The sequence below is a fragment of the Lissotriton helveticus genome, chromosome 3_1 (genome assembly GCF_964261635.1).
Source record: "Lissotriton helveticus chromosome 3_1, aLisHel1.1, whole genome shotgun sequence".
NCBI lineage: Eukaryota > Metazoa > Chordata > Amphibia > Caudata > Salamandridae > Lissotriton > Lissotriton helveticus.
In genome coordinates this window covers 1418821648-1418893736 of record NC_136061.1, presented here as the reverse complement: position 1 = coordinate 1418893736, position 72089 = coordinate 1418821648, and positions in this window count along the sequence as shown.

Sequence of the window (72089 nt, the reverse complement as noted above, 5' to 3'; positions counted from 1 at the left end):
TCTATTTACCGAAGAAAAGACAGAAGAGGGTATAATTGTGAAAAACAAAATAGATAACGAAGAAAAACAAGCATTGGCATAGCCAATAGGTCTCGCCTTTGGGACCTTCTAAGTATTTAGTTATGCAGCATAATATCCTTGGTGCAGCAACATCAACTGTTGCATGGCTAAACACGTATAAGGTCCCAAAGGCGAGACCTATTGTCTATGCCAATGCTTGTTTCTTAAGTAGTATTGCAATACGTCTGACTCTTCCATGTGAAAAGATCTTATCTTGTGCTCTAAAGATTGCTAAAGTCTCGACAGAGAACAGGCTAGGCTGTAAGTAGGGTAAATTGCGCTTGGTGATCTGTTTGAGGGAGCGTCTGCTTTGCCTGGTGTCTTTGGAGAGCAATTTTGATTGGTATACTGGACAATGTTAGTTTTATTGGTCCAGTAGACAATTAAACTGCTGCATGACCACACTGTGTGATCCTGGGCCCACTTTACAAATCCTACCTACCATCCAGCGGCTGAAGTGCAAATTGTAAAACCTGATAGCTGGGCACAATTACAGTGTCATTGCAGGCACACCCTGTGTGATCTTGGACATTTATCACATCTCAAAGTACTTTTAAACGCTTGAGCTTGGGATAAACCCTAGAAAAATACTCTCATGCATTTGACCTACCCAGGTGTTTGCTGCTACGTGCTTGATAAGAAATAATGCAACACACAATTGCAACTTCTGTGCCCCTTCCAAATAAACACTAGAAATCAGAGTTGTAATTAGTCTCTAGAATGAGTAAGATGCCCTCCAGCCTCCACTTGAAAGCAGGGGTGTATAGTTTGAGGGGAGTGAGGGGGGGGGCGAGGGAGGCATGCAATACTTTAACGCAGGTAAAAGTGTCCAAAGTCACACCATCTGCCCACTAAAGAGCGGCTCGCAGTGGCCGGCTGGCCCGGCTGATTAGGGGAGCTGTTGGTGCCGAGCCTGGTGGGGCAGGTCCCAGCTGTGCTCTGCCGGGCTGCAGGCAGCTCAGTTATTAGGCAGCTGGTGGCGTGGGGACCACTGCTATTCCGTCTGTAATGTGCCCGAGCCTCCCGGCAGGCGGGGGGATCACAAGAGCGACCGCTCCCACCCTCGGAGGCTAATTAATTGGCAGAACAAGAGCGCATTAAGGCGGATATAGGAGGGAGCCCTGTGCTGGCACCTTCTGAGTGTATGAGCTAAAGGCAGGTGGTTGTGTGTTTCAAATGCCTCTCAGACTACAAAACGCAGCGAATGCTACGTCCAAATCTGAAATTAGGAGTGCTCGTGTGCACGTGCCTAGGTATGTCTATCTAAGTGTGAGTGCTTCATAGTAATAGTCTATGTGTCACTGCATCTTAGACTGTGTGCCACTTTAAGCATGTAACAGTGTGAGGGTATGCACTACTGCGCTTGTGAGTCACGCTGTTTGCGAGTGGGTTTGTACCTGACAATTACTGACCTTGCAGTTGTGTGTGACTCACTCTGTGTCTGTGCCACTTTATGCGTGTGCATTTAACCTTGAGTGCCTGTGTATGTGGAGCGTGATGTACTGCGTGTGTGTGCGCGTGTGTGTACAGCGAGTTACTGTATGTGGCCTACTGTGAGTGTGCGTGTGTGAGCCACTGTGTTTGTGTGCGTGTCCCACGCTGTGCTGTGTATCTATCTATGTTTGTTAGTGTGTGTGTGCTGCTGTGTAGGTACCACTGTATGTGTAAGCGGGTGCTGGAGTGTATAGACAAACACACGTGAATCCTCAGTTTGTATGCAATGTACGTCACACGTAATTTACGGTCCTGTTCTGCTTTATTTTATTTTGATTGCAGTATAAAAAATGCTTGTTTATATTAGACTGGGGAATACAAACAGGAATCTAGTCTTCAAAGGGAGAGCTGCATGCCAATGTAGAACAAGCACCGGCCAGCTTATAACCCTACTCTGCGATGTTCTTGACTCCCATGCCATTGTTCACCATTTGAGTGAAGTCATGACCCCGCCTACCGAGCGGGGTAAGAAATGCTGTTCACAAGTGTGGTTGTAGCTGTCTGGGCACTTAAATATGTTGCAGCTGTCACGTTACTTAAAAACATTGTGAGAGCCTAAGTAAAACTAGAGTGAATTATCGCATGGCATTTTATGTACAGCCCTAATGCTGCTGCGGCAGAATGGCACCATGTCCTGGAAATACAATAACAGAGACCAGAGCGTCTGTAAATGTCCATGAATCGGGCACCACGCTGAGCCAGGGAAACACTCGAACAATAACAAGGAGAAACACGAGAGATGGCCTGCGGCCGTCAAAGTGAAAGTACGGCCGGCGGAGGAGAAATGCGACACGGCGGGCAGGGGAGGGGGCGGAGCGGGGAGAGCGGCATGAGGGTGTGAAGCAGCAGGGGCCTGAGACGAGGCCGCCTTGCCTTTGATGTGGTAATGCGAGGCAAGCGGCTGGTGGCATTGTGCACGCGCTTTCACGTGCACTGGAAGAAATCGCCTGATCTCGGTAAGCTCTGTTTAAGCTGCAATAGATCGAGCTCCCGATCTCAATGCGCACATGCGCATTGAGATAGGTCGCTCGACCTAAAAAAGAGAGTATAACATTAACAAAGAAGAGTTTCTTGGAGAATGTGAGTGAATGTTCAAAATAAGATTAAAACATGGGGAATAACAGAGAGAAAAAATAGAAAACAGAAAACAAAAAATAACAGAAAAAGATTAATTGAAACAGCAAAGAAATGTAAGTAACATAGAGCCATATCATCAACATAGGCAATAAAAGTTTTGCAGCTTTTATTGGCAGAAATGTGTCGCTAAAGCTGCTTTTGCGGCAGAAAACTGCCACTAAAACTACTTTTGCACCAGTTTTCTGCCAATAAAAACAGCAATAATTTTATTGGCTGTGTTCATAATATGCCCCTTAGTGTGCTTCAACTACACAGAGAAAGCATTATGAACAAATAGTGATACAGTGATCAGTCAAAGACACTAAGAGTAATAGAGACGGAGTGAGTGAACAAGAGTGAGGAACTATGAGAAGAGAGGGACTGAGAAAAAGAGTGGAAGGAGTTGAGTAAGTAGGTAATAGAGAAAGGAATGAGGGAAGTAGCAAAGGCAGGAAACTGAGGATTAAAGAAATGAAGCAGTGGAACTAATAGTAGTTCAATGTGATAGAAATGTAACGAAAAGAGTACAAAATATTTACCTTATAATTGTCGTTAAATTACTCACTTTTTGTTTTTATACTTTCAATCTGTGAAAGAGAGAACAAACATTTGAAAAATATTAAAACATGTATTTAAAAATTACAAAAGACAAGGGCAAAGATTGAAGGACAAACAGTTTTTCAACAACTTTGACACTTACAGAAGCTTCTGCTTCTCCAGGCCCCCTACACAGTCCTAAAGATATACATTTTAAACTAACAGTATCTTGATGCAGATGAAGTGAGGCCTATCTTAAAACATGGTGCATATTTTGCATTGCTGTTGTTTCAGAAAAGTGTCGCAAGACACTAAAATTTTAAATAATTGCTTCAGGATGCCAATAAGATGTCTACTATCCAGAGTTTTGTTTCAGGTGAGGCCTACTCAGGGTTGCAGATGAAATTTCGAGTTGTTGAAGAGAATAGAGGACATAATACATGTGAAGGTCTACCAATGAAGTGAGTCATGTCCACTGCACTCTTCAACAAAGTCCAAACCTCCTATGTTTCCCTGGACAGACCTAAACTTGATCTGCACAATGTGATTCGTAATGATAGGAAACACAGGTGATCTAATTGAAATACATGCAATTTATTTTGCTCATTTCACAATCACATCACTTGTGTTTCCTTTGCTTAGGTATATCATTGTGCAGATGTAGTCTAACATATGAAAGAATACGCAGAAGTGCAGCACTGCATGCAACAACTTTGACACTTACAGAAGCCTCACCTTCTCCATGCCTCCTACACAGTTCTACATATACATCATAAATGCAAACAGTACAGAATTAATTATACATGTTAAATGGTTTATTTTTGCTGTTCTCAGAATGTATCAAAATTCACTAAAAACAGTGACTTGAAGGTATTCATCATGTAACAGCGGGGAAAAAAAACACAATCAAAATGATTGTGTTTAAAAAACCCATACAACATCAGAAATCAAAATTCAGAACTCCTTAAAGTTAACTTACTTTCAATGACGTCAAAGGATGTCGTATGAACAGCTTACACTCTTTTGTGCTGTTATTACTTTCAGCCCGCCACTTTCTGAAAGAAAATCTCCATCGTTTTTAAAAACACGTTACATGCAATAAATGACTTCTTGCTCTCTACCACAATTTTCCACAAGGCCAAATCTGGTCAGAGCCATTTATAACTCTTGGATTTCTTGTAAGCCAATCCCGTCATTTGGCATTTCCGCAACTTTCAGAATTAAAATGTTGAAGATCATTTTCACAATCCTGGAATAGTAATATCTTCCCCTTCTTGCTCAGTCATGTTCTACTTTTCCTATGACACTGATACAAGCAGACTTACACTACCTCTATGACTACTACAATTATTTAATTCTCTACATCACTTTTAATCACAAAGCAATGTAAAACAGTAGACAGCATTGCAGACTTACATTCCCTCTACTCCATGTTTTGATTGGCTGCTTCAATTAGTTTATAAAAAGAAACAGTTTTTCTGAACTCATTCAAAGTGCACGTATTTCTCCATAATGTCCATTCCTATGGTTAGAAGTTATGTCTCTGAACTACACTTATCCTCAAGGCCAAATTGTGTAGGAGCCATTAGAACTTCTTGAAATTCCACAGAGCACATCCCGAGATTATTTCCCTAAAATTTTGGTTTTAAAAACACCAGGTAAGAGTTTTTAAGGTCATACGGCAATTTTTGTATGAAAATTAAAACAGAATCATTGCAGAATGACCAGCCATTTCTAGACTTTAAATAAGCTGTGTAATGTCCTGATGTTATTGAAGGGCCGTCATGATATATAATTGCTGCAGTTACAAAAGTCCTTCCTGATATTGACAACTGCGAAGCTACAAAATTTTTAATTAAAGTTGTCAATTTTGTTCCATCAGGCCTACATCGTTGGAACATTAAAATGACATACTGGCCATATGTTCGTATAAATAATGTGGACATCATTTCAGATTTACATTGGCTACACTCCATGTTGTGATCAGCTGCTTTTACAAGCTTATTAAAGGAGACTGATTTACTGTCTGGCAAAGTTAAATATATAAATCTTTCTGAGTCTACACTAGTAGTACTTGATACCATACAGTTCTCGCAGTCATGCTGCCATTGATAAGAAAGCCCAAACAGCTGATCTACATCTACACCTTCAGCATGTAATACATCAAGCATATACATTAAAAACTCCTGACAATCTTGCTGAATATTTTGAGAGAATTGTGTTTGGCCTGAACATCTGTCTAACAGATTTCGAATTTCAGACACACTTTCTATGTTTCTTCTATCAGTGGTACATTTCTCTAACACAGAATTTAACAAACTGCAAAATCTTTGATCAGAATTGACCACAATCTCTTCTTTTACATTTTTTAGAGAAAACAAAACATTAACCACTACATTAGCATAGCAGTTGACACCAGAACTGTTTTCAAACTGAAAACCAACAACATCTTCAACAGAATCCTTTTTGTTTCTGCTTGTAATTTTAGGTTCATTGACTTTTTGTCTTTTTGCTACAACCTCCCCAGTATTGTTCTCATTTCTTCGTTTCCGGCCTACCACACGTTTCTCAAACAAAGGATACTGAGGCAAATGTGGCGCATACTCTCTTCTTAACCTATTGTATTCCTTAACACAATCTAGATCCGCACAAATGTTTGTGACATCACACTCAATCAAGTACAATCCCGATAAAGTTCTAACTCGTGACAATGCCACATATGCCATACCCTCCTTGAACACAGAACTGCCAATATTCACCAATGCACTGTCTACACTTAAACCTTGCGATTTATGAATTGTCACCGCATATGCCAAGCAAACAGGAAACTGCTTACGGCGAACATATAAGTCTTTTACAAGCAAAAATCTAGCAGAACAACGAGCAATTAGCTGTACTTCCTCAATGCCATCAAATTTAATTTTTAAAAATTCAATTCCATCTCTATTTCTGTATTTCACAAAATCAACAACATTACCCATTGATCCATTTACCAGACCTCTTTCAACATGTAAATTCCTTCTTAAAATTATACGGCAGTTCAAGCACACATTCAGAGTCTTTTCAAAACCTGCAGTTTTAGATATACTCTTCTCTAATGAATCCAATTTTGTTTTCAGATTCTAAGACAAAATAATTGTTGATCCCATATGCTCTACTCTATCAATAGCTTCCAGTTTCACAATCTCTTGCTTTTCTAAATGCAACATTTTGTTGTTAAATTTGGCACATTCTGCAAGAGTTGGCATCAAACATATTCCAGATTTCTTCTCAGTAATTTTCTGAAAAATATTCTCAGGCACAACATCTTGTTCTGGATATAAATTTGACAGTAATCGTGCATGTAAAGCTTCTTTCCCATGCTCGGTCACTTTTCCAATTCTAACATCTTGTAGAATAGTCTTGTAAACTTCATCCTTCGCCTGACGCATATTTTCATGCAGTTCAGCATAATTGAAGTTTAACCATATATTGACGTTGCCAATGCTGCCTAGGCACTTCCTGGTATCTTCATGCGTGAGCATTTTGAACACAGGTTGCCCTTTCACTGGTGTCAGCTGCAGAAGATCTCCGAAAACAATGATGTGTTTGCCACCAAATAACACATCATACTCTGTTTTGAGAACTTCTTGCATCCTCAAATGCACAAAGGCAAGCATGACATTGGAAACCATGCTTACTTCGTCAATGATAAGAAGTTTCATTTTCCTCAAGATTCTTGAAACTTCAAAACAAGCATCTCCAGATAGCTTGTGATATTGTAATTTGTTGTCATGCTCCACTGGCAGCATCAGTAAACGATGTAAAGTAATCCCTTTAATATTATGTGCTGCCAGTCCAGTTGGAGCAGTGACAACACAAGACAGCGATGACTCTGTCCTTTCCTGCAAATAGCATGAAATTGCTTTAATGAGGAAACTTTTTCCAGTTCCCGCTTCTCCACTCACGTACAGTCGGACAGGCTTCAACGACGTACATGAGCACTCTTTCTTATCATGACTTAATCCATGATCAATTTGCATGGTAACTTCGTCATATATTTTCCTCTGCTCAACGTTGAGTTGTCTTTCCAACTCTTCTAAGTTAACCGCATCCTCTTGAGCATGTGCCATGGCTCTTTCCACTTCATTCATAGCAGTGGCAGCTTCATTTTCGATAACAGGTCCTCCTAGTGGATCCTGACTCAATGAAGCAGAACTCTGACTGTCCTGAGAACTGTCTCTGGCAATCTCGGCTGCAATCGTTGCTTCCTGCTCAATTTCCGCATTCAACATTTCTACATATTTGGGAAAAGCAGGACATTCTATGGTCTCCTTGGCGGCATTGAAAGAGTCTTCATAACAGAGGAAATCTCCAAGCAGTTCCTCTTCTGCACGCCAAGGCTTGAAAAGTTGCAAAAGTGCTAAATAGAAAAACTCCTTTTTTTCAGGAGATTCACCACTCAATTTTCGATGGTTTACCAAGTGGCATTTTCTTTGCTTGACCAGACATCCCTCACTTCCTATTACAGCATACACTCCTTTCTCAGTATCTTCTTTGATGTTCCTCTTGAATATGTAATTTTGCAGAACCTCATACAGACAAACATTCTCGAGGTGACTGCTTCGATTTGGATAATACGTATCCAACATGTTTGTCTTCAAAATGTCGGTACTGTTTGGCTCCTTTTCCGCCAAATACTCAATTTCCCGCACAGGTTTGAGAACTCGATTACGCGTTGCTGCAAGACCAAGACTCGCCCAAACGATACTCCTGGACTTGGCATAGAGACTTGCTGAAGACAACCGGTCAGAACATTCGTACGCTCCGATTTCTCGATGCGACAACATCTACAGACTGAAACTGTACAACTTCTTGCTGAGGCTCTTTTCATGGGAAATGTCCTCCCACATATCCTTCAATTCTGTCTTCTCTTTTTTGGTGATGTAAGACGTCACATACCGAGCCACAGCCATACAGTTATCAGCCACAAACTGTATATCCATGTTAGCATTCCACATGGACAAAATCACCGGGTTGTAGTCGTTGATGTACTTGGACTCTTGGTTCCTCTTCAAATTGTAAGTGTTTTTAGGTGATTTCTTCATGACATTGTGTCGCAGCGAAGACATCAAACTGTTTACTCTTCCTTTAGAAATCACCGGTCGTGGAAAGCCGAAACGACATTTAGTGTAGAACTTGTCCTTGTTTCGGAATTTACGACGGCAGTACTTTCCACATCGATGGCTTTGGAAACGCAGAACTTTTTCTCTTAGGCTTTTCTTCTCCTTTGCGTTTGGAACAGCACACGTAGAATACTGTTGGATGAAACTCATCACTGAGTCTTCTGGATCCGTTCCAAATTTAGGTGCATCCTTGATCCACAGCAACATATGTATATGAGGAGCACCTCTTGCTTGGTACTCCTTTCTCCAGAAGAAATCCAACACCTCTCCAAGAGGTGGATTCTTCTTATTCATGATGAAAGACATCATAGCTTCAAATCTATGATTGAAGTACCTACATACATTGACTGGATCCAAAGAGCACAGTTCTCCAGGTGTCTTGAATTCGATGTTATCTACGTTAGCATTTGCCTCTCGTAGAAATTCAAGTAAGTCTTCCCAGCCATACTCGGCACAGCTCAGAGTGAGGAACCATGTGGGAGTACCTAAGTTCCTCAGCATACATTTTAAATCACCATGACGACGGTACCAGTACTCATTAGTACCACGCTGACACGCCATGAGATTAATCAGGTGAGAATCCAAAATACTGTCTTGGACATTGACTTTATCCATAAAGTCACTTGCCGAGATGTTTTGCATGTGTATACCACTTTTCAAGATGTGGTTCACTGCATATGACAGTCCAGACAGATCGCTTTCAAACAGGAGATGAAACAAATAAGGAATGCATTGTCGAAACCTAGCATCTCCTGCATACAATCGCAAAGTCCGGTATTCAGAAGCAGGAATTTGATGAGGTCGCTCATCATATCTTCCTCCCTGACCTGTTGGAAAAAGCTGTGGGAAACACCGAGCTTCCAAACTTTCCTCCCAAACACTAATGGGACTCCCTTTGGCTTGTTTCATTTGAAACAACTCAATAGCATTCCCCATGACTTCCTTGGAATGCAAAGGATGAACACTATAATGTTCATATATTTCTTCACTAGTAGAGGGTTCTACTTTCTCAATTTGACCAGCACACAAATCGCTATCCTCTTCCTCACTTACTTCCTCTTCTGCAACATATACATTCTTATAGTATTTATTATTTTTTTTCAAATACAATGTTGCCTTTTTAACTTTCCTAACATCTACTAAATCTTGCCATATTTTCTTATTCTTTGTCGGAACCCCATTAACTAAGATAACCAGAGGTTCCTCTTCCACTTTTTCTACTCCAATTGTGTTAATGTTTTTCTTCAAATCTAGAGGCAAATAAACAACTCTTCCCTTTAATCCTCTCTGTAAATCTGATGGAGGCAATTTCCCTGTCTTTGGCTCCATTCTTACAATAGCCTGAAAGGGATGGATACTTTGAATCAAAATAGATTCATAAGTATTTAAATCCTTCAATTCAGAAGGAATCTCAACCAATTCCAGATTATTATGAACTGCTCTAGCAGGCATCTGGTTTTGATTTAATTTGCAACAACAATAAGTACACACACGTTGATCCAATCCCAAATCAAAACAATTTTCTACCATCAAGTATGTTGCAAAATCCTTCCATTCACTATTATTTTCCCTTTCACTTTTTGCATATAAATCCACTAACTTAGTCTGATTCTTATAATAAGTGCGTCGACAACACACACAAGTGAAATTAGGCCTCTCACTTGATTTCACCTCAAACGTGGCAATTTCCCTCTGGAAATTATCTGTACTGGAAACCTGTACACTATCTTCCACATGACCCTCTACTTCTTGCTCAATTTCAACATTCTCCTCTTTACTTCCAAAGTAACAAAACTCAATTTCTTCACATATATTCTTCACATCTATTTCAGAACCATGCAAAAGAGCAGCGCATAATTGTTTAAGCATAATTGCTGGACTCTTAGCATAATACAACATTCTAACTAATTTCCTCACTTTGTTATGATGCACTGCTAGCATCCTGAAATGATGAAAAACACTCTGGCATACTCTCCTGGAAAGACAAGCCAGTGAATGTCCATGCAAACCTGTCACTTCTCTTACTCTGCAAGGATCTAATTCTTGCAACAACATCATTTTCTGCTTCAAACTTTTCTTATTAAATGACCGTACAAAATCACAAAGCAAATTGATGGAATCCTGTCGCACACTGCAAATACTACTACACTTCCAGGTGTACACAGGACCCTTAGCACGTCTTCCTAAAACCTCATTACCTAACACCTCTTCTGCCTCTGTTGTCACAAGTTTTTCTTTTTCAACTGGACAACCATCTTTCACTTCATAAGCACGACCACTGGTGTCAACTGCATGCACCAAATCATTATCCTGGAAATAACTCTCCTCATTAAAAAATGCCTCACAGCTTGAACTATGCATCCATTCTCCAGAAAAAACGTCACAAAAATTACTACGATTAACTATTCTCTTCCATCTACTATTTCTTTTGAAATCAAAAATTGCCTTGTTTAGCTTCCTAATTCTATTGATTATCAAAATAAATAACTTACGTTTAATTTCAAATGCCTGATCAATAACTTTCTCAACTTTTTTTTTTGTCTTATAAAAAACCAGTTTCTGTTGACCTTTCTTAATATTTTTTAACAAATTGCCAATTATCCTGTTCCGGAACATTCGTTTACGAATCTCCCTAAACTGTTGTTTCCTTCTACTATCATGCACAGAGTTATCTCTTGCTCTAGCAGTAACATTTTTCTTTGGCCTTTCTTTTCCATTTGATTTCCTTCTCGTTTTATGGACTGAAACATTTTCTGTAGTAATATTTTTTTTACTACACATATTTCTTATAAATTGTTTTGTGCTCTTACCCGGTGCTTTCTTCGTGACTTGACAAATCTTTTTGTTAGAGGACTGCTGCGTATTTTTTTTCACCTGCTGTCTTTGACGTTTTGCAGCCTTTCTCTGTCTTTCTATTGTAGGCATGGTGAAATCTTGAAATGATCTGCAGTTGAATCTGTGGAAAAATATAATAAATAATGTTATTAACCATTATTACCAAACAGTAACTCAGTAACAGTGATAAAAAACTTAACACACTACTTGACATTTTAATTAGAAGATTTTTTAGTCGTTGGCAAATTTACAATACAGAAATACCAGAAAAGAAATGACATTTATATTTATGTTACCTATGCTATTTTATATGTGAATCTGATCTAATTTTATGAGCATATTTTAATATTTTATTGAAGACACTACACATAACCTGCTTTTGAAGGTGTCTTTATTTTTAAATTAAACGGTTTACCTTTTTACTTTTTATTAATTATAAATTTTAAAAATAAATGTTTATATTTCCAAAGGCTCAAGCAGGTCAGCTTCCCATCCTATATCATATAATTCGGACAAATCTGCATCCTCATCACGCTCTTCTTCATCCTCAGGATTTAAATCATCCAAGGGATCAACATCCACTGATGTTTCAATTACAAGTTCAATGATGAGGTCAAAATCAACTGATTGCAGATTGTCGCTCATGTTGAGGTTGTCTTTATCTTTAAAGAAAGATAACAACAATGAGATGTTGCAGAGTAAGAGACAAATCTCACAGATTATAATAGTAAAATTGTTTAACAAGAGTAACATTTTGCAGCTATTATTTAGCCATGTCCAGCGATGCTGAGCAGGTGAAGCCTATGTCTAATCTTTCACTGAACAGGACTCATCTCTTCTTAACCTTGGATAAGCCTCACCGACTCTGTGTCCCCTGCACATACTTAAATGTAAAGGGGCAGATTTATGTTAAATGGCACATCCCCAGGCATGCACCAGTTAACGTGCACCACTGCTCTGCCACCCATGGTGTGCCGCATTTACAATCAGATAGGAGAAACCTGCGTCAAAACCCTGCGCCTGCTTGAAGCAGGCATAGGTCTTGACGCAACATTGTGGAGATGGTGCACCCCTGAGCCTTACTGGAGCTGCATCGCACTTGCGATACAACTCCAGCAATGCGCCACCTTAACGGCACAGATGCATCAAGCATCTGTGCCGTTTTTGCCCCATGCTGTGCCGCATTGTAAATGCAGCACACCATGGGTGGCGGAACAGCGGCGCAAGATGACTGGCACATCCCTGGTGATGCGCCAGTCATCATAAATCTATCCCTAAGCTTCTTATTTTGTTAGAGATGAACTGCCATATGTATCATCAAAATATTTTGCATTTCCTAAATAGCGAATTTTAAGGAATAAATAGCGATTCTTTACCATTCCTAATTTGCGATGAGCAAATTGCTAATTGCAAGTTACCCATTCATTTCCATGGGCTAGGAGGCTCATAGGAATGAAGGTTTAATTTGCGATTAGCAATTTGCTCATCACAAATTAGGAATTTTTCCAAGGGTGCAGGGGTGTCTCAAGAACACCCTGCTGCACCCCTGAAAAAGAAATTTGGGGGCATATGGCACACATACATGCCCTAAGGGCATGTGTTGGCGTCATATGGGACCTTTTGTTTTTTTAAAAAAAAGCTTTTTGAAAAGAATTCACAAATTACCACCAATTTACCACAATAGTTTCCAAATCCTTAATGTCATTTTTTACATATTTTTTGTTTGATACATTGCATTTAAGTAGTCACAAAATTTGCAAATCCTTCAGTGCAATTGCAAAATAAGGAATAGCAAATTTTGCTACTCCTTATTTTGCATCAAACTTGTTTGATACATACCATTTGTCTAATTAACATTCGCAAAGGCCAAAATTCGTAGAATTTTGATCTTTGCGAATGCTAATTAGCTTGATACATATGGCCCCAAGTGAGGCCTGTCTTACGACATGGTGCATCTTTTGCATCACTGCTGCATCGGTTTCATGTGGTACGTTTTTTTTACACCATGACATATCTGCCTAAATGCATCAATTTGTAATGTTGTCGCCTCATAGCAAATCTTTTGCACCGCCGCTGCATCATAAAAGTGACGCACAGTGGCACAAAAGAGGCATACACCTATCATAAATCTGTCCCTAGCATTTTAAATGATTAATCCAGGATGACGATAAGGTGTGGCCTATCCAGAGGTTTGTTTAATGTGAGGCCTACTCAGGATTGCAGATTAAAGTTACGCTTGATGAAGAATACAGAGGAGATAATACATGTAAAGGCCTACCAATGAAGTAAGTAATGTGCACTTTATTGCGCCAGTCATCGTAAATGTATCCCTAAGCTTCTTATCTTGTTACAGATGAACCACCATATGTACCATCAAACTATTTTGCATTTCCTAAATAGCAAATTTTAAGGAATAAATAGCAATTCTTTACTATTCCTAATTTGCAATGAGCAAATTGCTAATTGCAAATTACCCATTCATTTCCATGGGCTAGGAGGCTCATAGGAATGAAGGTTGCAATTTGCGATTAGCAATTAGCTCATCACAAAATAGGAATTTTTTCAAGCGTGCAGGGGTATCTCAAGAACACCCTGCTGCACCCCTGAAAAATAAATTTGGGGGCATATGGCACACCTACATGCCCTAAGGGCATGTATGGGCGTCATATGGGACCTTTTGTTTTTTGGAAAAAAATGCTTTTTGAAAAGAATTCGCAATTTACCACAAACTAGAAGTTGGTGGTAGTTTCCAAATCCTTAATATCATTTTTTACATATTTTTTGTTTGATACATTGCATTTAAGGAATCGCAAATTTTGAATTAAGGACATTTTAAGTCATTTCCACATGTGCAGTGTTTTCAAATTATGATTTGAAAATCGTTTTTGGGGAAAAGTAATGGTTTGCAAATTTATGACAAGGACATAATGGTGTATGCTTCTCTATAAGGCATTTCAGTGTCTCTGATGTCATTTTTCCCATATTACATTATAAGACCTTTCCCCATGGAGCACATTCCTTGTAAATATGCTCCCACCTGTGCATGGCGAATTTAGATTTTGACTGTTTGAGTCACATAGCCATGTTAAAAGTGACCCAAAAAAATTGCAAACGTTTTAAAAAAACACATTCATGTGTCTTAAGGACATTTTAAGTCCTTTCCCCATGGACAATGTTTTCTAAGTGGCGCAAAAGAGGCATACAACTATCATAAATCTGTCCCTAGCATTTTAAATGATTAATTCAGGATAACAATAAGATGTGGCCTATCCAGAGGTTTGTTTAAAGTGAGGCCTACTCAGGATTGCAGATTAAAGTTACGCTTGATGAAGAATACAGAGGAGATAATACATGTAAAGCTCTACCAATGAAGTAAGTGATTTCTACTTCATTGCGCCAGTCATCATAAATGTATCCCTAAGCTTCTTATCTTGTTAGACATCAACCGCCATATGTATCATATAATTATTTTGCATTTCCAAAAAAGCGAATTTTAAGGAATAAATAGCGATTCTTTACCATTCCAAATTTGCGATGAGAAAATTGCTAATTGCAAATTACCCATTCATTTCCATGGGCTAGGAGGCTCATATAAATGAAGGTGCAATTTGCGATTAACAATTTGCTCATCACAAATTAGGAATTTTTTCCAAAGGTGCAGGGGTGTCTCAAGAACACCCTGCTGCACCCCTGAAAAAGAAATTTGGGGGCATATGGCGCACATAAATTTTAACAACATTCCTTTACCTCAAAAACGATTTTCAAATCATAATTTCAAAACACTGCACATGGGAAAATTACTTAGAATGTCCTTAAGACACATAAAAGCGTTTTTGATTGCCTTTCCTGCATGGTTGGGTCACTTTTAACATGGCTATGTAACACAAACATTCAAAATCTAAATTTTCCATGCACATGTGGGAGCATATTTACAAGCAATTTGCGCCACAGAGAAAGGTCTTACACTAAAATGAGAAAAATAACATCAGGGACAGTCAATTGCCTTATAAAGAAGCATACACCATTATGTCCTTGTCATGAATTTAAAAACAATTCCTTTTCCCCAAAAACGATTTTCAAATCATAATTTCAAAACACTGCCCACAGGGAAATTACTTAAAATGTCCTTAAGACACATGAAAGTGTTTTTTTATTGCCTTTCCAGCATGGTTGGGTCACTTTTAACATGGCTATGTAACACAAACATTTAAAATCTAAATTTCCCATGCACAGGTCGGAGCATATTTACAAGCAACTTGCGCCACAGAGAAAGGTCTTACATTAAAATGGGAAAAATAACATCAGGGACAGTCAATTGCCGTATAAAGAAGCATACACCATTATGTCCTTGTCATAAATTTAAAAACAATTCCTTTTCCCCAAAAACGATTTTCAAATCATAATTTCAAAACACTGCACATGGGAAAATTACTTAAAATGTCCTTAAGACACATAAAAGCGTATTGCCTTTCCTGCATGTTTGTATCACTTTTAACATGGCTATGTAACACAAACATTCAAAATCAAAATTTTCCATGCACATGTGGGAGCATATTTACAAGCAATTTGCGCCACATAATTCATAATTTTCTCCTTAAAGCACACTATTCTCTATCTAAATTAAAGAAATATTTTCTCACCTTAGCAAATACTTTGAGTTTGAAAACAGTCTCAGAAACACACCAATTTGTCTTCAGCAGAGCAAAAGGTATGCACTCCAGAGTCTGCAGCTATCAAAAGCACAGAAATGCTGTAATTCTTCACACATATTTCTCATGTCACCCAATCAAAACTCTTCCCTCACTTTTTTTCAAATGAAAACCCTTCCTTCCTCTGCCATTTCATGCCTTTTCTGCATGGCAACCACCTCTTGGAAGACTTCTGGTGTTTGCAAGTTCACACAACTTTGTTGCAATTGAACTCTGAACTCTCAGTGCACCTGCATATCCAGTGCATTCTTTCATTTAATGATTTTTTATTGACCATTCAAAATACATCTTTCAAAGAACACATCCGTGCACCCTAACTTTCTGTTTTCAGCAATCAAAATCCACCAATCACTGTTACTGCTTCATGAACACAGAAACTCCACAGTTTTTTTCATTTTAAACTCTCATTTTTTCAACTGCCATTTCATTGCCACACTTCATCTGACTGCAGGAGAACCTTCTCTCACCATGTTTTCTGTCTGGATTGTTGGACATAGTTATATTCACTGGGCTCAAAGGTACGTTGAAAACAGGAAATTACCTAACCTCAATTTACAAGATGTGGAAATTAAGTGGTTTGGCCACAGAGGATTAAAATGTCACCAATTGATACCATTGGTGAAAACCTTTATGCATTTGCCCAAACCTGACCTGTTAATTGTGCACTGTGGAGGTAATGACTTGGGCACTTTGACTGGTGTAGGTCTGGAAATGCTTTTAAAGGACACCTTTGAGCAATTAATGGCACTTTTTCCTCAGACTGCCTTGGTATATTCAAATATATGCCAAAGACAGAAATGGAGGTGGTCAAACCAATTTTGTCCACAAATTGAGAAGTCGAGGAAGCATGTAAACAAATCTGTTTCAGCTTACATGAGAGACCATGGAATGGGCTCCCTGTACAACAATAACTTGCGTTACTACATGCAAGATATCTACAGAGGAGATGGAGTTCACTTCTCAGATGAGGGCAACAGAGTTTTCACTCTGAATTTAAGAATGTGCATTGGTACCTACTTATAAGTACCTAAATGTACCATAAACCCAAAAGCTCTTCTCAGAGCTACCCTACATCTGATCACTCACAATTATTATTTTACTCTAACATTTTTCACTAATTTCCAACAAAGTACGCTCCCTGGGGCGCTACCCGGTACGCGAACCGGGAGCTAACCTCGCGAATTTTTTTTTAAAAATGTTTTTTTTTCGCACATATAAGCCTCCTCACCCACCCTCAGAAAACCTAGGGGGTCAAGATAACTCTACCGTGCCCCCTTCTACCCATTCTGAACATTATTTGCCCTCCATCTTGTATCTTAATTCGACCGAAACACAAAATGGTGGACTCCCGGAACGCTTAAGGTACGCGAACCGGGGCGCTCAACGGTTCGCGTACCGGGTTGCTCTCTGGGAAGCGCACCATCAAAAAAGGTGGGAAAGTAGTTCACAGAAAAGCCACTGGAGACAATTTCACCAAATATAGATTAGCTCATACTACATACCAATCCCTACCATTTTCACAAATTTGATTGGAATTCCATTTAGTCATTTAGCCTGTAGACCTCTCTAAATACCCTGAGGTAAATTACTTCACAAAACACATCTGAAGTGTTGGAATTGACAACCAATGAAAATGTTACTTTCATTTTCTAATTTTTTTACCTGACATTTCATTGGTTATATACCTGAATATATATAAAGGAAGAGAAGAAAACCAGCCATTTTGACTACTACTTCTTGCTGTACATTTCAATAGTATTTTCACTAATTCCTTCAACTTCTTTCTAAAGGTAAGTTTTTATTTTTAAAACTGAAGTATATTGTGCACTATAAGTTAATATGGTAAACTTTTTCTGATAGATATATACTATCCCTCTGTAGTAGTTATAGATTTAGAGAGACTTCTCTGTTATAGTTATGGATGGAGTTAGGCTTCTCTTGTATAATTATGAATTTACTTACGTTAAATCACATACACATTTTTATATTCCTACTTCCACTCTGATACTATACACTGCCCAAAGATAAATTCACTGATAAAAAATGCCTATCTAAAATTATTCCCAACATTGCCCTATCTCTACTAATATATATTTTTTTAATCCAAATTTCAGGCAAAATGGAAGGCGAAAACCAAGTTTCTTTTGAAGTGGACCTGCAAGACAGCAGCCAAGAATTGATTGATACAATTGATCAAATTGACATTGAATTTTTCGATGAAACTTGGGACAATGAACTACTGCAATGTGTACAATCAGTAGATAACCTCCTTGCAAATGAGGACATTTTACACCCTCAGAGACTACAATGTATATTCCATGATAATTATGAAATTTCTGACAATGAAATGTTAGAAAGTTTAATAAATTATGAAACACAATCACATTAAAAAAAAATGCTTAAAAAATAAAGAAAATAAAAAATAATCAACAAAAACAACAATCAATTAACATACTGCATTTGAAAAGTCTATCATTCATTTTTCATTGCAGTACGCTGCCCAGAACGCTTCCCGGTTCGCGGACCGGGCGCTCCCCACGCAAAAAAAAAAACATTTTTTTTTGTTTTTTTTGCCCCGCGGGGCCCTTTTAAAACCTCCACATTAAACCTAGGGGGTCAGGGAGGATCTAGTATGCCCCCTTATGGTCATTTTCGCCTTTGTTTTGGCCTCCTCTTGTCTCTCAATCCTACCGAGAGACAAGATGGCGGCCGCTCCGGACTGTTTAGAATGTTGACAGACACCGGAGAGCCAATCAGCTTAGCTATGCGAAGTTCCGGTACGCTTAAGGTCCGCGGACCGGAGCGCTGCCCGGAGCGCGCTTACAGATATATATCTTTTTTTAAACGTTAATTTCTCAAAATCCACTGGAGCACATATATTGAGACCTAGAAAAGGCACATCGGGCTACCAGTCCCTACAATTTTGCCAAGTTTCATGCAAATCCATTCAGCCGTTCGGGCTAAAAGTGAGGCCAACCGCCCTATGGAAAACTCAATGTTAAAAACACGTTTTGGGACCCCCCTTTTTTCTCGGCCCCCCCTTGACGAAACCCCCCCAAATTTCCAAGGGCTGCTCAGAAACAAAATGTTCCATTTTCCAGAAAATTTCAGCCAATTCCGTCCACAAACGCCAAAGTTATTAGACATAGAATTTTCAAAAATCCCATAGGGAAAAAATCCTAACTATATATACCTACTGGCGACCGCCAGTAGGTAATATACACACATATATACATATATATGAAAACATCAACGACCAAGAATACTTCAAAGGGGTTTATTAATGTCATAAATCCGACGTGACACGTTTAACCCTCAAAGGGCTTGTTCACACAACGTTCTGCCCACCGGCACAGGCTTACATAAATTTCCGGTTTCTCATCAAGAGCATCAACATATGACAGAGGGGTCGGTTTTGGGTGCCATCTTACAATTTGCATAGTTAAATACATTGCATACAGTAAGTTTGATTTATACAAAGCAGTAATATCTGATCCCATCAATAGTGCGCCTAGTACTATCAATTGTGACATTGTGTCTTGTGCTTTTGGTAATGGTACTGCCCTCCGGGCCGCTCGCATTGTCTGGTAGCGCTTGCGGTGTATTCTGGGATTTGTAGTGCATGCGCTATACTGCCATGATTAGTGGGGAATCGTATGATCGCACGTTGTGTTGCGGCATATGTGTATGACCTAGTGTCACGGTGAGAAGGTAATATCTGATCCCATCATTGGGGTGCCTAGTACTTTCACATGCGCCATCGTGTCTTGCGTTTTTAGTATGGTACTCCAATAAGGGCCACTTGCGTTATCCAGTAGCGCTTGCGGTGTATTTTGGGATTTGTGGTGCATAGCAACTGTACTACCCTGATTAGTGGGGAATAGTCTGATCGCACGTTTCATTATGGCATATGCATGTGACATAGTGTCATGGTGATGGGAAAGGTGCTCTGTTCGGGCCCAACCTTGTTCCCTGGTGCCACAGTTGCGTTCCTTGTGTCCTTGCCTTTGAGTATAACATGTTTTGTGGTGATGGTACTTCACTAGGTGCCGGTCGACTTGTGTGGTAGGGCATGCAGTGCCTTCTGGGATTTGTAGTGCGTGTGGTCTGTACTCCCTGGTTCGTAACATATTTCAACTTTATAGAAACACACAGTCACTGGATGATGTCATCAGTGATGTCATTTGAGATGTCATCAGTGATGTCACTGACCATGTCATGAATGATGTAATATGTGATGTCATCAGCAGTGCATTGCGGGGGCGCGAGTTATAGTTAGCTCAATTAACTATAACGATGGAATTTCAATGGTTTTGTATGAGTGAAATGTGAGTGAAATGTCATGGACAGGGGTGGCACCGCTATTCTAATACTACTGGATTTATCCGCCGCCTTCGACACGGTCGATCACACTACTTTGATCGACCGTGTCGCCGCCCTTGGCATCCAGGGCAGGGCCAGAGCAACGCTTGCCTCCTTCTTGGCCAACAGGATACAATCCGTGAAGATGGGAAACTTTAGCTCCCCCGATTTCTCTCTTCCATGCGGTGTCCCCCAGGGCTCCTCGCTAAGTCCGACACTTTTCAACATTTATGTGTCGGACTTGGCGAGGGTAATAAAGTCATTCGGCATAGGGCTTACATCGTACGCCGATGACACACAGCTGATCCTGGAGATACATAAAAACGGAGAAGCTGTGGCAGCCAATTTTCAGGCAGGCATGAAGGCAATCAGTACATGGATGAATCAGAACTGCTTAAAGCTAAATTCCGACAAGACGGAGGTATTGGTTTTTGGCGAACTAACTTCGTCTTGGTCTCCGGTCTGGTGGCCTTTTGAATTGGGTACGCCTCCACTGCCAGTTACCAAGGTGAAAAACCTGGGCGTGCTATTCGATAGTAAGCTGACGTTCCTTGGCCATGCTAACGCCGTGGTCTCGGCCTCTTTTTTCACCTTGAGAATGGTGAAGAAACTGCTCCCGTTTCTTCCTCCCACTGCTGGCAAAACTCTGATGTCCTCCCTGGTTTTATCCAAGGTGGATTACTGCAATGGCTTACTACTCAATGCACAGGAACAAGTGGTGAATAAGCTACAGCTTGTTCAAAATGCTGCTGCAAGGGTCCTCCTGGGGATACCAAAATACGCCTCTATCTCTCCTATAATCAGAGAGCTTCACTGGCTACCCATAAGAAGCAGGATAAAGTTCAAGGCCATGTGTATAACCTACAAGGCCTTGAACAATAATGGCCCCGACTTCTTCAAAAACGCCTTCAAAATTTACAAACCCAGTCGAACTCTGCGCTCATCCACAGCCCAACAGCTCCAAATTCCCCCAACAAAAAAGGTTACTTGGGGAGACAGACGATTTGTAGTGGCTGCATCCAAACTGTGGAATCAGATTCCTTCTCAGATCAAGGAACATACCTCGCTGTTTTCCTTTCGAAAACATCTCAAGACATGGCTTTTTAACCAGTAACATCTTCTCACAACCATGTAATCTGTACACACTAGCGCCGAGACACCGCAAGGTATTTGCGCGCTCTAGAAATTTTAAAAATAAAATAAATAAATAAATAAATAAAATAAACTAACTATAACGTCCCTGAAACCTATGGTTTTAAATGAAAATGTTTAATTATTTTCTGCTTTAAACCTATAGTTTTTTCAGTGATTTTAAATTATCACTTCATTGTCAACCTAGTGAAAACAGCCGATGACCCCAGTTTTCCAGCAATAGCTTCCTCAAAAAAAATTGCCACAAATGAGAACAACAAATAACGGTAATAATATACGTCCCAGTGCAAAAATAACACAAAAGTACAAGTTCCCGATATTTTCAACGAGCAGCCAAATCTGGGGTGCGATCCAAAAACAGGGAATAAGCCACGATTGCAGTAGGAATCTAACATCTGCATTTTACTGGTGTAAACCAGGATGACTACCTACAATGTGAAAGTGGTCGCAGCCCAGAATCCCATCTGAAGCGCAACATATGTCATAGAGTTACTGATCACGCAGCTCAAACACCCATGAAGGCCACAACACTCACTGCCACCAGCCTCAGGACGTCCCCCCGGACCACCCCCCTCCCTACTACCAACGTGGCAGCGCAGAACAGGACAGCGAACCTTCCAAAAATGGCATGGTCCCTCAACCACACAATACTTGAATGTTGGCAGATATGGCAAGCAAGAATGTGTGAAGGACGCAACTCATCCATCAATAATAATAATGCACACAATACCAAGTGTAGCGGTGATGTGCTGGACAGACGTTACTATGCAGATCACAAACCTCTCCATGTGTACATATACTGCTGGTGCTTGTAGTGTTGTATGTCAGGACTGCCGCATCGGCGGAGCGAGAAGGAACTACGAAGATGGCCGCCGCCACTCACAGATGCGCATGTGCAGGGGGAAGTCAGGCGAATGAAAGGCCGGCCCCCTGCGCGTAAGGACGCTTCGCGTTCTAGTTTCTGCTCACTCTCCGTTCCTGGTCCATCGCGCTCCCGCGTCGGTTGTTTGTCCTGATCTTGGCGTCCTGTCCTTCAGCGTCTGGATTTTCGGCGTCCGGATCTTCGACAGTCTTTCTCCTGCTCTCCTACCTCCGTGCTTTGTGCCTTCCCGCTGGCGTGATGGTTATATGGAGAGACATTTTGCATGGACACAGGCTCTGAAAGCGGTAACAGCGCACCCGCGCTGCTTTCAATATTTATTTATTTCAATTCATATCATGGTTACGGTGCTAGCGCTCCTGCGCTGCATATTTGTTATTTCATTATTGCCTCTGAATTAACCTGAATAATAGAAGGCACTTGGGGTTTTGTTTTAATTCTCTCTTTCAACATTGCAAAAGCCACCTTCAGAGGACATTAATAGAGAAAGAAGAATTTATGTTACATTCTTATTTGCCTTCTCACAAAGTCATATGCATTTCCAAGACTGTATAGGTGGGCAAATACTATATTTTTGCATTAAGTAGAATATTCCCAATCACAATTTTGTTCTAAGAGTTTTCCTTTACCATTTCAGCCCTGCAATTCATACTGCCTTAATCATATTTCCTAATTCCTCGTGGAAGAAAGCGGGAGTTTTTAAGGTACTGAAGGTGTTCACTGAGACATTAGAAAAGTAGTAGAGTTGGTTGATTTCTAAATTATATTCCCTTTTTTCCTTACAGAGTTATGTTTAGTCCCTGATGACAGCCTTTATGTTGTTTGATGAAGTCCTCTGAGTGCTGAAGATGTTGAAGGATTTCTTCCTTTTTTCCTTGTTTTGTCTCCCTTCTTCCCCATGTTACCTCTGTTGCCTAGACAAGTCTGGCGGCATAGGTGATAGGGAGAAGTAGTGGACCAGTCATCAGCTCCATGACGTTTCTGCGGAAACACAGGTGAGAGTTTGACAGAACGCGAAGCCCATAAAGAATAGTTTATTTTTCCGCCCGAGCGCCATGGAGCTCAAATAAGTAACATTAGCTGATTTAGCCCACATGTTAGGGAATCTGCAGGCTGAACCCCAGTCTTTATCTGCTAGAGTAGACAGCCTACAGCGAGAAAGGAGATCTGAAGCCAGTTTAGGAACTACTGGTCCAACCCTAATCCTGTCATTCAGGTGAACGCCCCACAGTCTATTCCGTTGGCACCCCCGGAGCGTTTTTTTGTAGACACTGCTAAATTTGCTGCTTTCATTATCCAGTGTCAGCTCCCTTTTATTTGCAAGCCGTCTTATTTCCCTTCAGACCAAGCAAAGGTGGCTTTTATGATTTCTTATCTAGGGGGAACAGCAGCGAACTGGACCATACCATTGATAGAGAGACATGACCCATTATTGCACAACTATAATGCATTTAAAAGAGAATTCAGAAAACTGTTTGATAGGCACACATTTGCCCATTCAGCTGACACAGAACGTTTGACTTTAAAACAAGGGACCAAAGATTTAACTACCTATATTTCCACATTCCATAGACTAGTAGCGGAAGAAGGGTAGCCTGAAGAAAAACGTAGCGCTTTATTTTATAAGGGCTTAAGAGAGGATCTTAAAGATGCCTTAGCACAAGTAGTGGATCCCCCGACACCTGAACAGCTCCTATTGATTTGGTGGTTAAATTAGATCACAGAATTAGTGAATGAAAAAGAGAAAGGGGAGGTCAGAAGGACGATGGGGTGTATATCGAGAACAGAAGCCGAACCTGAAAAGACCATGGAAGAGCCTGAGCCTATGCAGATAGGCAGTTTAAGGGGACCCCTCAGTGAAGAGGAAAAACAAAGAAGGGACAAGAAACTGTGTATGTATTGTGGTAAGCAGGGTCATTTCCTTAGGGAGTGTCCTGTGAAACCACAAAAGAGGCACCCGGAAAACTAGTGAGCCCGAAGTCCTCAGAGACAGGGACTTCAGGTTATTCCGGCCAGATTGTCTCCTCCCTGGATGTAATGGTATGTCAGCATAGGCACCTTCTCCTTTCCGCTTGCTTAATATGGGAACACCAGGCAATTGAAGTACAAATAATGATTGATTCAGGAGCCTCCGGTAATTTTCTGGATATACAATGGGCCAAGAAATGGAAGATTCCACAAAAGTTTACGGATGTTTGGGAAGAGGTTACAACAGTAGAAGGTAGCGCTCTGAAATCTGGGCCTATAACACATACTACCATTGAGTTTAATTTGGTCATCGAACAAAAACATCACGAAAGGATCGCCTTTGACCTTATACAGTCTCCTCAATTCCCAGTCGTATTAGGTATACCATGGTAATGCCACCCTAGTCCTTTTATAAATTGGAAAGCACAAACAATTGATTTCAACCACAAAGAGTGTAAAGACCATATTCTTCTTCCTTTGAACCCCTTGGTGAGTGGTGGGTTAGCTACTAATACTAAAGAAGGCACACTACCAGCAGTTTATCAGAAATACACGTCAGTATTTGATGAAGAGAAGGCCACTAGTTTACCGCCACATAGAGTCTATGACTGTAGAATTGATCTACAGCCGGGAGCTTGTATACCCTGTAGCATGGTCTATTCTTTAACTGAAAAAGAGAATGTATATTTATGTGATTATTTGGATGATATGCTTAAGAAAGGGTTCATACGTCCATCTAGGTACCCAGCTTCCTCATCCCTCTTCTTTATACCTAAGAGAGAAGGTGGACTCAGATGCTGCATCGATTATATGGCCTTAAATACAATTACTATAAAGAACAGATATCCTCTTCCACTCATCTCCTCCCTTCTTGATCAGATCAAGGATGCATGAGTATTTACTAAACTTGACCTTCGCAGAGCATACCACCTTATGCGTATCAGAGAGGGAGATGAGTGGAAGACGGCTTTTTGCACTAAATTTGGTTTATATGAATACCTAGTAATGCCCTTTGGGCTTTATAATGCCCCTGCGGCTTTTCAATTCTTTATTAATGAGGTCCTGAAGAATATGTTGGACAAATTTGTCAAATCGTACATAGACGATCTGTTGATTTACTCGCAGAACTTACAAGACCCATGTACACAAGGTGGTAGAAAGGTTCCAGGAAAATAATTTGTTTTGTAAATTGGAGAAATGCCAATTTCATGCACAACAAGTCAGTTTTCTAGGATTTGTGATTTCTTCACAGGGACATGGTATTGATCCACAAAAGGTGGAGGCCATTCTTTGTTGGCAAGCCCCACGAGCGGTGAAGGAAACGCAGAGTTTTCTTGGCTTTGCCAATTTTTATAGACGCTTTATCTGCAAATTTTCTGACCTTGTCTCTCCAATTACAAAAATACTGAGACAAGGAATACCATCCGTATGGTCACCTGAGGCAAATGAAGCCTTTACCAAGTTAAAACTTGACTTTGCACAAGCACCCATACTACAACATCCTGATCCTTCTTGTCTTTTTGTGGTTGAGGTGGATGCGTCCCAAGTGGCAGTTAGGGGTGTCCTTTCCCAAGTAGACCGCAACACAGGAATACTACACCCAGTGGCTTATTACTCCAAAAAATGTACGCCAGCTGAGTTAAATTACCCAATAGGAGACAAGGAATTACTAGCCATCAAGAGTGTGTTTGAGGAGTGGAGGCAGTATCTATTGGGAGCTAACCATACAGTGACAGTTCTAACCGACCATCGCAACCTCAAATTCCTGAATTCTATGAGACAATTAAGATGGACACCGTTTTTTAGTGAGTACGACTTCGTAATCCAACTTCAGTCAGGAAAGAAGAACGGGAAAGCAGACGCTTATCCCGTTTTGGCTATGAACCCATGGAAGTTCTAGAGAACCCACCTCCTATCATAGCCAGAGACAAGATAATCGGAGTTCTGTGTTCTGACGAAGACTTCCTAAGACAAACCAAAGAAGCTAAAAAAACACCGGTTATGAAGGCAATAGAACATGGCTTAGATTATGTACAGGGTGGTTTAGTGCTTCCCACTCAAGAGTTGAGATTACAGGCTTTGGAAAGATGTCATACCCATCCTCTAGCTGGATATCCAGGGTACAAGAAAACCTTGGCGTCTCTCCGGAGATATTTCTGGTGACCCACTATGGGAATAGACACAAAATACTTTGTCCAAACATGTCACATATGCGCCCAAGGGAAAGCGACCTGCAGGATTGTTACAGCCATTCCCCACACCTCATTGTCCCTGGCATACGGTATCCTTGGACTTTATAATAGAGTTGACTCGCACTGCAAAAGAAAATACCATCCTTTTGGTAGTGGTGAATATGTTCACTAAACTGACTCATTTTATTCCTTTAACCAGTCTTCCTTCATCATGAGTACTAGCCTCTGTATTCCTTCAACAAATAGTACGTTTAAACGGACTCCCATCAGTATTGGTATCCGATAGGGAAGCTCAATTCATTTCCACATTTTGGAAAGCTTTATGTGCCTTATTGCACATATACATCCGCCTATCTTCCAGTCACCATCCACAAACAGATGGGCAAACAGAGAGGTGAATCAGAGTTTCGAACAATACATTAGATGCCAGGTTTTACACTCACAAAGGGATTGCCAATTCCACGCTTCTCTTCCTGTTCTGTGCCAGCAGTAGTGGAATTGGTACAAGACCTACACAGGATACACAAGAACACAACTATGCATTAAGACAAAACCAAGAAAGATTACAAAGAAAGGGCCGATGCTGATAGGCGCACTGAACCTGATTATAAACAGGGAGACAAAGTGTGGTTGTCAACTAGATATTTACCTTTGTAAGGTTCTTGTAAGTTCAAACCTAAATACATAGGCCCCGATGAGATTAGTGAGGTAGTGAACCCTATAGCGATGAAACTATGCTTGCCTGCCTCTCTTAAGGTTCATCCAGTGTTTCATGTTTCCCTTCTAAAGCCTGTAACACCTGGCACACTACTACCTAAAACCCCTGACCCAGTGATAGTTGAAGACGAAGCGGAATATGAAGTTGAAGCAATTATTGATTCCCGTAGAATGAGATGTAGACCTCAGTATCTCATACACTGGAAAGGTTATGGTGTAGAGGAACGTACATGGGAACCAGCTAGCCAAGTACACGCCTCTCGTCTGGTACAAATATTCCATAGAAGACATCCTGAGAGACCCAAGCCAGTAGGGGAGGCTGTGGGGGGGGTGTACTGTCAGGACTGCCGCATCAGCGGAGCGAGAAGGAACTAAGAAGATGGTCGCCGCCACTCACAGATGCGCATGTGCAAGTCAGGCGAATGAAAGGCCTGCCCCCTGCGCGCGAGGACGCTTCGTGTTCTAGTTTCCGCTCACTCTCCGTTCCCGGTCCGTCGCACCCCCTCACTCCCACATTGGTTGTTTGTCCTGATCTCGGCGTCCTATTCTTCAGTGTCTGGATTTTCAGCATCTGGATTTTCGGCGTCCGGATCTTTGACAGCCTTTCTCCTTTTCTCCTATTCTTGCACCTCTGTGCTTTTGCCTTCCCGCTGGCGTGATGGTTATGTGGAGAGACATTTTGCATGGACACAGGCTCTGAAAGCGGTAACAGCGCACCCGCGCTGCTTTCGATATTTATTTATTTCAATTGATACCGGGGTTACGGTGCTAGCGCTCCTAAGCTGCATATCTATGTTATTTCATTATTGGCTCTGAATTAACCTGAATAAGAGAAGGCACTTGGGTTGAGAGTTTGACATTGTACACAATAGACGCAACCATGTTACCTCAGGCAGTGGGGAAGATCTCGGACATGTAGCTGTGTTGTCCTCCCCGGGAAGCGGAAGCGCAGTGGGCTGGCCCAACGTATGCCACTACATTGTAGGAGTATGAATAAATAAGCCGGGCACTGGGTGTGGTTCGCTTGTGAACTGTGAAGACCAACGAGTCTGCCAGAGCGGCAGGCCTCACCCTGCCATGTGGCTGCCGCCATGAACGCAGGTCTCCTCGACAAAGGCCCCCTGGGAACGCAGGGGCACAGCACCGCAAACTTATGTCTGTACAGACTACTGCCTTCGATCTACACTGCGGACAGCAGGCATCACAATTCAGATGGAGTAGCGATTGCAGTTGATGCAGTCCAGTACGCAAGATACATTGCTCCCAGTGCGGCCCTCTCGGACCACGCATCATCGCAGGGTGCGCACACGCTGAGTGCGTCAGGTGCCACTAACTCAGTACACCACAAGTCATCGCCACGTGGCTTTATTAAGGAAGAATTCAATAGACAAAAGACATTGGTCCGAGTGCGGCCCCCCTGGAACACGCTTCATCGCAGGGTACGTACACGCTCAGCGCCAAAGGTACTACTAACGTAGTGCACCATAAGTCATCACCACGTGGCCATATTGATGCAGAAATCAATAGACAAAAGACATTAGTCCGAGTGCGGCCACCCCGGACCACGCATCATCGCAGGGTACGTACACGCTCAGTGCCAATGGTACTACTAACTCAGTGCACCATAAGTCATCGTCACGTTATTGTTATTGTTATTGGTGATTTGTAACGTGCACGACTACTCAGAAGAGTGTCCCGGCGAGACCCAGCAAAAGAGAACAGTGAAAAAAAAAGGAAAACAGGCTTTATTGAATAGGAAAGTTTTACGTTTTTTCCTGAACTGAGAGGGGTTTCGAAGGATACGGAGCTCCAGGGGGAGGGAGTTTCATGACTTAGCTGCCAGATGAGACAATGAGCTGCCACCCTTTCTGTTCAGACGAATTTTGGGTACAGAGGCCAGGCATGAGTTCAAGGAACGCAAGTGTCTGCCCGGGACATAAAACGAGAAAAGTTTCCTCAGATACATTGGGCCGTATTCATATAGTGCTGCATGGGTCGTCACTAAAGCCTTGAGCAAGACCCTAGCTTTTAACGGCAGCCAGTGCAAATTACGGAGATGTTGCCTCACGGTAGTATGTTTGGGTAGGTCCGGCAGCAAATGCACAGCGGAATTCTGAACCACCTGCAATTTATCCATTAGGTAGCCAGGGAGACAAACATACAATGCATTGGCATAATCAAGACGGGAGGTGACCAAGGCCCGGATTACTGTTTCTTTGGTGGAAAAAGGCAACAGGGGCAGAAATATTCTGAGCATCTTCAAAATGCCGAAATATGTACCTGTGAGTTTGATAATTTGATTACTAAAACTAAGTTTTTCGTCAAACCAGATCCCCAGGTTCTTCACAGGAAGACCCGAAGGCGATGGTCACGGGGCATCAACTGACCAACAGTCATGAAAAAACAGAGAGGGGAAATCCCCAAAAAACAGTATCTCTGTTTTATCTTCATTGCATTTCAGCTGGGCCGAAGTAAACCAGTTGAACACCGCAGACAGACAGGTTCTAATGTGGTCCGTACTGGACTCATGCTTTTTCCAGGTAAATAAAAGCTGGGTATCATCAGCATATGCTACTACTTTAGCGCTAAAGTCCTCAGCTAGCTGGATAAGAAGAGTCATATAAAGATTAAATAACAGAGGACTCAGTATGGATCCTTGGAGGACCCCTGTTTGAACAGCTTGGGTGGTAGATGTAAAAGGAGGGATCCACACTTGCTGGGTTCTACCGTCAAGGAAGTACTTTAGCCATTCCCATGCGGCACCGATGATACCCAGCCTCTGAACTCGGGCTTGGAGGAGAGCGTGGGGGACAGTATCAAAGGCGGTCGATAGGTCCAAAAGGACCAAAACCGCCCTGCCCCAGCATCTAATGAATCCAGCATGGCCTCTCAGATTTCCACCAAGGCAGACTCAGTGCTGTAAGAAGCACGGAAACCCGATTGAGAAGGGTGCAACAAGCCATTGTTGTTCAATATAGGAGGAGAGTTGTTTGTACACAAGTTTCGCACAGATTTTGGCCACGCCCGGCAGCAGAGAGATAGGCCGATAGCTGGAGGGAATATGAGGATCTAGCGTCAGCTTTTTTATGAGGGGGACCAGCATGGCCTGTTTCCATGCGGGAGTGACCGAGGCCGACCATAAAGATGTGTTAATCAGCTGGTTCACCAGAGGATTAATGACTTGAGCTGTGCGGGCCATACTTATTGTGGGACACGGATCAAGAGGGGAACCAGACTTTAAGGAGGTCCAGGCAGCCAGAGACTCCTCAAAGGATATAGTTGAAAAAGAGGAAAAAGTAGTTTCAGTGTCAAAAGCAGAATACAAATCTGCAGGGAGCTTCATGGTCTGGGCTGCTGGTGTATCAAAGAGCAGTTGAAGTGATATAACTTTAGTCAGAAAGTTCTTCGCACCAGATAAGAGAGGGTGTATGTGCATTGTTCAAAGTTTTAGGAGAAACATCACTTTTTACAATGTTAAATAGTGCCTTGGCATTATTGCCCGACATGGCGATACGGTCCGAATAATAACACAGTTTCCCTGCAGCGACCGCCGCATAATAATAATAAAAATAATCCACATTTGTAAAGCGCGAACAATCACCCGTAAGGGTCTCTAGGCGCTGGGGGGCGTCGGGAAGATTAAGCAAGCTATTGCCCAGAGTCACATGGTGCTGGGCTAATCTGCTGCCGGTGCCGAGGATCGAACCGTGATCCCCCGATTCATAGTAAATCTTTTGGGCTTGTTTCAATTCCATCTTGTCGGATGAATTGTAGTTCTGTCTCCATCTTCTTTCCAGCCTTTTGCACTGCTGTTTCAGGGATTTAAGCAAAGGCGTAAACCAGGGACAGTGGCATATTAAGGCATTGAGGTCTGACCTGAGGCAAAAGATCACAAACCACCTTCTTGATCCAATTATTGAACTGCCCCAGAGCCAAGCCAAATCCTCCGAGAGATGTGGCAGACAGTCAGCTAGCGCAGTGCACAGAGCTACGGGATCTATCTTATGGGGAGCCATATGGATAGTAGCACAGCGAGGCCTAGACGAGGAGTGACTTTTGGCAATATTTCAGGAAAATGAAATTAAATAGTGATCAGACCAAGTGACGGACAGCAGAGGGTTCACCAACAGAGGCAGGCTGGAGCAAACTACGTCAAGCGTATGGTCACCACTATGAGTCGGGGAGGAAACGTATTGAACAAGTTTGGCTGAATGCAACAAGGCTAAAACTTTGCGCATATCAATCCCATCAAGGTTGTCCATGTGGATATTACAATCCCCGAGGAGCAAAAAATGGGAGTAACACAGAGCTCTGGGTAAGATCCAAGTGTCCAACAACTTAGGGAAAGGGCCTAAAGGGCCAGGGGAGCGGACAGCACAATCCCTCCCAAACAGTAATACAATGGGTCAACTCATTATGGCCAAGGCAGATTATAGGAAGACCCTATAATACTGCCTCATCCTCTAAGATACATGACCCTGCTAAGTTGTCCCCTAAAAATCTTTTTGGGGTACTATGGTATCCTTTGTACGTATGCCGGTTAGTGGCAGAGGTGGCTAGAAGATAGAATGTATATAGGTAATGATGACATCTGGAAGTTTGGAATGGTGTGAGGTCAGATGAGGAACAGAGAGTGGTAGAAGTATTTGGAGATAATGGGTGGGTTGGGATTGGGCAGAGTGCAACATCGTTTTTACATTGCTGAACCTGTGTTGTATTGATATAGCTAATGCTTAAAAACCACATTGGAAGCTCACATCTTTTCGTGATTGGTGACAGGCTAAAGGACTTCATGAAAACAGCAGTGTAATTCCAGCAGCTCGAAGAAATCTTAATCAGTGGGAGTCTGGGATGAATCAACAAATTGACATTTGTACATTATGGGGCAAACAGAGAATTTGTTGCACCTCAGAGTTGATGATAAATAGGATGCACTAAAAGGCATCTGCATTTCAGCATTGACAGTTGGTGTTCAGCGCTGAGAAATGCTCCTATATACCGCCATTAATAGTTCCAGCATGTCTGGGCTCTAACAGGGGTAACTGCCTGTAGGAAATCGCCAAAGTGATCACTCAAGCCTAGTCGAAAGCAAACGTTAGCAATCCACAGTATATTACCTCCATCACCTGTAAAGACTTTACACTATACATCAAAGCCATTTTACAGTGCTGTGTTTTTGTGCTGTACACAGTGATATGACATTAATATTAGCGTGCGTCATATTTGCTGATACTGTACGCAGTGTTTCATCATTTCTGCCAATTATATTGAAATCAATATTCACTTAAATAAGTATGTGAAATATTTAAAAGAGAAATATTGTATATGTGCCACATAAGCAACCATAGCCAGTTTTTCAAATCATACTTTAAGTTGAATTAAAAGTGTTGCTGATAAATTTGAATAATTCAAGTTTACCAGAGATTTAGAAGAAATTGACGTGCACCGTACCACATATGTTCGATTACAACTGCATACAGTTTTAGATAAAGTACTTATTCTGGACAATTTGTCAGGAGTGAACGGATATCAGACAAAGGTGACTACATATACTTTGTTCATTTGTTATACTCTTTTCTACGCAAGACAAAAGTAACTACTTTTTAGGTCATTGAATCAACAGCTAGAGTAGGGGGGAAAACATGGCGTCCGGCTAGAGGCATGTTGCGGGTGACCCGTGAGGCGTGCTGCGGAGTTTGGATAGTGGAGAGCAGGAGGTGCGGGAGGTGCAGTTGAACGTGGCGATAAGTGGGATCTGGAAATTGGAGTGGAAAGCAATTTATTAACAAACATCAGCAGAGCTTACCGGTACTTTCGGCAGCTCTGCTACAGCTTTGTTGTGTCTCTTCAGTTGGAGGTTTCAGTAGGGTGACCAGATTCTCAAAACAAAAAACGGGGACAGGTCATAGACATAGAAGTAGGACTACAGTTCGCAGTAACCATCGACATAAAAGTAGGACTATTTGACAGCTGTCATAGACATCAAAAGAGACTGCCATGACAGCTCCCTCCACAGACCGAGATGAAGCATTACAGACGACAAATCAGAGGTCTTTTATTACTACTCGTAAGTCCCCTTGTGACGACCAAAATTCATAAACTTAGACTTTTGGTCTAAGGTTACCATTGTGAATTATGCCCAAAGTACTGACGCTGTTAAGACCAAGTGCAAATCAGCTTGAAGTGCATATTGTCACTGCACTCTAGCACTAAGCAGTGAGCCCGTCATGTGGACATCCCCATTCTGCTGGCTTACAAGGCCAAACTCAAGTTGAATTTGGGCAGGAGAGGTGTGGCGAGGCTGCTTGTAGAGCTTAAGATTGTACAGAATGAGTGACTCCATCGTATTGCCTCTTGGCCACACACACACACACAGACTTGAACATAGCGGCCATCAGTGACACGTACACACAACATGCATGGCACAGCACCTTTCACAGGCCGGCTGATGTAACATGATTTCTCTGTGCTGGCCTAGATGCTCACTTGGCACTGCTTACTAATGCCACTACACATGATCTATCATCTCCCACATAATTGCTTATTAGTAGCTCAAGGCTGCCGGCCACGCTGGACCTGACCAAGCAAGTGTGTGCTTCACAGGGCCTGAGGCTGGCTTGCCCAAAATGCTAGGGGGCGGGGGCGTGCTCCTGTCTGCCCCAGTCAGTTTTTACTTGACTCACTGTGGCGCGCCGACAGCTCAACTGTGCTTTACTTGGATGATAATAGGAAATTAAATTAAGAGCTTACAAGAGGCTTGTAGGTGTCTCTCGAAGGTAGTGCTCATGTTTGTGAAGGTGGCTGATACCCAGATGTATACCTGTGGTACATGACTGCTAGCTGAACTGAAGTTGAAGTGCATTAAAACACACTAATTATTGGAGCATGTGGATGGAAAATAGAGCAGGACGTTTATTTTGTATATTAACTAATTTGTACTGAGCGGCCTCAAGTTGAACAGGCCATTGAACTTGGAAACAAATGTCTAAGTGTTGAGAGAGACTCGTTTGTAAAATATAAACACTGCAGCGCACTAGTGGTTGGCTATACCTGAGACTTCTCTGCGCCTCAAGGTGCTTTGCTGCTGCTGAAACCTTTTTTGTTGCTCAAATTTAATTTAATGTAATATATTTCCCTCTCTTCATTGCTTGATTTTACTCGCTAAAAAGTGTCACTCGTAGTCATTCAAATGTCACTCATAATTACATTGAAAATATGAAAATGTCACACATACGCAATATAAAACCTTGGCAGCCATGGCTGCGTAGTCCTGCTCGCTAAGGACTTACCTCTGATTTTCGGAACATGAGTGTTTGCAATGTCTAATTCGGCCGGAACATTACAGATGAAGATAATAAACAACACTCGGGCAAGAAAGTAATTTATACCTTCTTGGGTATGCAGTTTCCATCACCAAGTTTCATTCTAACCCGTAGGTGTTGCTGCGTTGTACAAAAAGAAGGGAAATCCCGAGAGAAAGTGTCTCTCTTCAAAGGATTTCCCTTCCTGCTACAACGCTCAGCTCACCTAAGTAACATCACGTTAGGCAAAGAGAGCATGCGAGCGTATGCTCAACCGAAACATCAATAAAAAACCGGGACATTTCTATGTTTACCCCGGACACTCTTTAAAAACCCGGACATTTCATTGATTTGGAGAGAAGTGTCGGGACACGGGGACACTTCTCCAAAAACGGGGACCGTCCGGGGAAAACCGGGACGTCTGGTCACCCTAGGTTTCAGCCAGGAGATTCAGCGCAGAGGTTGGAGGCAGCCAGGAGGGAGAGCAATCACGGCAGACAGCCGTGGGTGAGAGCGGCTCTGGAGCTGCACCGGGAGCGTCACGCTGCTGCAAGGGTTCTCTTGGGGCCCATCGGGAGACGGGGAGGGGAAGAACCGACCGGACACAGGTATATAGTGTGTTAAAGGCCGCTTTTATTGGAAACAGGTGCATCCTGAACATACCCCAAACCTTGGCCTTTGCCGCACAAAACTAGGCCTAACTAAATAAACACATATCTGCCAATCCCCCCACCCCCACCCCTAAACATTTCCCCAAACAACCTCATAAACCTCTTTATTATGTACACAAACGCCTGGCTCAATGTTTTATAACCTCTGCCCTATGTACACTCCCTCCCTTCTAACCAGTAAAGTTCCTTCCTCCTATCCTATCCCCCCATTATAACTAGAGAAAGCGCCAACCTCGAGAACACAACCCCAGCACCTGCTCCTAGCGACACACTCTTTACCCTACCACAGAACACACCTGTAACCAACAAAAACCCCTTGCTATCCCCCCCTGAATCCTATCCCTTCACAACAGGGAGGGTGGGTGGGACAAATAACTCCTAACCTAGCCCGGCTGCTGTGTCACTGTCCCAACTACTGGTGACAAGTGACCTAAAATGGCCGCTTATGTATCCCCCTAGCCCAAAAGGAGCCCAAAAGACTGCCACCCAGCCCAACCAGCCCAAAACATACCTTCCTGTGTCCTGCCTTCCTGTACCCCTCCCCTTCCTCCCGGAGCCCCAAATTCCCCGGGGGGGCGAGCCTCCCTCCGGTCGGCCACCCCCCGCAAAGCCCCATTGGGGCCCATCGGGAGACGGGGAGGGGAAGAACCGACCGGACACAGGTATATAGTGTGTTAAAGGCCGCTTTTATTGGAAACAGGTGCATCCTGAACATACCCCAAACCTTGGCCTTTGCCGCACAAAACTAGGCCTAACTAAATAAACACATATCTGCCAATCCCCCCACCCCCACCCCTAAACATTTCCCCAAACAACCTCATAAACCTCTTTATTATGTACACAAACGCCTGGCTCAATGTTTTATAACCTCTGCCCTATGTACACTCCCTCCCTTCTAACCAGTAAAGTTCCTTCCTCCTATCCTATCCCCCCATTATAACTAGAGAAAGCGCCACTCGAAAGCCTTTATTACTTTCGACCCCCCCCCTAGGACCTCTGCACCTTCGGATACCGTCTGACCCCTATCGCCCTGTCTACCGCCTCCTTCAACTGTACTACATAAAGTTCCATCCCGTACCTGGACAAATGTACCCCATCCTCTAAGAAAAAATATATGGCCCCATACTTTAACTCCGGGTGTTCCATTCTTCCCAATCCCTCCTTCTCGCAAAAGGTCCTCATCTCTCTGTTAATCTTCCTCCTAGTTCTATCAATCGCCCCAGGTCTCACAGCCCCCCTCCAGCATCTCCTCGGAATGAACTCTGACCAAATAATGTGACACCCTGCCCACTGTCTCTTGATCTCCAACAGATCCCTCCGCATCTGCTTCACCAAAGCCAAACCCTTACATTGCACCAGGTCGTTCTCACCCAGATGTACCACTAAAACATCCGGGCACACCCCACTCCGAACAATGTTATTTAACACCGGCACCAACTCGTGCCAACGCATACCCCCTTTTGCTCTCCAATGGCACCTAAACAACTGTTCGTCTAGTTCCAGGTTCAAATTCTTGCATTTCTCCCATTCGGCCTTTTCCGCTCTTTTAACAAAAGAATGTCCCACCACATAAATGGACACTGCCGCCACCGTAGGCCCCGCCACTGCACCTGAAAAGAGACACATGTAAGTACCAAGTCCGCACCCCTTCTCATTCCACCGCCACCCCTCGCAACCGGACGTACGTCTTAAAACAATCCGACTTCCAGCGCCCCAACCGCTTAATGTCCTCCTTCCCCCAACCCCGGCGCGCCGCCTCCGTCGCCGCCCCGATACGGAAGGAATGTGTCCCGAAGTCTTTTGGTTCCTCACCCATGGACCGCAGGGCGTGCCGCAGGACCCATAACAACTGCGCGGCCGTCACACGTCCCGCCTCACCCCTGTCAAAAACCTCCGTACCCGCCTCAGTTCCCCCGGCCGCTAACCGCCGTCCCCACGCCACTGGACACACCGCCTCCTTGTCTCCTGGCCCCAGTACCACCCACGTGCCCCTCTCCCTTTGATCGGTTTTGGAACGTCGCAGCCGCACGGCAACCTCCCTGCCCCTGAACTCCACGTCCCCCCACCTGACGCCCGCCTGCCCCTTCAAACCCACCAGCTCTGATACCCTAAAGGCCCCGAAGTACAACCACGACATCAATGTGGAAAACCGCACCGCCTCTTCCTGATCTCTACATACCACCGGCATTCGATTCAACAAGCCCTCCAGCATCGCCTCCGTAATAGGCCGTCTCTGCCGCACCCGGGCCCCTTTCTCTCTCTCCCAACCTTCCAAAAGACGCCCTCCCAATTCCCCCGCCGAGGGAGCATAGCCCCACCAAAGTTTACCCATAAACGCCACTCCCGCCAGTTTGCCCGCAATAGTCACTCTCGCCAAACCTCTGTCCATCAATCCCAACATGAATTGCACCACCTGTTCCTCCCGACGCCACTTGTCCCGCTGCCTTACCGCTCCAAAACGCAGAAACTCCAACCAGGCCTGTTCATAACTCTTCCACGTAGACACCGCCACAGACGACCTCACCAATCGAACGACCCGCGCTCTCCCACTAACCACATCTCCTCCGGCACCTTCGTCTTGACCGCCTCCGCCTCCGTGGCTAGCCCATGGAATCTCCGCCACTGTTGACGAGACAAAGCATCAGCAATGTCATTGTCCACTCCTGGCACATGTTGTGCCCGAAACAAGATATTGTTCTCCAGGCACCTCAACACAAACACGCGCATCAACTTCAGCACCTGAGGTTCTCTCGCAGACTGCCGGTTCACTACCTGCACCACCGACATATTGTCCACCTTGAACAACACGCGCCTATGCGCCAACTCGCGCGCCCACACAGTCACAGCCACCACCAGCGGGAACAACTCCAAAAAAGCAATGCTTCTCCCCCCCGCTTGCCATCGCTCCGGCCACTGTTCCGCGCACCACCGACCCGCCCAGTAGAGTCCAAAACCGCCGACTCCCGCCGCGTCCGACGACATTGTCACGTCCCACTCCCACTCCTCCGGCGGCGCCATGGGAACACCGTTGAACCTCTCCAAGAAAGCCAACCACATGCACAGATCCTCTCGCGCGCCCGCCGGCAACCGTACGTGGTGATGAGGCATCGACAGCCCAGACAACGCCAATCCCAACCGTCGACAAAACGTCCGCCCCGCCCGCACCACTCGGCACGCGAAATTCAGGTGCCCCAGCAAAACCTGTACCTCTCGCACCAACACCTTCCTTTTTGCCAACATGTCCCTCACCAGAACTACCATTGCCGACCTCTTGTCCTCCGGCAGGCGTGCTTCCATGGCCGCTGAATCGAGCTCTATCCCGAGGAACGACAGCACCGTGCTGGGCCCTTGAGTCTTCTCTGGCGCCAAAGGCACCCCTAAGTACTTCATTAAGTCCATAAAACTACACAGCCGCTGCTGGCAGTCCGTTGAACCAGGGGTACCCACCAGGAAGAAATCGTCCAGGTAATGCGTAATCGCCTCAGAGCCTGTGCGCCAGGAAAAAGCCCACTGCAAGAAGGAACTGAATCGCTCGAACAAGGCACATGACACAGAGCACCCCATCGGAAGCGCTCTATCCACGAAAATCAACCCGTCCAGCTGTATTCCCAGCAACTGATGGTCCTCCGGGTGGACCGGCAGCAACCTGAACGCCGATTTCACATCGCATTTTGCCATGAGCGCCCCTCGCCCCGCCGTCGTCACCAGTTTTCGCGCAACGTCCACAGATGAGTAAGACACCGACGCCAAGTCTGCCGATATGAAATCGTTCACCGAGGCGCCCTCCGGCCACGAGAGATGTTGAATCAAGCGGAATTGACCCTGCTCCTTCTTCGGGACCACACCAATGGGCGAAATGATCAGATCATCCAAAGGTGCCACCACAAAAGGTCCCGCCATCCTCCCCTCTCTCACCTCTTTAAAAAGCTTCTCCCGGACGATGCCCTTGTGCGCGTTCACAGACTTCAGGTTCTCCGCCCAACGAGCAATCCGCGGACCCTCGTACCCCAACCGGAAACCCTCCCTGAAACCTCGACGCAGCACCGACGCATCATCCGCCCGCGGATACACCTCCAAGAGCGGTTCCAACCGCTCCAGCCTAACCGGAGTACGAGCCTTTTCCCAAGGTACTCGCCCCCCCTCTACCCCCCCCTCTCCCCCTGCCGGGTCCGGGAGCCGGGGATTGACCCTGTGAGGGGCCTCCCCAAAGCCCCCAGCAGCGCGATTCGGGATGTCTTTTTCCACACGAGGAGCACTCGTGCCTAAACTTGCACGTCTGCCGGAGGCAGGAACCCCTGTTAAAGTCCCAACAGGGCCCCCCGCTCTGGAAGCTCCCGGCTCCCCCCGGCCCCACCCCCCCACGGGTGGGGCGAGCCGAAAAGGGCGTGGAAGTCAGTGGCAAACCACTGGCCGTGTAAATTGTGCGGCCAAATTTCGCCCCACTCATTGTCTGCTGGTAAAGGTCCGCATCCAACTCCCCCCACTTCGCCTCCGGGTCCGACGCCATACGCGCCCGAAACTCTTCATCGTAATGCGACCACGCATTGCCACCGTAAGTCACCTGCGCCCTCCGTACCACGTCCATGTACTTGAAAAGCGCCACCGCCCGGTCAGGATACTTCTCGCAATAAACGCTCGCATAGATTAAGAATGCCGCTGACCAGTTCTCAATAGTGACCGGCACCCTCGGCCGCCGTGCCAATTCCTGTTCCTCCTCCTTCGACCCTTCTTTTGCCATCAACTCCCTGTGTAGTAACCTAAATATCTCAACATACTCCCCCTTCCAAATCTTTTCCCTGGTCGCCAAAGACAAATGCGCCCCCAACGGCTTCGCCACACCCATGTACGGCAATTTCTTCACCAGAACGTCGCAGCTCTCTTTCCCCCCGACACTCGACGCAGCCGCTCCCCCTGACCCCCCGGCCGTCCCCGCGATCCCCGCCGCCGCGCCCGCAACCGGGCCCTCGCCGCTCCCCGTCGCTCCACCACTCGCTGCCACTAACGCACCGGAGGACTCGCCCGACCCCGCCGAGCCGCAACTCGCTTCAGTACACACGCCGGCATCCATCACATACCTACCCTTCACCAGTCTCACCGTATCCCCACCCTCCGCATCCGTCCCCACTGACACGTGGTGACCTCCAACACCACTACCCCCCGCCTTGCCTCCTTGAGGCGTGCCCAAGCCACTCCCCGACCCCGTACTGGTCTTACCTGGCGTCAAGGCTGGCGTCCTCACCGGATCCCGCCGCCTAACCAGATCCACAGGGGGGGCCGTCACTCGCGGCATCACTTGCCGGGGGCATTCCTGCAAAACACTGGCAACAACATTACAAACCTCCCCGTCCTCCCGCAACTCCCCGTCTTCCTCCGACTCCAACTCCGCACTCACTGCTTCCGCCACAATCCTACCAGGAGACACCCTACTCAACCCTGCTCTGGCCCTACACTCCGTCATCAAGGCCCCCAGATCTACACTCACTCTCCGTCTACCCTCATGTTGGTAAGCAGAAGAAACCGTTGCCTCGTTGCTCCATCCCCGTCCCCCGGCGGCCGGATCGACCCATCGGGAGGGGGGCGCTGGAGATCTGCTTTCCGTCCATCTTCGCTCCGACCACCCCAGGTCCCTCGTTGGAGCGCGACCGCCCGTACTAGGCAGAGCCGGCCCATCCACTCGGCGGGGTGGAGCCGCATGCTGCTCACCCGAGCCCCTCCCCCACTGCTCCTGCCAAGAGAAAAACGGGGAAGTCCAGCAAGCCGGGGCATAACCATCACCACTACCTTCCCAACCGCCTCTCCCCCCTGTCGCAGAATGTCCGCCCCTCCACGCCGGGCGACCCCCCCACCCACTCTCCCCCCACCCCCAGCTTCCCCCCCCGCCCGGGCCGCCCCACTGTCCTCCCCCCACATCCCCCCACCCACCCCACCCACGCAAATCCCCCCTGCTGCTCCCTCCCGCACCCTCAAAACTATACGCACCCCCGCTACGTCCCCCAAAAAACCTCTCCCCACCCCCTTCCTCCCCCACCCCCCGGCGCATCCCCCAACCCCCCACCTGCACCCTCCTACCCCCTTGCGCACCCCCTCCCCCCAGCACCCCCCGACCCCCACCCAGGGATACCAATCCACCACCTATCGGGTTGTCCTGCTCCTCCTCATCGCCCACCACCTCCTGTCCACTCTCACCCCCCACTCCTTCCTCCTCCTCCTCCTCCTCCGTCTCCTCGATGAGCAGCGGTGAAACCCCCCCAACTCCCTCCCAAACACCAAGCCCCGCCTCCCCTGTACCCCCCTGCCCCCCCTCCAACGGCCCTTCGCCCCTTTCCCCCTCCAAACCCCCCCCGTCTTCTACCACCAGCATCCCCAGGCCCCCGGCCCCTCCCCCCTCGCGTCCCTCGCCCACCCCCTCCCTCGCGTCATTGACAGGCCCTACACCCCCGACTACCTCCGCTCCCGCTCCTTCAGGGCCCTCCCCCCCCGCCCCCCCGTCATGTCCGCCTTCCCCCAACCCTACCGCGTCTCCCACAAAGACCAGCGGTGCCTTCCTGCACGGACCGCGCTTCTTCCCCGGAGCCTTCAGGCGCTTCGGCGCCCCAGCCGCCATGAGTCCGCCACCTCGCGCCGCCCTCTTCGTGGCTCCCGCCCCCTCCCCCTTCCGCACACGTGACCGCGGTGGGTCACAGGCCGCCACAGCTGCCGCGGCGCCATCCGCAGCGCGCCGCGGTGGCCTTACCCGTACTCCGGTGCGCAACAGATCGGTCCTCCCGGCCTCTCCCAGCAAGCGAAGAGCCTCCTGCACCCTCGGATCTGTCAGATCGTCCGCCGCCATTTCGCCTGCTCTCCGCGTCCGCCTGCGTCCACCGCGTCACCGACCTCCGCACCAATCAACCAGCGACCAAGTAAGTCAAATACGCTCTCTCTCACGCTACAATCTAAACGTATGCCAAACTAACCGTACCCACCACACAAAACACTATCACCCACAAATAACTCCTAACCTAGCCCGGCTGCTGTGTCACTGTCCCAACTACTGGTGACAAGTGACCTAAAATGGCCGCTTATGTATCCCCCTAGCCCAAAAGGAGCCCAAAAGACTGCCACCCAGCCCAACCAGCCCAAAACATACCTTCCTGTGTCCTGCCTTCCTGTACCCCTCCCCTTCCTCCCGGAGCCCCAAATTCCCCGGGGGGGCGAGCCTCCCTCCGGTCGGCCACCCCCCGCAAAGCCCCATTCCGGGGGAACGGCAGAGGAGGCAGAAGAAATTTTTATGGTAGAGGGGGAAACACTAGTAACAAGCATTCGCAGGATTGTTTGGCATTGGGCACAGCAGAGGCACAGACATTGTCGTTGCCATTATCCCTAGTGGCTCAGGAGCTGGAAATTAACGGTAAGCGCAAATGGATCGAGAAAAGCAAAATAAGTACAGAGAGGGTGGAAAGGGGGAGCAGTATGGATGTGAATGTTGGTGCTAGTTTAAAAGAAATTTCAAGGTATGCGTTGAGGAGTGTGGGAAGAGGAAGTAGGGTGGAATTTTATGAGCTGCTGGATTTTTCTCCTAATTGTGGAAAAGAGTGTGGGGTGAGTAGGAAGGAGGTAAAGGAGGTAAAGTCTAAGGGAGGACTGTTGAGTAAGGAGAGCATAGCATGGAAAAAAGTGTAAGAGGAGGTATTGCTGAGAATAAGATTAAAGTGACCCCCTCCCTCAGGACTTACTTTAAAGTAATACCAAAAACCCTAGTGTAAAGGGGTAACCCTGCAATGGCGGCAAGTGAGCTCCAACATAAGCAACATAACCAACAAAAACAACTGGTTGAAGAAGGGATTACCTAAGGTGCTCCGAATCTGGTGGAATGGACTGGAAATCTGAGCCCAAACCGATGTGTTAGCCTCGGAGATGGGGGACGTAGCTGAGTCTCCGGAGGGGGAAGTTTCTCCAAATGTTAGTATGGGCTCTTTGGACAAGTCTCCTCCTGACCCACAGGGGAAATCCCTAAACATAAATGGGGGCCAGAATGATATAATGTCTGGGAATCACACCAGTGAGGCACAGAAGGAGATGGGTAATGTTGCCATAGACTCTGAGAGTGGGAACCCCTCTATTAGTATTTTGCTAGCTACTCTCACTCTAGGGATTAGAAATAGATTTGAAACCTCAGAGCTAAACCAGAGGGAAATCAGGTCTGCATGTGAAGTTTTAGAGAAAAAGATGGATGATTAAAGCAACAGGATACTGGCATTAGAAGCCGAAGTTAGAGACCTTCAGGAGGTAGTGCAGGTTAACAGGGAAGAGATAGAAGAGCTCAGAGCAAGGGAGAGAGATCAAAATGAAGAGTGGAACGGTTGGAGAATTTTCAGAGGAGAAACAATTTGAAAATTCTAAAACTTCTCGAGGGTAAGGAAGGTGGTGATATTAAAAGCTTTGTGGTTCAGATATTTAAAAAAGAGCTTCAGTTGGAGGAAACTGAAGGTGAAATTGCTAAGGACATTCAAAGGATCCATAGAGATCCATTCAGATTAAACACAAATAGATATAAACCTAGGAGAATCTTAGTTAATTTCCTCTCCTATACTCTGAAAGAAAAGATTTTAGCTAAAGTGCTGAAGAATAAAACATTAGAACTAGATGGGGCTAGAATTGAAATAAGATTGGATCAATCAGCAGTAACATCTAACAGGCCATGGGAGTTTAAGAAAAGAATGGAGCCTCTATGAAAGTTAGGTGCTTCGGTCCAGTTAAAATTTCCAGCTCTTCTTAAAGTGATGTTAAACAATAAAATGCACTCTTTCTGTTTTGTTGAGGAAGTTGATAAATGTATTGGGGAGCTCCAATTAGGGGTTCACTAATAAGGTCCCACTAAGACGCAGGTAGATTGGTTTCTCCTGTGGGGTAGTTTAGGAGTTAAGCTAATATTATTTGGTTCACGGTTTATTATGCACTTGTGTTTTGTTCTCTCTGTTGCACGCCTAGAGGTTCTCCCATAGGGCTTTGCCATGGGAAGTCAGTTAGGGTTTTCCAAGGGTGGGGGATGGGATGTAGGGAGCACAGGGTGGGGAGCATAAGGGAGAAAAAAATAAAACCTCAAATGTCTTGTGTTTTGCCAATTTAGTGAGCAATGCTAGTTTTGTAGGGGACGACTAGGAATAGAGCAAATGAGATAAAAGTTCTATCATGGAACGTGAATGGGCTCCGGGTAAAGGGTAGCAGAGATAAGATGATGCAGTATTTGAAAGATTGCCCTGCTCAAATTATTATTTTGCACGAGACACATCTTACAGAAGGGGAAAATAGTACGTTTTTTAAACCACAGAGGTAGGTTTCACATGTAATCTATACGAATCAGACAATAGTCACAAAGGGGGTAGCACTATTGGTTAAACAAGGCACAAATATTTTGATTGAAAGTAGTCTTTCAAATTTTGCAGGAAGATGGCTTTTAGTAAAGTTAAAAAATGTTGGTCAGAACTTTACTTTGGTGGGTTTTTACGGTCTGAACCAGGATGATACAGGTCCTCTGGATGAACTAGTTAATGAGCTTTTGGGCTTCCGGGATAAGAATATTATGGCAGGTGATTTTAACACAGTTTTGGACCATAAATTGGATAGATCCATGAATTGCAGAGCAGCAGTTAATCCTAAAATGCCAGATAGGTTGCAACTGTTGAATACCCTGTGGGGTCTCTGTGATAGATGGAGATGTAGGGTTGGGTCGCAATCGGGTCTTACTTATTATAACAAAAAATATAAACATAAATATCGGATTGACTACATTTTGATTGACAGGGTTTTAAAGGATTCTGTTGTGGAGGTTAAACACATAGGTGTACACCTGTCAAATCATTCAGCTATCCTTCTTCATATGAGGTTAGGAGAAGGAAATGTAAGTTCAAGGTGGACGTTAGATAGCACAATTTTATTGGAACCTGAAACTGTTGAGATTCTTAGAGAAGAAACCGAGGAATTCTTTGAGAGAAACCAGGGCTCAGCTACAATTGGGACCATCTGGGATGCATATAAGGCCTACTGAAAGGGCAGACCAGGTGCTCTAGCGGCAGGAAACAGGTGAGCATACTATGGGAAAATTCTGGAAATAGAAGAGCAGATTCGGAAGTTGGAAAGGGTTTTGAGCAATTTGGGAAGTTCGGAAGGAGGCAAAAAAGAGCTGGCCAAAATTACAAAATTGAAAGCAAATCTGTCTGGGGTTATAAGTAACAGAGTCAGGAAAAAGTTGGAGTCCACCCAATTGGCACATTTTGAGTACAGTGAAGGTTGTAGTAAATTACTAGCGTGGAAGGCAAAAAGTGATCAAGTCAGATATCTGATTAAAGAGATTAGATGTGAAGATTCAGGAGTGGTTCTGAGTGACAATCGGGGGATCGGACTAGCGTTCCACAGACATTTTGGGAAAGTTTATAAAGAAGATCTGGTTATAACTGAGGATGACATGTTGACTTGGCTGGATCACATAGAAACCTTATCTGATGAGGCAATGGAGGTATTGAATGAGGAGATCACGCTTGTGGTGCTTGAAGAGGTTATTGGGGGCGGTAAGAGGGATAAAGCTCCGGGCCAGATGGCCTTCCACTTGAGGTATACAAAGCTCTGGCTAGCACTATAATTCCTATTCTGAGGCAGCTCTTTAATGCGATATTTTTGTCAGATTCTGCTCTGCCTGAATCTTGGAAGGAGGCAATTATAACCATAATCCCTAAGCCTGTGAAGTATTCAAAAAGAGTTGAATCTTATAGGCCAATTTCCCTTTTAAACGCACACTATAAGGTTTTTGCAAAGGTTGTGGCGGGGAGGCTAAACGGTTTTATGCCGCACTTGGTACGCGAAGGTCAAAACGGGTTCATAAGAGGAAGAGCCTTGTATGTAGATCATTGAGAGTTATTTATTCTGCCCCGGAAGCTAGAGTCTTAGTTAATGGGGCATTGACTCAGCCAGTGAAGATTATGTGGGGCGCTAGACAGGGTTGCCCCCTGTCGCCTTTATTGTTTGACCTTTATATTGATCTGTTAGCCATAAAAATTAGGAGTAGCATTGACATCTTGCCTTTTGAATTTAATGGCTGGATTAAGAAAATTGGGCTTTATGCGGTTGATATTTTAATTTTTACAACGAACATATCACAGACTTTGAGAGTGGTTCTGGAAATAACAACTGAGTTTGGTAAAGTTTCAGGGTATGATATCAACAAGGATAAAACTGAGGTTATGAGCTGGAATATGGGGGCAGAAGGGTTAGAATGTAGGAGAGAAGTGAGATATCTAGGAGTCAGGATTACTTAGAATATTGCCGGCCTCACTTAGGCAAATTTGTATAGGGTCAAATAGGAAATCTGTGCTAGTTTACAGGGTTGGATGCATCACCCACTTACAATATTCAGCTGATCGAATTTAGTAAAGATGATTGTTCTTCCGAAATTAACTTTTCTGTTCGAAACAATCCCCTTAACTTTTAGGAAAGAGTGGTTCATCAAATTACAGAGTGATATAAGTTATATTATGTGGGCATCGAAAGGGCCACGCATTGCCTGGCGAAAACTTAGGAGGAGGTTGGTGAAGGGGGGTTTAGCACTGCCCGATTTATTGTTCTATTCCGGGGCATTTTTACTAAAAAATGGTAGAATGTTATTGGACATCCCCACAAACCACACATTCAGAGATAGGCAGGATGCTTAGAGTAATGCTGACAAAGGAAAAGGGAGCTGGTGTGTGGTTTATGTATAAATATGCTGAACCGAAATATTTTAAAAAGGTCAGGTTAAAGATTTTAGAGGACATGGCTGAATTGTGGTACAAAGTAAGAATGGCTTTAAAAATACCTTGCTTTAGTCAGTTGGCCCCGATTTGGGATGCACCAGGCTCTCCGGAATGGACAAAGGACATACTGGCTCTACGGGTAAAAGAGGCGAGTATTTTCAGGTCGAAGCAGTTATTGCTAGATGGTCAGTTGATTTCGTGGGGCTGGTGCGAGGAGGTGGTAGGTCCAATGTTTTCAAGGTTTAAATTCCTCCAGATCAAAAGTTGGTTCTTGGCGTTGGGCGGAAAATGAGGAGATACTAATGAACTTGAGGAGAAACTCCTGTCCACTGGTGTGTTCCAAAAGGAAATCGCACTATGGTACTGGACGATCCTTAAGATGGAAGACGGTGCGTTTAATCTGCCAGTAGACCTGTGGGGAGGATGCTTGCCAGGGAGCACGCTGGAAGACCAATGGCAAGTATCAATGTCTATGCTTTACAAAACAGTTAAACCTGCATATCTGAGGAGGAACCATTTTTTTACTATGCATAGGGTGTTATGGGCTCCACAAAGGCTATCCAAATTTGGGTCAGGAGGAGTGGTGGCGTGTAATAAATGCGGCAGTCAGAATACAGATGACTTACACATGTTCCTCTATACTCTCCGAAGATTCAGCTGTTTAGGGAGGCCGTGAGTAAATGCCTGTCCAGTGTTTTAAACCTGCAGATTAAGGTAAGCACTGCATTGGTTATTTTTGGATGTCCTGTTACTAAAGACAACGCAAAGTTGGCATTTTATGCTATGCTCCTTGCACGTAGGGAGATATGTAAATTATGGGTATCTTCGGCTCCCCCAACAATGGATGGTTGGTTGAAATCTATAAGTTATTTTGCTAATTTGGATATTCCGGATCAGGGGAAAAAGAAATATGAATTCTGGACTCTCTCTGTGTCTTGACTTGGTTTATGAGCAGGGGAACTTGAAAATCGGTCCAATGATTAAGCCTTCTCCTGCCTCAGCTGGTTGTAGGCTTTTCTGCGTTAGCAGAAGGACATGGGGAAAGGTCTGCGGTCAAATGAAAGAGGAGGTCTCTTAGTAAAATGTCAGGGACGCTGTTTTTGGAGCATTCACCCTTTTACCCCTCTTTTCCAGCGTATGAGGTTTGAAAACTCAGGGTTGGCACCGTTAGAAGAAGGGTGGAAATGAGGCAAATGAGGACAAAAAAAAGTAACTACGTTTGTTCTGATTTGTTTTGTCCATGCAAGTTCTACTAGTATTACTTTTTCTCCACCATAGCTTCTGTTGTGTCATTTCTTATGTAATGTCCTGTAGATTCGCCAATGTCATGGAAGGACTGGTATAATGCATTCATTGCATATGTTGAGGTACTTGAAAGGAAAGACTGGTCAGTGACACATAAACTAGCATTATAAGACTTTGCTTCGGAGGTGCAGCACTCAAAGAGTTTAAGAACCTATTTCCATCAGATCCTAGAACATCTGAGGATTGAGATGTCTTTGAATATGCTATTACATAGTTAGAATTACGTTATGGCAACACTATAAATGTGGTAATGAGATTATATCAATTTTACTCATTTGACCAAATATAAAACGAGTCTATCAATGAATATCTGGCTGTTTTAAGAGCTCTAGTAGTTGGGTGTGAGTTAAGCAAAATAAACTATGGGCAAGTTTTAGAGATCAAATGCTTTATGAAATGTAACAAAAAGGTGCAAGAATGGTTATGCATCTGTACCGACTCGGCCCTAAGTGCTGCAATAAATATTGCGCAGGGCCGAAAACATTCAGAGACCTTTGTGTATCAAATAAGGACAAAGATCACACACATTAATTTAGTTGGCAAGAAAATAGAAATAGGGAAAGTGACGAAGAAAGAGGAAGCTATGTCGAAGGAAGGAGAAGTAATATTTTTTGCTGCAGATGTGGCAATACCAACAATTTGGGACAGTTTATAGGGTATCCGGCAATTGAGAAAATTAGAGGCAACTGCAAAATAGGACAGTTTGGAAGAACTTGTAAAGCAGGGAGATTTTGTAAAATTAGTTTCATTTGTAAAAATTATGATATTTTAAACTCACAACTAGTAAACTTACACCCACATTCATAAATGTGGACAGAATTTATGTGCATCTGATGGTAGACTCTTGTGCCTGGTACTCCATAATAAGTGAAGAGTTGGTCAGATCTTTATGGACAAATAGAAGCTTGGTACTTGTAGAGGTGTGTCCAGGTGGGTACACTGGACATTGCATTAAGATGCGGGGTTATTTCTAGTGTCCAATAAAGTTCTAAGAGAAGAGTTCAACAGGTAAGCTGTTTGTAGCAGTCAAAAGTGAATTGATTTTAGGCTGGCCACAGCAGGAGGATTTAGGCGTACAACCAAATCCTACAGTTTTTTATCCTGTATATTCTGTTTCAGATAAGGAGAACCACAAGTTTGAAGCCTAGTTAGAAAAGGAATTAAAGGGAGAATTCCTAGAGGTTTTTGAAGGTAAGCTAGGTGAGTACAAGAACTTTAAATATAAAGCTATTCTTAAAACTGGGGTTGTATCAGTGTGCCTCAAGGTTAGGTACATGTTTATAAATTACAAAGAGAAAGTCAAAAGTATGCTACATGATCAAAGCAACAAGTGAATTGGGCCTGTGGAATTGTCACCATGGGTTTCTCCATTGGTCATTTCCTTGAAGCTATCAGGAGAACTATCACTATACATTGACCTAAGGGGCGACAATGAAGCTATTTGGGTGGCCCAACATCTCTTCCTGACATTCATGACCTGGTTAGCACTCTTGCAGGAGTTTGTTTTAACACCTTAAATAGCCAGTGCATACTAACATGTGGTAGTACATGAATAAAATAAACATCTGACTGCGTTTATTACACCCGAAGGTGTGAGGCCACACAAACAAAAATGCCATTTGGTGTGGCAAGTGCTGCTGCAGTTTTGCAAAGGGTAATGAAAGAGTCTCTAACTGGTATAGGGTGCAATAGCATTTCAGGATGCTATTTCAGGTTTTGATAAGAAATGATGGGAACATAACAAGACTTTAAGAGAAGTTTTGAAAATGCTTCAGATGAAAGGTTTAATACTGTCAGTTGGTAACTGTTATTTTGCATGCAACAGTGTGGATTGTTTGGAGCATGGCATTTTAGCAGAAGAAATCAATCCTATAGATACAGATGTCAAAGAAAACGTAGAAGCTTCGCTCCCAGAATTTAAAAAGCAGCTGTCCAACATTTTGGGGCTCACTCAATTTTTTCCCAAGTTTGTGGAAGACTATACTCCTCAGGTTGATCCACTAAGATACTTGTCGAAAAGAAACACAATCTTTATATGGAACAATTTTAAAACTAAGGCATCTGGAAGTTTGATGGATAGTGCAGTGAATGCACAATGTTTGAAACCTCATGCAACTGGAAGAGTGTATTGTGTGGATGCCAGTAATGTGGGGTTAGGTGCAGTTTTAATTCAGGGATAAGGCAATCAGGAATGAGTTGTTGCATGCAGCGTTTCCGGTCCAGGAATGACCTGGCTTGGCAGTTCGGTCTGGACTGTTCCCATGAGGCACAGGGTAAAGACTGATTTGCATTTGACTGGGTCTAAACTAGTGTGGCATGGTGAGCAAAAGAAGGATGGATTTAACTCAGATCTATTGATTGGGGGTGAATATTTGATTTGCTCTGCATTCCATCCGTCATCTGTGTTTCTTTTGTTTTCAAGCCCTAAGGGCACCGGGTATGCTCAGATATGGGTCCTGGGCTCACTGTGCCGCTGGAATCAAGCTAGCCTGACTGATGAGGGATGATGTCCCAAAACAGGTGCTGGGATGCTTGTTTCCGGTCCAGGGAGTACCTGGCTTGGCAGTTCGGTCTGGACTGTCCCCATGAGGCAAAGGGTCAAGATTGATTTGCAAATGGCTGGGCTACAACTGAGGTGGCATGGTGAGCAAAAGAACGATGGATTTAACCCAGATCTATTGACTGGGGGTGAATATTTGATTTGTTCTGCATTCCATCCATCATCTGTGTGTCTTTTGCTTTCTCGTCCTAAGTGCGCTGGGTATGCCCAGACTTGGGTCCCGGGCTCACTCTTCCACTGGATTCAAATATAGCCTGGCTGATGAGGGGTGATGGCCCGAAACTGGTCCCATGATGCTTGTTTCCAGTCCAGGGAGAACCTAGCTTGGTAGTTCAATCTGGACTGTTCCCATGAGGCACAGGCTCAGGACTGATTTGCAGATGGCTGGGTTTAAACTGGGGTTGCATGGTGAGCAAAAGAACAATAGATTTAACGCAGATCTATTGACTGGGGGTGAATGTTTGATTTGCTCTGCATTCTGTCCATCATCTGTGTGCTTCTGAGGATCATCTAGGCATGGCTACCACAAGGCATCAAGTATTTTTGCTGGCCTGTATTGGATGGTATAATGTAATGCTGGGTGTATTATTGTGTAGTGTGCATGAACAGTGACAAATCAGTAAAAACTTGCAGAGTGGAACACTAACCAGTTGATATGCGAGATGGACTGTGAAGACAGTTAAGGATTTGCATTATAGGACTGTTTACTGTCATTCCACAGAAAGAGTCTTTTGGTATAGTTTAGATGTCTTTTTTCTCAAGTGTCCCGAAGTCAGCAGGGTACATAGTGTGGATAGAGTGGATAAAGATATTGTCGTTGAAATTTTAGATGATGCCTTCACTAGGGAAAGTTTGCTAGAAAGCATAGTCTCTAACAATGGTACCCAGTTCCATAGCACCAGGATGAGAGAATAGCTTGAGCATTTAGATACTGCGCATAAAAAAGTGCAGTTTTCCACCTTGAAGCAAACAGTCAGGTGGAGAGATTTAATACATTTGTTAAGGAACCATACAATTAATGAAAAACAATGGCTTAAGCTGGAAGAAGTGCCTTTAAGCTATATGTTGTCAGCGGTCAAATTGCACAACAACACATCCAGGAATATGCTGCACAACTTTCCATCTACTCCGTTGTCATGTTTCATGTTCTAAGTTGTTTTCAAATGGAGTTAAGGAATGAATCAACAACAATGTTAATCTATTAGTAATACTGTTAAAGCACTGAAGCATTCACAGGAAAGTAAGGAGAAGAGGAAGCAACAAATAAGCAGAAATAGGAGTGGTAATTAAAAGCAAAATATTACTGTTGAACAGTTGGTAAGGGTTAAGAAGCCGAAGGACAATAGTAAAGATACTTCAATTTGATCTACTCCTCAAGAGGTCACTCATGTATTTAAGAGGGCTGTGAGTGTCAGGGCAGGTAAGGTGTGGAATCTGGGAAGTGTGTCTATGTGGGGAGGAAATACTAAATTGATTAGATCATGAGAGGTGAAAAATGGCAAAGAAAATAATATATTGCTGGGAGATGATTTTTCATACTCAAGGGGGTCTAGTGGATAGTTACCTTGTACCAGTTTAGGTCAGGTGAGTCCTAGTTTAAAGAATGTGGAAAACAAGGGTGGTGTCCACAGAAGCACATGTGGTGATTGTGTCCCCAAAAGAATTAAGTATTTTGTTCTGTGGTCTAAGTGATGAGTAGGCATAGAGGCCTGATTGAGTGTGTAGCTTCGCAGAGCATTGTTAATCGTTTTTGGTTTTTCACTCATTGGTTTTCTGTGTTTTTATAGGATATGAAATCCATTTTATTTTAGGTAATGATGAGTTAATAGGTTTACACAACTGGTCAATTATCATGTTTTGATAAAAAAAGGGGGATTTGTGACATTCTCTAAGTGTACAGACTTTAGTGACAGATGGGGCTAGAATATAGAATGTCTGTTGGTAGTGTTGACATATAGAAGGTTTGAATTGTGTGAGGTCAGATGGGGAATGGAAAGTCGTAGAGGCAGTTGGAGAGAGTGGATGGATGAAGACCTGGCAGCGCTCAACAGTGTTTTTGCAGTGCTGAACCTGTGTTGTTTTGAAATGAATAATCTTTCACGATCCACATTGGAAAGCTGCATCTACTTTTCATCGATTCAAACCCAGAGTGGACTGTCCATTCTGTTTTACAACAGGCTGCCCTCTAATTGTGATGTCCACCTTCACTGATTATCGTAGATAGGTATCCAAACTTTGAATCTGAGGCAGAAATGAATTCCAGATAATAAGAAGAGGTATGACATTTCGGACTCCTATTGGGAACTTTTGTCCTTGATTCATGCACTCAACCAGTGTGATACAATAATTGTCTGTTTCCCTTGAAATCTGGTCTTAGAGCCCTGTGCTGGACCACTAAACAGACATAACCTAGACAAACTCACCTACAAACGCAGCAAGAAACTGAAGCAAGTGAAAGAACTGGTAGAAAACCAGCACCAGGGCATGCAGCATCCATGGAGCCTCACGGGCACAGGATTCTTGAAACTTGGGCTGCATCATAGGGAGATGGCACACACACCACAAGCAAATTCGCTTATGCTACATCAACCTGAACCATTTGAATAATTTATGTAGCATATAACTCCATGATCTAGGTAATAGCTTTGTGATATGCAATTGATTATATTTACATTTGTTTAAACAGTGACTCAACTTTTCATTCAATCACTCATTTCTAGGCCCTGTAATGTTCTTCCTACACCAGACAGCAAAGCCATAATTGCAGAACATGAAGTGTATAGTGCACTGTATTATACATAAAAAAATCTACACCATTGGTTTTTGGCGTAAAACATTCAATTGTTTATTGAAAACTTTGGGAAATTCAAATAAGCAGGTCCAAAACTCTGCTTGGCTTAGGTTTATACACAACTGTCCATTATTTTACTTATAGGTAACTTGTGTGGGTGATATCTGCTAATCATTCATTATGTTACTTAGGTGAATGAGAACACATTTCCTCAGACCTGCCAACTCACACAGTGCAACCGTGTGTTACACAAGTGTGGCTCCCTTTACATTGTCAGTAGGCCTGGGTGGAGTTTGCGGTGTTCAAAAAAACTGCGGAGTTCCACGAGCAGCAGAGTGCATTACAATGCACCAATCACACTGAAGTTTAGCAAAGGGAGTTTGCCCTGCGCTGTAAAATCAGTGTAAACATCCTTTGCAGAACAGGAGGGTGCTGCTTATTTCTACTGCTTGAGTAGAAGTTCACCTTGAGCAGCAGCTTCCTCAACGAAAGGCTTCTCAACGTGAGTGGCAGCGACCATCTGGGACCAGCCACGTTGAGAAATCTCACTGGGAAGCATTCTAGCATTGGATTTTTATCGCTCGCACTCACCAACTTACCACTGGTGAGCACAAACGAGGAAGAAAGTCTGCTCCACATTCGGAATTCAGCGAGGAGCACGGAGTGCGAAAAACTCCATGTACAAAGCGGAGTTCACCGCCTAGACCTAACGGTCACCCAGTGCGAAGCTGAAATCACACTGTGGAAGAAAAAACTGTTAGGAAGCACTGCACATAATGGCTATCCAGCTCTTTTTTGGAGGCGATAAGCAGCTGAGGCACACTAAGGAGTGTGAAAACACCCCAGGCCAACGACAACATCCTATGCAACTGTTCTTTTTTTGGTCGGGAGGGGTCGTGGGGGGACCATCAGTGTGCTCCCAAACGTGCTGCTAGGTCTTGGTGCTCGCCACACTGCCTCCTCCGTACCTGCTACGATCTATGAGGATACTTCTCCCGCTGCTGCATGGACTTTTCTATTTGTTTCCTTGCATGCCTGGTGGTCACTCTCCTGCCGTGTAAGTTCCATAGGAATTGTTTCCTTTCGGAACAAGGCATACCGCAATCAGCGGAAATCCTGGATCTAAGAAGACCAGGGCTCTCCCGCATATTAAAAACCAATCGAAAGTTCTATAATTTGAAATAGAACCATAAACCATCTGTACCCGACTAAAATCAAACAAAGAAGTGAAGGGTGAGGACTGGGGGAATAGCAAATGGAAGCAACATTCATATATACCTCATGGACCCTACAACTGTTTTAAGAAATTAGGACTCCTCAATAAGTGCTGGTACCAAGAGATATATCTTTGAGTACAGCAGCATAATATCCATTGCCTTATGAGGCAATTTACGAGAATTAATCATTGTTTTTAAATACATGCTGTAAGTATATCTGTATTTATGAAACTGTCCTGAAGAAGGGGGGGAATGACCAGATAATCTGTTGAAACGCTGCGTCGACTTTAGTTCTATTAAAAGAAGTAGATGAGTTATTTTAACATATGTTTTAGCAATTTGTCACTTTGTTTAAGCAATTTGTCACTGTATTGGAAGTTAATTGATCAATATTTGAATAATAATACACTTTTGAAGACATATAAATACAGGAAACAGACTTTTGTGAGTTTTTAAGGTCATCTATTTCCTGAAACTATTCTGGTTCAGTGCACTCTGTTTGATGATAGATTTATGAATTGACACATAGCACAAAAGTGATCCTTGTGTATTACAGTTTCCTATTACCCAGTCTCTTTTGGCTTTTTGGGTGGCTCTCTGTTGGTGGAGGGATTTTTGGAGGACACAGTGCTTCTCAGGTAGCTTTAGGAATAAGACACGCCCCCTCCAAAGCCCTGCCCCTCCTCACACTGACATTTTTTTGTAGGTGGTAGGTGTGTATCCTGGCACCCTGTGATTTATCACTGATTTAAAATTACATCATACTCTTATGACACAAAAACAAGACATTAAATTAACTTTATCCTTGTGATTGTGGTGACTCTTCTTGAAGAATCTGTAAACAGCTTAAGTCTGTTGTACCCGTGCTAATGCTTTGTGTTGTCTTATAAATTGTTTTTCTGTAAATAGACAGAATACTCCTAAATCCAGTTTCATGCTCCTAAAACCTCCTCTGATATAATCAGGCAAATGAAGGGCAACTTGGTTACCTCAGTCTGGCCCTGGATTAGGAAGTATTTGCAAAGGAAGTACTATTTACCTCAGGGCCCCCATTTCCTCCCGTAGTGGTTCTAGTGATTAAGGGAGGTTGGTTCCTTGCATCCCATTTGTTGACTCAGAACCACAAACCACTCTCCGAATAAACATGGGCGAGGTCCCTGGCAACTTAAAAAAATATGTCCTACCCCCTGGGGCAACATGTACAGAGGCTCCTGTCAGAGTTACCTCCATCAAACTGTAGCTTCTGGCCTCCTATACTATTTCTGTGGATACATTCTGCCTCCAACTAGCACTTTTCTATCAGAACTAGCTCCAACATTCTAATGAAGGCATCACAAATACTTCAATTCTGGCTGGAGCCAGAGCATTCCACTCAAGACTGTACAAACACACACCTACCTACACACCTTCACATACACCTACACTCCTACACATATACCGTTATCATTAAGACACAATCGGAAAAAGCCCTTGGGAAATGCAATTCTAATCAGTAGACAAACCTATACTGCTGTGACAGCAGACCAGACCAAATGTCACTGACACACTCATGGTGTAACAGCATTACCTCTGATAGAATGTTTATTCCTTTGCAAGCACTAAAATTGCCATTGTCAAGGACACTACACACTGATCCTTTGAGCACAGACCTGGTACGAACTAAAAAGGCAGCCACGCGCACGTGATCTGAAAGACCATATGTGGAGAATTTTCCCTCAACAAAGACTTGCATCGTTCTCACCAGCAACACTCACATGAGCATGCATTTTCTATAAATGTTTTCAAACAAATGAATCTACTTTACGCTATAGCATTGATCCAGCGCCAATACCTATAATTGATCAGGGATCGATACACAACAACATTAACACAATGGCCCATACACATTCACCCAGTATCCATGAGGCGCCGGGGTCAATTTGTTTAGTTTACATCAAATAATCCTTATAGATCCTTTCGGGACATCTGTCTTATAACTAATCTTGATATTACCTCTTCCTCTACTTGGTCGATGGGCCAATTAGTTGAGTAGTTGATGGCAATGATAAATACTGATTTACTAGTCATTTAGTCAAAATTAATAACAGACTCTTGGTAAGGTTAACAAATGAATTTATATCTAAATAAAAGGTTAAATGCTCAGTTGCAATTTGGTCACAATCAAAAACATTGAAATCTCATGACGCGAAAATTTACAGTTGATACAGACTCACTGTGCAATGACATTATTCAATAAAGGAGTGGATAGTGTAAGAGATAAAAGATTCAGCAAATGATTATGCCAAACAATAATATACCTAACGAAGGGTTAGATGAAGAGACAATAGGTTCATCTAAAATAATGCATTTCAATATTTTGTTGACAGAGTGGATAGGATAGGTGGAGAGACAAAAGATTCAGAGACAAAACATTAAAGCTGGTATTCTGGTAACGACATAGGCTAAATACCAACCTAACGACCTATAGGACAAATCGCCCTGGGACCCCGGTGATGGCAGGGGTTTCCCCAAAAGGTTTTCAGGAGCCCAAGATCTGTAACAGGATAAGATAGGAACAGCTAGGCCTCTATGCAAACCGACGAACAGCGACGCATCTCCCCTCTTCTCTCCTGCCAGCCTAAGCCCAAAACCACACCCCTAAAGGTACCCCAATTATAGTCTAAAATTGACATGTACGGCCCACATTAGTTGTAAAATTTCTTGAAGCTTGACAAGGGATTGGGTGGTTTTGGGGGTGGGATGTCACATCACTGTGACTTCACTTAATTTTTGACTATTCTATTGTTCCACTTCCTTTCCCATAGTCTGACTCTCAGTTCTTTCACATGAAATTTACAAAATTACAATTAAACATTCTTTATTCAAATTAGACACCATCTGTGGAAGTCACCTTTCACACGGTCGATCACAGCCATTGAAAGGCATTCAGCATCACCACCTTCAACTTTTAGGCATCGTCTGCTGTGCTCAGCGCACCTGGCTGCTTTGTCATGACAGTCTAGCTCCCATTCCGAGTCCTCACTTTACAATTGTTAATTTAGGGAAAGATGGTTCTTCATCCAATCCACTAAAACGAATGAAATATAGACATTCATTAATCATATGACAATGCATCCCTCACTGTTTACCACCCACCTGTGTGTGATTCCCAATTAGTGTTACCTTGAGCAAAAGCGGCATTATTTATTACTAGCAGCCCGTCCCGACGTTGTCCGGGTATGAAATAGAATGTGTGTATTTGGCAAGGGCAATTTATTTTAAAATCTTGCGGTAGACAACATTTTTTGTTTCATTAGAATAGGGACGGAGAAGGCCCAGCTGCAGCCCTGGTTGATGTTAGCAGGCACGTGTAATTGGTGTAGTGATCCGCCGCCCAAGCCCGGCTACAGCCCTGGTTGATGTTAGCAGGCGTGTGTAATGTTGTTGAATGAGAGAGTTATCAGCCGCAGGTAAATCCGTTTAATGAGAGAGTTGAGTGACAGCGAGTAGGAGAGGCTGCACTAATTGTCCCCGCAGACACGCTCATTTGCGTGTTCCCCCGCTGGAGACCCAGATGCAGGCCTGTTTGATGTTAGCAGGCGCGTGTTCCCCCGCTTGAGGCCCAGCTGCAGCCCTGGTTGATGTTATCAAGCCCATGTAATTAGTGTACTGATCCGCCGCCTGAGCCCAGCTAGAGCCCTGGTTGATGGTAGTAGGCGCGTGTAATTTCGTTGAATGAGATAGTTCAGTAACAGCGCGCAGGAGAGGCTGCAGTATCGTTACTTACCAGGCCTCCAGGTGAACGCGTTTGTCACACCCCCAGCACACGGCCACAGCAGACGATCTTCTGATTAATGTACGACCCACATGGCATTAAGGGCGAAATGTAGCACACGCCGCCATCGTTTCTCACGCCCCCAGCGTGCCCCTGGATGCGGTGCAATTGCATTCACATGGCATGAAGGCCGGACACACGCCCCCAGCGTTTCTCGCGCCCCCCGCGTGTCACGCCCCCAGCGTGCCCCATGATGCTGCGCAGCAACATAATTGGCGCTTGTATGTACGACTCACATGGCATGAAGGGCGGACACACGCCCCAGGCGTTTGTCACGCCCCCAGCGTTTGTCAAGCCCCCAGCACACGCCCACAGCCTATGATGTGATGGACGTATCACACGCCCCCAGCCCACGCCCACAGCACAACGCAGACACGCCAACAAGGGACTACTTTGCTGGCACGGTTCTTTTACCTTTTAAATGTATAGAGGAGTTGGCCTAACGGCTAAGGCGCTCGACCTTGGACCTGGGGATCTGGGTTCGAGTCTTGGTAACGACGCCAAACATCTTGTGATTCGGGGCAAATCACTTTATCTCCCCGTGCCTAACAAAAATGAATGTGTGTCCTCATGTAACGTAACTGGTGCTATGTGAAGCGCTCTGATACCTGATTCAGTTCGGGTCAAGTTCGTGCTATATAAAACTCTGCAAAAATGTTTTATATATGGGGGCCATCTGCATAGCCTATGTCCTTCTGCTGCAACTGCCCTTTCCAACGCTGTATTGGGTGTTGTGATTGGTGCTGTGGTTACTGAGATTACCCGCCTCAAAGGTTTGGGTTCTCTCTTTATAATATTAGTATGGATTTCAAAGCTGGATGCAACAAGCAACTACTGATGCACAGGCGGCCAATTTGTGCAGTATTTGTTTCTTTTAAAGCACACTGTAAATACAGGTTTAGTTCTTTTGTAATGAATTCACATTAGTGCATACATGTGAAAAGCAAATTCCCTTGTTTTTATGTGTGGTGCACATTAGTTTACTAACTCTACTTACTGTTAGTACATATTATAGGGGTACTCAATTTGAGCAGATTTAATTTTTCACGAAAGCCTGCTCCATCAATTCCCCCTCTGATGGCTTTTAGGAGCCCTCTTAAAATACCTCCCATACCAAGTGCCATACTTTGTTCAAATTAAATTGCGGTACTCTTTTCTCTTTTTATGGCACCCTCATCTACATCTTTCATTAAGTCATAGTATTCTCCTTTCATCTCTTCTAACTCTATTTCTTCCCTTTTTCTTTTTCATGCCCTTCTCTTATTCTTTAATTCCATTATTTCATTATTTTCTCCCTTCCATTTATAACATTTATATACTATTATTATTACTATAGCTTTGATTACTATAGAAAATATTGGCATTATTATTTTCCCTAATAGACTACTTCCAAAGGTAGATAACCAATTGCCTATCGAGGAGAGACTCTTACCAAGTCTTTCCCAAACACTATCAACCTCCAGTTGGGTCAAATCTTCATGTAATTTTGTAATATTTTTTATATATCCCTCAATTCCTTTACTCTGCAAACCGACGGACAGCGAGGCATCTCCCCTCTTCTCTCCTGCCAGCCTAAGCCCAAAACCACACCCCTAAAGGTACCCCAATTATAGTCTAAAATCTACATGTACGCCCCACATTAGTTGTAAAATTTCATGAAGCTTGACAAGGGATTGGTTGGTTTTGGGGGTGGGATGTCACATCACTGTGACTTCACTTAATTTTTTGACTATTCTACTGTTCCACTTCCTTTCCCATAGTCTGATTCTCAGTTCTTTCACATGAAATGAACAAAAGTTACAATTAAACATTCTTTATTCAATTTAGACAGCATCCGCTGAAGTTTTCGCCTTTCACGCGGTCTATCACAGCCCTTGGCAGGCATTCAGCATCACAACCTTCAACTTTTAGGAATCTTCTGATGTGCTCAGCGCTTCTGGCTGCTTTGTCATGACAGTCTCACTCCCATTCAGAGCCCTCCCTTTACAATTGTCAATTTCAGGAAATATGGTTCTTCATCCAATCCACTAAAACAAATAAACAAATTAAAATATAGACATTCATTAATCATATGACACTGCATCCCTCATTGTTTACCACCTACCTGTGTGTGATTCTCCATTAGTGTTACCTAGCATAAGCATTGAGCAAAAACTGCATTATTTATTATTTCAAAGCTGGATGCAACATGCAACTACCGATGCACATGCGGTCTATTCGTGCATTATTTCTCGTTTCTTTTAAAGCACACTGCAAATATAGGTTTAGTTCTTTCGTATATTAATTCATATTAGTGCATACATGCGCAAAGCAAATTCCCTAGTGTTTATGTGTGGTGCACATTAGTTTGCTACCTCTACTTTCTGTTAGTACGTATTATAGGGGTACTCGATTCGAGCAGGTTACATTTTTCGTGAAACCCTGCTCCATCAGCGTTCAATGGCCCTCCAGTCTGGGTCCAGCCAAAAGAACCCCTTTACCAAGATAATCTTTGTACGCAATAACTAACAGAAAACAGATCCAGCCTGTGATGAAACCCTCGTGACTACGGCGGCAAGGCTCTGACCCCAGACACCACTGCGAGGCCAGACTGATGGCCGCATAGTGCTAAACAGATATTTGTAGCATAACATCGTAGCTGTAGCTGCCTTTTTTTGACCTTATCACTTTTTTTTCTCTCGATGAAATTTCCGCCCACTTTGAAGATAAAACCCAAAAAGTGGCAGAACCATCACTACAAAAACTGAAACGCTCTCCAGGACTCACACAATTTTGTAAAAACGCAGTCTTAAAGAAGAGAACAACCTTTTCACTTACAAACAACAAAACCAATAATTTAAGCACTACCGTCAAAGCAATGAGCATTTTGAAAATATTCATTCAAATATGAATTTAATTCACGTTTTCTTTTTTGCCTAACTTCTATATGCTTTACATTTTAACTTAATTTCGCTTAAGTTTGTCTAGGGATCTTTCGTACCTGTGTGTTGGTAAAGTTCGGGAATCGAATCTACCGTTAGTACAGTTGGTGTACTAACCAATTGACTTATCCCGGGGCCTTAAACTGAATGGCCACATATTACATTTAGTTCACGAATGCTGTAGTGTAAACATGTTTATGGGTGTTAGTCGAATTATAAGGATATCGTGTGTCTATACTCAGAGTGCCTTCTAACATTACAACATTGAGGAAAAGCGTTTTAAAACAGTCTCTGTCCTTTAATGAGGTAATTGAATCTAAATATGGCCATGTAACCTTTAAAGAAAAATAGGCGATTGTTTTCTTTTTTACTTAATAAGAGTGGGCCAGAATTCTGCATTTATGTTAGTGCCATATTGGCTTCGGATAGGTCCAGTACTCATTAAATTATTGAATTTAAAGCAGCACATTCAATGCTCCTAAAACTGAGCACCTGTGCCACGTCATTCTTTCCATGCTATGCACGCGCTTTATTCATGTGTTATGAAACGGCCACATGTGAAATCTGTGGACACGTGCAATTCATAAACATTAAAAATGACCAAACCACCTGTTTCGTCAAACTCTCTACTTAAGTCTGGCCCTCCAAATACGTTGTTAGAGCTGCTAAAGCTAGTTAAAACAATTGTCTTGTATATTTCATCACAATTCAATATTCTATGCAGTTATGCTGCAATAAATCCTCTATTTTTGCATCATTTCTTTAGTTGCAATTCCACAGGTGCGCGTCGGTGAAGCACTGATAAAGTCCCACTGTTTGTTGTGAGCCACAGATTATATGCTTTAGTTTTTCAGCCTAGGGTGTATTTATGTGTGACACAAACTCATTTGCACTGCTTGTTGCGCCTCAAACACTGTGTCTTCACCCTTCCAGCCCCAGGTGTACTTTTTGAGAGCTCTCTAATAAGATTCCAGTTTTTGTTGTGGCTCTCGGATTATACATCCTGTTTTCACAGCTTCAGGTTGACTAATGCCAATGCCAGAAGGGAGTGGATCGACTAATTCCCAAAAGGGGCTGACCCAGCAAAGCATCAGAGCTGATTTGCATTGAATTCAACAGGAGCATACATGGTCCTCATAGGCAATTATAAAGCGAATTTCCTAATTTCTGCAAATTAAACGCATTTAATAAAAAAGTGAAAATTATGCTAAATAATACATGCCTAATAAATGTAATTTTGCACTAGGAATCATACTTGGGCATTGCAAACACAAATGAAATATCATAAGGTACTGACTTGAGTTAGTTTGACTACTGATGCCATATTAACCATTGATTTTACATGTTGGGGTTAAAAGGCTTTTTTTCGCATTAAACTGTTGTCTTGCAGAGGAGGTTTTTCTCTTCAATTGCAGGTGATGTAGCCTTCCAGAAGCCATCTTTTAGCTTGTGAATAGGCATTTGATATGTATTAGGCAGCTAATAGAGAGGTCTCACCAGGAGGAGAGGAGATGGCAAGAAATGTGACTTGCGGAAGACAAGTCTGAACTGCAATATGAGAATGATGTATCATTCTAAGGACACAATTCTGTAGTCTATTGTGAAGATGTGAGAAACTAGAGAGTTTACCTGCTTCCAGAGTTTACTGATAATTAATTTGACATTGGGTACGGGGAATGTATTGTGGTTCGGAAAATCTGGATTCATATAATTATACTGGACTCGAGAAATAAAACTTCGTCGAAATATGACGAATTTGGTATCAAAAGACCGAGAATGACGAGTACATCATGTACATGTATTTTCGGCGTGTTCGAGTGACGATTTCACCTCGAAATCGTCATTTACATTCTGAACCCTTGGCTCCCATTTATATGTTGCCCTTTACATAGGCCTTAATCCAGTTGAATTTGATTCCACAAGGACACATACTCCTTAATCGACTTTTCCCTGACCTCAGTACAAGTTAGAACCATTGCCCCAGGCCGAACTCGTTAGGTCAGTTCCCTCCCAGTGGTCGAGCAAGATAGCATCTAGGCTCAACCAGCCATAAAACCATTTCAGTGCGCACACCTGCCATATCTCGCTCACATCTTCCTCCACTCCTTTGCTTCACTTACTTTATGGTGGGGAGGTGCCCGTTTTTATTAGGGGTCCAGTGATATCTGATGAAATGTTGGGCTTTGCCAAATGATTTGTTGTAGGCAGCACAAAGTGAAATATGGACATGTCATCATGACTCTGCTTTTTCTTTGAACCAGAATATGTTAACTATTTACTTTACAACCAAGAATGTTTTGCCTAGGGTCTAAAACTGTGTATAAGAAGAGAAGCCTGACTTCATGAAAGTGTGCAGTCTCCTAAGAAAATACCCGTATTGTACTTCTAGGACACCTGTTACCTTGGTTGCAGCCAATAAACTAATCTTTGACTTCACCTAGAAGACTCCGAGTTTCTGTAGGTCTGGATCAGGAGAACCCGAGGTCTCTGGGTGTTGATTCCCTGGCACCGCTGGGTTACCGGTTCTGTGCCGGTTCTTAAAAACCCAGTACCACAGTTGGCGCCCAACGTTTGGGGCGATTCCAGTGGTACCAGTCAGCCTGAAGATCGTGAGGAGCTTCGTGTGGAAATTCCGGAGGACGGCCAACCACCTCATCGACCCCTGCATGTCGACGTGGTCCGAAGGTCTTTGCTGCGAGGTTCCCCGCTTCCCGACGGCTACAAGGACTGCTGCCCTGGCTATCGCCCTGATTTGGACCCTTGAAGTTTTTGGTAGAGCGAAACACTGAGACGAGTCTTCTGGTGACGTCATCGAGATAATTTCAGTTAAGTATAAGTGGAGCGTCTCCCAGTCCTTAGTTGGACTTACTTTGTGGTATCTTTGGGATACAAAAGGTTTTGTATTGGTACTTGCAAGCACAATAACCGAAGGACTCGTGTATTCACGAGAAATATCGTAATCGATAATCCTTTGAAGTTTGGAACTAGACTAGAGAGCGAGGATGCCTAGTCTTAGACTTGAGAATTTATTTTGTCTTGGTGGTAATAATAGGGACTCCCGATTGGAGGACTCATGTCCGGTTCCTCCAGTTGGAACTCCGACTTACGAGCTATATGTAAAACATGGGGTAGGCCCCATCACCTACAACGAAGTATGGATTAAATACACCAGGAAAGATGGTGTTCTAAAATGGCCCCAATATGGTAGTTTTGATTATGAAATCTTAGACAACCTTGAAGTTAAACTCTTCAAAAAGAAAGCCCGGCCGGCAATGTTTGACTCCTTCCGCTTATGGCGTAAAGAAGCCAATCAAAAAGAAATTAAATTAGCTAAGAAAAATAAGAGAGAAGGGGGACTTTCAGTAATGCAAGCTGCTGTGCAGTTTAAAGATAATGAGGAAGAGCAGATGAATGAGCAGTTGCACAGGCAACGTAAAATGGCAATAGATAAGTGTTATCCAGTTTTGCCGTCTCTTCAGCAAGAGGCAGCAAAAGAGCGTGAAAAAGACCCATTAATGTCACATTTGCTAAATTCACCACCCCCCTATGCGCAGAATGCCACAGCACCCCCGCAACCTTTAGTTGCACAAGCTGCGCCTCCTGCTCCTCAACAGCACCCACCAGCTGTTCTTCAGCTGGCTCCTACTTCTTTGGTGCAGCCTCCTCCAGGCCCACCGACCACTTCTATTTCACCTGTGTTTTCTACGATTTTGCCTACTGTACTTTTTACGTCTCCTAATGCTCCCTCTACGATTCTGCCTAGTGCCCCCTCTATTTTCCCTGATACCTCTTCTGCTATCTCTACCCCCGCCTTATCTCACCCTGTTTTTCCATCTGTTTGTCCTTCAGTTTCACCTTCCATTCGGCAGAAAATGGCCAGCACTGTTACTAATCTTCTTTTACCTCTTTTCGGGTCGCCTGCTACGACCCCTAACATAGGAAGAAGACAGTTGCGAAGTCAACTGCCTGATAATCAAGAGAGAGATTCCCTGAATAGTTTAGCTCGGAAATGGGTCATGGACACTGCAAAATATGATGTACAGTCAGTCATGGAAGTCTTCCATCAATGGGAAGCAGCGACACAGAGATATGTTTTCGAACAGATGTGTGTTTTTCTTGGCGAGGATTTAGAAGACAATGATCAAGAATGCATCCCACAAGAGATGTGTCGTGTACGGTTTAGGTTTGGAGAGGGTATGATTGTAGTTCCAGATGTGGAAAAAGCAGTTGAAATGTTGTTATCATATCGGAGTAAGCGAGGCAGTACAGGGTCACCATCTGAATCTAATACATCCAGTAGGAAAAGGGCACGACAATACCCTATGAGAGAAGTTCCCCCACAGTGGAGAGAGGGTGACACGACTGCTGTCCCACCTATTCTGCCACACTTCCACCGTGTATGGGTACATGTCCCATGGAAGCGAGCTGAAGTTTTAGCACTCAAACAAACGTTACTAGATCCACGTAAAAATCCTGCAGGGTACTATAAAGAATTGTCACAAACTGCTGGGTCATGTATAATGAATTTAGCCGATATCGATATGCTATTTGGGAATGTTGTTCCACAGCCTTTATGGGGTAAAATTCGTCATGTAGATCATGACCAGGAATTAGGTGATACGTGGGCTAATATTACTGCTGCAGATGCCCGCCAAGTTGGTGGTGCCAAGCCTGAGCCTTTGATAGCAGAACTCCCTGGTAGAATAGTAGATTACATGAAAACGATAATGCCTGCAATACGCGTAAATTGGGATAAGTTGTCTGCATGCAAGCAAAAGAAAGAAGAAACCGTTTCAGATTTCTTCACCAGATTTGAAGAAACATTCATTGACCACAGCGGTCAAGATATGACCACAGAAGGTGGTCAGAGATTGTTTGTCGATAAATTCGTGCACAATCTGCTTCCAGAATTGTGGAAAAAATTAAAAGATTCAGAAAGTTCTTGGGCAGTCTCATCTTCAGCGCAGATATTAGCTACTGCACAATACTACGAGAATAGAGACAAAGATGAGAAAGATAAAGTAGAAAAGAAAACTAGAGAACTCAAAACGAAGGTTTTGCTACAGCAAGCCTATCCGCCACGTGGTGGTGGTAATCAACATAATAATGGCCAGAATCACTACCAGAATACTTTTCAGCAGCCTCAACAGTATCAGAGAAACTCGCAAAGATTCGATTACACTCAACCCTGTGTAGGTCCCAACCAGTGTTTATATTGCAAACAAGAGGGTCATTACAAGTATAATTGTCCTGCCCTATCACAACGTGCAAATGGAGTTTCTGGTGTAAGAGGTCATGGCAGTCAGCAAGCGCCTAGAGGTAGAGGGCATGGAAACGCCCCACAGGACACACGTCCCCTTCCACCACAAAACTCTATGAACAGGTTTGATCAGCAAAATAACGTATCTGACAGGACAGCTCAATACTATGTTGAAGATTATTACACAGAAAATGAGCAGTGGGAGAATGATGACTGCTAGGACAGCCATAGACAAAGAGAGGGAGTTGTTTCAGTTCCAGTAGATCAGAGTGGACCTTACGTTGAGGTGATTACATCAGGTGTGTCAGAACCTTTTCTGTTGGATACTGGTGCTACAAAGAGTTCTATTATGCACTCCAAACTCCCTGGCGCACCTTTGTCTGGCGAAATGAACGTTTCTGTAGGTTTTTCTGGCGCCTCGGTTAGAAACCCGATTTCTGACCCTTTATCTCTTTCTTTTGGTCCTTGTGAATTCGAAGCACCCCTTATTCTGACAACAGGTTGTGGTGAAAATTTGCTAGGATTAGATTTGCTAAAAAGATTGTATGCGACTTTGTATTGTTCTCCTTCAGGAGTACAACTCACTTTAGGTAAGAAAGTGGTTTCTCCCATGTATTTGTCGAGAGATGCACTTCCAGCAGAATTAGCACTTCTCCCAGATATTCTTTGGGCTACTGGTCCTAATGATGTAGGTCTTTTAGAAATTCCACCATATGTTGTAACATTGAAGTCGAATGTTAAAATGCCACGAATTCCCCAATACAGAATATCTAATGAGGGTGAAAAAGCTTTGCTAGCGATTGTTTACAAATTGATTGAAAAGGATGTGATTGAGGAAACACGAGGCAATGTTTGCAATAGTCCTGTTCTGCCTGTTTTAAAACGAACTGACCCTTCTCAGCCACCTGTGTACAGATTCGTGATTGATCTTCGAGAAGTAAATAAGATAGTCGTGCCACAATTCCCAGTTGTGCCCGACATTACCACATTATTGACTATGATTCCAGCTTCTGCTTCATGGTTTTCAGTGATTGACCTAAAGAATGCCTTCTTCAGCATCCCGATTGCTGAGGAAAGCAGGGATATCTTTTCCTTCAGTTTAGGAGGTCAAAGCTTCCGCTTTAAACGCGCTCCTCAAGGCTACTGTGAAAGCCCCTCACTATACAGTCAGGCTCTGAAAACACAGCTTGACACGATTGTTTTGCCTAAAGGTGCCACTCTTGTACAGTATGTGGACGATTTGCTCATTGCTGCAGATAATGAGAAAATTTGTAAACAGGCCACATTGACATTGTTGCGTCATCTGTGTGATCTGCATCACAAGGTGTCACTTTCCAAGCTTCAATATTGCCTACAAGAAGTGACCTACTTAGGTCACCTCTTATCGAAGGAGGGAAGGAAACTGACCCCAGAAAGAATTCAGGCAATAGCGAAATTGAGTGTGCCAAGAACACAGAGAGAAGTACGTGCTTTCTTGGGCATTACATCGTACTGTAGACAGTGGATTCCAAATTTTTCGTTATTGGCCAAACCCTTGGTGGCACTAACGTGTAAAAATACACCCAATCCCATTCCTTGGTCTGAAGAGTGTCATAAAAGTTTTCTCGAATTACGCACAGCATTATGTTCGGCTCCTGTGTTAGGTACCCCCAACTACAGTAAGCCTTTCACATTGTATGTCCACGAGAAGGAGGGCTGTGCATTGTCTGTGTTGACTCAGTTATTCGGAGATAGACAGCGGCCATGCGCCTATTTTTCGGCCACTTTGGATCCGGTAGCACGAGCATTGCTGAGTTGTTTAAGGGCCACAGCAGCAGCAGCTGTTTCTATTCGACAGTCTGCTGGTCTAGTAATGAATAATACACTAATCGTGATGGTCCCGCATGCAGTAGACACATTGTTAAATAGGACCAAGACACAGCACTTAACTAGTGCTCGACTGTCCAGTTACGAATTGACGCTGCTAGCGAGCCATGTGCACATAAAAAGGTGCAGTACCCTGAATCTAGTCACGTTGTTACCAATTGCAGAAGAGTCAGATGCTTCAGAGCAGCACGATTGTTTCCTCACAACAGAGGAAGAGACAAAAGGGAGAGTGGATTTATTTGACACTCCTCTTGCTGAATGTGATGGTACATTATGGGTAGATGGTTCATGCTTTAAGCTCCCAAATGGAAATGTGACTGCAGCATATGCTGTCACAACTTTGCACACAGTCGTTGAAACTGCACGAATACCACATGGTTCAGCTCAAGCCGCAGAACTAGTCGCACTTACGAGAGCATGTGTGTTGTCTAAAGGAATGAGAGTGACTGTGTACACTGATAGTCAGTATGCGTTCGGAGTGGCTCACAGTTTTGGACGATTGTGGAGAGAACGTGGATTCCTGACTTCGCATGGAGCTAAGATTCAGCATGGTCAGTTGGTGAATGAGCTTCTTGAATCACTGACCTTGCCCCTGCAAATGGCGATTGTGAAATGTAGTGCTCACAAGAAGGTGACTGATGATGTTGGTTGTGGAAATGCATTTGCTGATGAGACCGCTAAGGAAACGGCAAAGAATGTGATGAGCCGAATGTATGTTGCAGGCCCTGAAAGATGGAGTGGTGAGGTTGGAATATGTGAGGACACGATAGAAAGTGTGAAGTCCATCCAAGCTGAGGCCACAGAGAAAGAGTTAAGCACGTGGAGAGAGAGTACAGGAAGAATGGATGCAAATGGTTGTTGGGTTGAATTGACAGAGCATCAGAGATGGTTGTTACCCGATGCATATGTGCTTGCAGTGGTTACAATGGCTCATGGAATGGCTCATATCAGCGCGAAAGGGATGTGCGAGTTGTTGGCCCCAGTGTGGAAGAATTCAGGGATTCCCAAGTGTGCAAAGAATGTCGTCAAGAATTGCATGGTATGTCTGAAGCACAATCCTGGTAGGGGAACCCCAACTCCAGCTGGTCATTTTGCACCTCCTAGGTATCTGTTCGAGGTTTTGCAGCTAGATTTCATACACATGGAGAGGTGCAACAACTTAAAATACGTGCTCGTGGTTGTTTGTGCCTTCTCAAGATGGGTAGAAGCCTATCCCCTAAAAGACAATACTGCCTTGTCCACAGCAAAAGCCCTTGTAAAAGAGTACTTCCCCAGGTTCGGAATGCCTGGAATGGTCTGGTCTGACAACGGAAGTGAATTTGTGGGTCGTGTGATGAAAAGAGTGTGTGAAGGGCTAGGCATTAGGCAGAAGTTCCACGCTGCAAATCACCCCCAATCAGCTGGATTAGTGGAATGTTACAATGGCACGTTAAAACTTAAATTGGCCAAAATCCAAGCGAGCACAGGTCTTAAATGGCCTGACGCTCTACCCTTAGCACTCCTATCCACCAGAATGACTGTGCATTCGCGAGTGAAACTCAGCCCCTACGAAATCGTCTTTGGCCGGCCAGCCAACATATGGGGAGTGCCTAGGCCCACGAAGTTCAGCGAGCTGCAACACCCTATTTTGCTTGATTACTTGTATGAATTGACGGCTAAATTGCGTGTTTTACATCAACAGGTCCACAACACCTTGCCTCCGGTCTCTGAGACTCCGGGTCACTCCATTGACCCCGGTTCCTGGGTTCTCGTCCGCAACTTTCAAAGAACAAGAAACGACCAGCCCAGGTGGACCGGGCCTCACCTCGTCCTTCTGTCCACGAGGTCAGCCGTCCGGGTGGAGGGGAAGGCCAACTGGGTCCACGGGATCCATTGTAAGAAAATACCCTTCCCTCTGCCCTATGACCAATGGATCCAGAAGGGTGTCACTGACTCAGAGCTCACAACTGATGACCGTATAAAAGAAACTAACCCTGATTGTGAAAGCGAGAACATTTTTCAAGAAACTGTGCCACCACCAGAACAATTGAATTCTTTGGAACCTGAACTGCTGTTTCAGGACCAGACAGCACCAGGAAAAAGATGCTACAATTTGCGACCGAGAAAAACAGACTAATAAAAGTGATTCCTTTTTATGATTTTGAGACCAAGACCTATGGACTAATAAATTCCTTGTTTCTCCCAAATACCTTTTTGTGCCGATCTCCCATTTAGGAAACTTGCTTATTTTTGTTTTTCGAACCGCCATCCGGGTTCCGCTGCTAGGGCCGCGATTGGTTAAAGTCTTCGATAGTGCAGCCAACGACGTTAGTTCGGTGGTTCTGGTCGGTCCAAGGGAGTTGCCCTAGACTGACAGAAGCACTCCTTAGCAGAAACAACCTCCTCGTCGCGGGCAGCACCTTAGAGAGGATGGAGTTTCCTGATGTGGAGAGACCTGCCAAACAAATGAACTTTAAGCAGAGACTATGTAACACGATGACAAAGAAAAGTTTTATCATATTTTGTATTTTTATGCTATCAAGCGTAATGATCTTTTTGATAAGTTATGTTTTATTCTCTTTCCATGTAACATTTGCGCCTACTACATCACCCATACCTTCTCCTACTATTTCCTCTCATTCTTCCACCCTCTGGCTGACCACGAATCAAATAGGAGATTAGAGTTCATTAATAACTCATTCGTTCAGTTATTACACCAACACCAACTTGTAATGAACACAACTAACTGTTGGGTGTGTGGTCTCATGCCTCACACAATGGATAAAGGTATCCCCTATTTGGTCCTGCCATTTAGTTACAATGGTTCAGTATGGGCATATAGGACAATGTTCATATATGCCCGAGAAATCCAACCCCTACGTTCTATAAAAGACAACCTCAAGACTAGCGCCCTAGTCAAAGGTATAGTTGACATGATCAAGGAAGTAACTTCTTATGAAGATACTCCGGATGATGAGATACTTGCATATGTAGGTTGGAACGTGACCGGATATGGCACTACATTAAGTGAGAAACAGCAAGCCAAAAGATCGTCCCCTATCTGGATCATACCCCATCAAGGTCACCTGTGTCTGCAAGGTATTGGCAAGAATCCCAGAGCTCAGCTAGGGAAGAGTGTCTGTACAGAAACGTATGTGTTTGGATCTCAGACTTCCCCTGCGTTTTTAGCTGCTAAGGGTACTTATTTCATCTGCCATGATAGAGCCTACATGGTTGCCCCCTGACTTCTCGGGCTCATGTTTTGTTTCATTCCTGTTACCTCCCACCTACACAGCAGCGGCGGATTACCATCGGACAAGGGTAGTTAGAGGTGTTTTGAGTAAAGAAGACACTGCAGGTCAAGAATTTGGGGACTTTGCAAAGGGTTTTCTGCCGTTCTGGGGATCCATGGCTAACAGTAGAAACATAAGGCAATTAACAAGGGTAGTTGAATC